Consider the following 72,089-nt stretch of genomic DNA (forward strand, 5'->3'; position numbering starts at 1 on the left):
AAGCACGAATCTGGTCGTGTGTTCACTAAATACATAAATTAACCCACAAGTTGTTGATACACAGTAGCTTCTACTACTTCTCCTAAAGTGAAATCCTCCTTCCTCCAGTTACCTGCTAGAGGAGTCTGCATGGGCTTGCATTTCTCCATGTGGAATCTCTTGAGTATCTCATTGGCATACTTTCCTTGAGACACAAGCACTTCCCCATCCTTCTGCCACACTTCCATGCCTAGAAAGATGTGCATGAGACCCATATCTTTCATCTCGAACTCTCTTGCAAGGTCCTCCTTGCAAGACATGATCAACTGATCGTCACCTGTCAATATCAGATCATCAACATAAAGAACAATGATCAACTGCTTACCTTCCACAATGATGTGGTACAAGTTCACATCTGCTTCACTCTTTGTGAAGCCCAACCCAATGAAGTAGTTGCCGATCCTGGTGTACCAAGCACGAGGTGCTTGCTTCAGCCCGTATAAAGCTCTCTTGAGTTGGTACACTTGTGACTCACGATCAAAGGTCTCAAATCCTTTTGGCTGCTCTATGTACACCTCTTCCTGCATTTGTGTTGTTACTAGTCCTTTCTCCCAGTACTACATCCGCACTGCACCTCCTCTCATCATGTTGCGTTATGCTGCCCACTATTGCACTGCAACTTAGTTACTGAGAAGTAAGTAACTGATCTCCCAACTAACCTTCTTTTTGGTCTAGAAACACCCTTTGATGTTGAAGCTCCTTCTGTTGCTCCATCCGCATTTGTCTCTACCCACTCAGCTAGTCCTGCTACTCCTCGTCGGAGCTCCCGTAGCAAGGTCTAATCAAAGAGGTTGGGTACCTCAAGGATCTTGCCCCTATTTCAGCCTTCATGAGACTATCACTTCACATTGCCCCACCTCACACCTAGAGGTATGGTTGCATGTGATTCTTCTGCCCACTTGGCTTGAAATTTCCCCCTACTGGAGGTCTCTGCATGAGTGGATGCCTCCACTCGGTCTCCTCTCAGCATCTCCAATTATGGCTCCTCCACAATTGTCGGAGACTTCTTCTGGCACTACATGTTGAGAGGTAATGTACTCTCCCTCTCAACTACCAAGTCTCCAACATTTGTCTTGCTCCTCAAGGCTTTGCCTGCATCTTGAACCTCAAGACCATACAGGTTCTTGACTCGTGAAACGATCTACTTCACTTGTCTCGTGGTGATGTGTCTACGGAAAACTTTTCCTTTATTGAAGACAACATCGTAGCCTTTGTCCTCCAACATCGCGATCGATACCAAATTCTTCTTCAATCCAGACATATAATTCACATTTGCCAAATTAATAAGAGCTCCATGCTCCCTCTGAAAAGTAACCGTGCCTACTACTAAAACACTATACTTTTCATCATTACCCATCTCTATGCGCATCTCGAGGTCTTTCTCCTCCAAGGTACTGAACAAACTCTTATCGCCAGTCATGTGGAATGAGGCTCCATTGTCAAGAAACCAACCACAACCCCTCATCGATGAAACCATGCATGCGATGAGGGTAAAATCCAATTCGAACTGAGAGGCCAATGCCTCACCTTCAGATCCTTCCGAGGATCCCTTCTTGGATTTCTTCAATGGATAATTAGTTGCATAATGGCCCACCTCATGACAATTAAAGCATCTCACTTTAGATTTGTCAATCTTCTTCCCACCATGAGAAGAACTCGATTTGGAATGAGAATCCTTCTCCTTCCCTTTCCTTGCCTTACTCGCTAAGGCTAGATTTTCTTCATCATCATGCTTAGATGAAGAACCATCTCTGGTGCTTCTCCTGATCTCCTCCTGCATCAGATCCAACCACAGTTATTACCAATCTGGCAGTTTCTCTCTTCCATTCACTGAGTCCTGGTAGCTATGCCAGCTCTTAGGAAGACCAACGGGAGCAAGACTCACCATATCATCATCGGCTGTCATGATTCCTACACTTCCAAGCTCATCTTTACAGGTGGTGAGCTTGTTCAGATATGTAGAGATCATGTTGCCCTTTTAACACTTGATTTTCCGAATCTTGTCCTTGAGCGTCAGCTTCCTTTGGTCATTGTTGTTCTGATATAGGTCCTTCAATGTCTTCCACATTGAAAACAGAGTCTCCTTCCCATGGAGACTCAAGACAATATGGTCTCGAAGTCCCTCCAGAAGAATCCTCCTCGCTCTCGCCACATATTTCTTCCATTCCGCCAATTCTTGGGCATTAGCTGTTCCTTGCTTGGGGACTTCTTGATCAATGAAGTCCTTCAAACCATTGTCTTCTAATACCGCTTCCATGTGATCCTTCCATGCTATGTAATTTGAGCTTCCATCCAGGGCATACTCGAGTCTCAAGCCATTGAACACCATTGGTGAACTTTGAGATGTGATAAGAAATTGATTTTGTACCTACAATCAAGAACTTCAAACTTCAAATTTCTCCCTTCTTTGTATACTATTCTCCGCTTTGATCACATTTTCTCTGATACCATGTAGAAATTCTCACTGCAGATTAATCTGATTATGCAATGTACTAAAGCAAAATACTTAATCTACTTCTACAATCAAACTTGTGGAAGCTTAATCGATTGAGCAAGATCAAACAGAACACATATAACATAGAAGAAGATTCAATAAAACATGAAACACAGAAGAATACTCTAGGGAAAGCCTCAGCTAAAAACCCCGCTATCTGTATTATCATACAAGTGGAAATATCTCAGGATTACCCAAAGCATTAGCTCTCAAGCTATCCAGCTCTCAGTACAATCCCTCACTGTTTCTCATAGACAGAATAGGCAACACATATGCCTTCTCCTCAATCCTCCAAGCTTCCTATTTCCTTGCGCAATTTTCCCTGGGTCCTCCAGCTGTAACCTGTGTGATTCTCACCTCACACACTGCTCTGACCTCTGTAGTAATTGCACAATCCTCAATGAATTAATTCCTTCTGCATGCAAGAGATATTCACATGGGAATATTCTAGCAACTAATAATACACCGTCCTTGCCTTTAATCTCAACTGGGTCTTTGTCTGAACTGACATGCATGAGTTATTTATGAGAGAATATTTAGTTATCTGGAGAACGCTAGTTGCATGCACGCATGCATTAACTGACTGAACTCACAATTAGTTCCACAAACTATTTGGAACTAATTTAACTGGACTTAACTCAGTTAACTGAGCTAACTAATTACAACTCAAATACAACTCATCATTATCTCCTTAATTAAGGGATAACTTCCTCAATCAAAGGCATAACTATTGCATGTGTTCACAAAGACTTCATGTTTGAATTTCACCAACTAATTAACTCAAGATGAATTAATTAATTATTTTTCAAACAACTGGCGAGACTAAATTCGAATTTTAATTCTCAATTTTAATTCAAGGACAAATTAAAATTGGAATATATCCTGAAATGCTATCTATAGCAATGATATTTATAGCATTTCTATTTTTAGCATTTCTATTTTTAGCATTTCTTGTTGCTATTTTCAACACTTCCATGTCTTTTATAATTTTATTATTCTTCACTTTCATGCCCATGAAGCGATTTTGCATATAGTTTATCTCTTTCTTGCGGTTTTCTTGCATGATAGCTAACTGCTTGTTGTGATCAAATTCCATGATGGCCATTTCTTCATCATGTCTTAAAATATTCTGTTGATAGTTGAGGATTTTAGAAGATCACTTTCACTCTTTTGCATAGCACTAGGGGCACAAGGTAAGTCACCTTGTTCCATATATCTATCCTTAAAATAATTGATGATGTATTGTAATGAAGATAAGGAATCCTCAGGACAATTACAAAACCAATTCATTGCATCACCTTTTAAGGAAAAGGAAAAGAGACTTATCTCGACATCTTCATGATTATATTGTGAAGGAAGACAATTCTGGTTATTACATGAGTAACTTTGCAAAGATGCTTTACAGCAATGGCTGAATCACCACTCGAGAACAAAGGAAATTTATGAATGGCCTCTTTCGATATATCATGGAGAGTATCATCCATGATGACCTACTTAAAGGGGGGAAAGGGAACAACCAAATGGATTCTAGAGAGTTAGATCTTTGCTCAAGAAAATAAAAATGATCCACAAGAAGTGAGCTTCTAGCAGAAATTCTTGAAAGAAATGGAGTTGCCACTTGAGCATGGACCTAGCTTTCATATTCCAAAGGTAGAAACCGAAATTTCAGTGAAGAGAAGCAAAGATATCAATGAAGGTTTCTTGTCTGGGAGTAAATGGATGTATAAGTGGAGTCACCAAGAAATCAACCGAAATTTCCAGGTATTAAAGGTGCATATGAAAGGATTAGTGAGATGACGAGAGATACATTGATGAAGAGATGAAAAGGCACTATAAAATGTGGCATTGATGGGACAAGAAATGATAAAATATTAAAAAAATGAATGGCTAATGAATGGCGGAAAAGAATAGAAGATTAGAAAAATGTCATGAAGATCAAGGACATAAAAAATATATCCCCAACGACGGCGCCGAAAAATGTTGTCACACATAATTTCTAGGCACCGCTAAGAAAGCTTAGATCAGGGGTTGTCATGTTGATCCCCAATCTCTTCGTTTAAGTTGTCTCCCAATAGCATAAGGGGTAGACCCTACTGAAATGGAATGAAGGAGAACTAGTTGGGAACCAACCAGTTCGGGAGACACAGTTAAGCGACCAAGTACTTGTTTTAGATTTAGCAAGACTTATAGGATTCGATTAGATTTAAGCAATTGATACCAGTGCCTTATGGAGTCAACTATCTTGCTAGAAAATTTAGAACCAAGTAATTGATGAGTAGCTGCTGCTTGGATGAAGGAATATCTTTTATGAAAGACAAATCCTAAAACTAATGTTAGAGCAGGAATCTTAGTTAATTTTAGTTAAATAGCTATCTAAGTTTTAACCCTTCAATCATTTCTACATTGAGCCTAATTTCATAGTAAGTGGCAGAGAGAACATAAGGTGAAGCACACTGAGGTGTGATTAACGATACCTCTACTCAAAATCTAACATACTCGGCGCCTCCAGCGCTGCAGAGGGTTGTGGCTCTGACAATTGCAAGATCACTATTTTAAGTACTATTAAAACTAGACTTCTCAAGCAAAGATGGATGGGTACCTATCTTTCTATCGACCAAGCTTATGCTTGGAAGTTAATTTTAAGTAGGCAAGGCTAACTTAATATGCAAATGCACAAGATGATTAGAGGATGAAGCTAGATTCAAGGATTGAAAGAACTTATGTCACGATCTATTTCTGATTTAAATGTCAAAGCCTTAAATGCCAAAATCAATATTCAATTCACAAAATAATGGGTGAAAGATAAACTTCTAAGAAATGCACTTAAAATTTTACAATATAATGCCCAATATGAAAATAAATCACAAGCTTCAATTCTTTTTAATGCAATTATAGATCAAAGAGAACAAAAATTTCTTCACAATTCTTCAATACCACTCTCAATATAAATGCCAATTATATAGATGCTCAAATATACTCAATTTAGGAAACGAAAGATATGCAATTTACCACAATTCCATAGTAATTACTTGAAAATTTCTCAAAAATTTAATATACAATAAATATTAATTCAAGTAATTAAAACCACGCTTAGAGTTAATTAAACAGTGAGTAATCTCAATAGATGTCAAGCACAAAAATATTTAAAACCCAATATCAATGATTATGAAACTTAGCATGCAAAAGTCTTAAGCACTTAAATTTCGAAAATTAATTACTATTGAAAAACCATGAAATCCAAATGTTAAACACTTCAAGCAATTCCAGAATTAAAATGATTTTCTTAAGTAACCCAAGCCCATAAAATTTCCTCTTATAGTCAAACCTTAGAGATATTAAAACTTCATTATATAAGAATCTAAATTTTTTAAACCTGTTGGAGCTCCAGGAAACTCTCCTAGGTTGTAGCTCGGAGATGCCTGGTAACATATAATTTTCAATATGGTTCTAGGAACTTATTGGGATGGGTGATGGTTTGGTTCGAGCCAAATAACCACTTCTACTTGGATTTCACTCTAGACATACATGAAAACCCTTATACTACAAGGCTTTAGACCACCAATGCTCAACAGTTTTGGAATTAGGTGAATAGATGAAGAATACTAACCACGCCAGTAGATGCATACAGAATGTATGATGGCCAGTTGCAACTAGTAAATAAACCTTTGAATCTAATCTATAAATGGAGAGATAAGATGACAGTTATCTTGCATTTGATACATTGTCTAATCCAAAGATAAGATGGTAGTTATCTAGTATTAGACATAGAAGAAGTCATGAATACAACGCTTTAGGCACAAGCTTAGAACAGAGGAAAAATGGGCATTGAGCAATTAACAGCAAAAGAAGCTTGCATTACTGAAAATGAATATGAGACGCTACAAGTTACAGAATATCTATAGTCTCCAGAAGTTGAACCGAAACACAATTTCCAACCCTGATTACATCTTTCTTCTGGCTATTTATAATCTATCATTACAATGGCTCTTAGCCGTTTAGGGATGGAGGGATCTTAATTGACCACCAACTACCATTAACTGTCTGATAGCGTCTTTGAACGTAGTTGCTTTCTCTACTACGAAAACCTGATCGGTTCTGGTACCGTGCTATCCTTCGGGTAGTCGGATTGATCATGGCAGAGGAGTTCCATGACTGTTTAATTCAGTTGTTGAGTCGTGCTATGTCCTTTTCTCCTCCAGCCATGCTTTTCTTTTAATTCAGTTTCATGTTCGGACTGTCGCCAGACTGATAGAGTCGGCCATCTTTCTCTTCGAGTAACAGACAGGACGTGGGGTATGGAGTGCATGGGCAGATGGATGGTCGTGAATGATCGTGAATGATGGCCATCGGATCAAGGGAGATATGTGGCAAAGATTTCTTTTTGGAGGATAGCGGTCGTGGTGCGAGCGGAGCATGTCCGGTCCGTTAGATCTTTAGGCGAGCAGAGCAAACCGTTATCGGGCGGCGGAGATGTGTGGGCGATAATATGTGTGGTCGTTTGATTTGAGTGGTAATGGTTTATATCACGCCGGCATTGGGCGATAAACGGTAAGTGTCAGAACTCGCCCGATGCCATTCATGGGATGATAGTAGCGGCAGGGAAAAAGAAAAACCGCCCACATCGGGCGAGTACTTCTTGCGCTTTCTGTCTGTATGATATGGGTGCTCACCGTTAGACCTCGTGGGGGTGATCTAACGGTGGAGGAGTGTCGGAAAAGTTGGTGTATTGGCTGGGACGTGGACCGTTGTATTGGTAGGGAAAAATCAATGGCGAAGATGCGGTGAAGGTATGAGATGTCTTCGAGAAATATGCTATAGGCGCATAAGGCATTTGGGTGAGGTTTTATGAGGATTTTGGCTATTGCGCTTGGGGCTAAGGCCAAAGAGGAATTTTTCAGCGTGGGAGGGTTAACTTAGGAAATAAAAAGGGTAAAGTGTGAGCAGGGGTAAGGGAAGAAGAGGAAAAATGGCCCATGTGGGGCCTTCTTTTCAGTAGCAAAGTAGACCGTGTCCTTCCTTTAGCCTTCAAAACATCAGAATTGCACCTCAGGGCTAACACTGGCTCCTTTTGGGGATGAAAGCCTCCTTGTGAGGTTTCAACAGTGGTAGACCACTACCTTTCCAGTAAACAACAAGATTATATCTACTACATAGTGTTCCATTGGGCATGGAGTCTAACTAGTCTGGAATAAAACTGAAAAACATATTTACAATACCAAGGATTTAAAGCCTTAAACAAAATAAAGTTCAAAGAACAACCCATTTATTGGGCCATCAAAAACGTATCCTCCTTCCTTTAAAGAATTCCTTTTGAGAAAACAACCATTAAACTGAAAATTGAAATTTTTTACCTTTCTATGAAAGGTTTCTTTGTCTTGGCCAATGTGCATATCAGTGAATTCATCAAAGACTTGCAAAAGCCTATTTATTTGATCCTTTACTTCATAAACTTTCCAGCATTCGGTATTATTAGGTAGAGATGGTCTATATTTCACCTTATCTCTATATGCTTTCAGCCTTATATGTTTTTCTCGGAAGGTTTGGCACACATGCTAAATGATAAGGTCTGCTTCATACTCTGCTATGTCATTTGTGACCTGAAAAGTTAATATGAAGGATGAATTAATGCATTCTTGTGTGGGGAACACAAGGAATTCACCTGTTCCTGCAGCTTCCTTAGAGCAAGCCCCATCAAAGAACATGTCCCAAATATGTGAGCCTTCTTCCTCTGTGATTTGGCAAACTAGTTTTTTAAGTTGTGTAGAGGCCAACTGATAAGGCTTGGTAATGTCAAGACAGAGCTTATCCATGACAGCCTTGGGTGTTGGATTATGGCTGGCTCTAGTGTCCAGAAGACAATTATGAAGGATTTCATCATGAATAGAGAGAGAAACATAGGATGATGGGGAGCTATCTTCACAATTTTCAATGATTGGGCTGAGAATAACAGCTGGTTGGTCATCTTGCAAATTTACATAGTTAGTGGAGGCTTGGATTGCTTTAGGCTCAAGATCCTCAAGGATGGATGCTTTGAAGGACTCATTCTTCACTAGTTCGATCAGAGGCATAGCTATTCTTGGCTTCTGGATCTATGATTCAAAATTGAAAGGGGAAGGGGACTTTTCAGGACCTCTTACCTCTTGAGTTGGGGCTTTTAGGCTGATAGAATCAACTGTTGGCTGCTTCTGCTTATTGGCTTGATGTTCTGCAGGAACAACAGCTTTATGAACAAGAGTTTCTTTGACATTATTCATCATAGACCTCAGATTATATTGGTGTTGATCTACCATTTGTAGAACAGCTGCACCATCCCATTCTTGGCTGATCTGGTCACTGAATAATGACTTATCATAGGCAGCTTTGGTTAAAAAAGTGGTGCTACCTTTGTCTTCCATGTAGTGGATCTCATCATATTCCTCAAACTGCTCTTCTTCCATGACTGCATTTTGAAACAGGGTCTTCACCCTTTGGTCTTCATTGGCATCTTTGTTTCTTTGCAAAATCTACAACTGCTCATTTTCTCTTCTATATGGATTTGGATTTGGAAGAGCAAAGGTATTAGGCACCCTTGCTTTCCCAGAATGCTGCTCAACCTTTAATTTAGAAACTTCACAGGCTAATGACTCTATCATCTTGGCCATTTTATCGATTTTGGGATCTGAAGATGATGAGGGCTCACCCCTCTGTCTTCTTCTATCAGCATTACCTTTGAGCTTTTCTACAACCATGATGTTTGATTCTACTTCCAGGGCTGCATCTTGAATATCAGCCAAAGAAGCACATCTTCTCTCCCTCAATAGTAAACAGAAATAAGAATCGAAGGCATTGGAATAGGTGAGCTTAGCAGAGGTAGGGGTGGGTTTCACTTCGGCTGGTATCTTGCTGTACATGCAGTTGAATATTTTATTGAAATCAGACAACAGCTCACCATTTTCCCTCTGTAAGTTCCCAAACTCAGTATGATAGCAGAGCAGATCTTTCTTATCCCCCCAATGCTTTAGGAAAACATCATCTAAGACCTCAATATCTGTTATAGACCTAGGGGTCAATCCTCTGAACCATTTTCTTGCCTCTCCATCTAGGCTTTGGACAAAGACTCTCATCCACAAATCATCTTCACTAATGTCTATATTATCTGCATAGCTATAAAAGGACTCAAGATGTTCTTCAATTGTAACGCCTTCAGTCCCAGTGAACTTAGGCATGTATTTCTGATATTCTCCAGTAGGCATGGCATTCAAAGGAGTAGGCAATACCAAGAGCCCATACCTAGCAATTATGATTCTTTCCATTTTGGTGAGTTCTTGTGGACCTGCCATGGTTGTGGTGGATTGAAGAGTACTGGTAGTCTGGATGATATAAATCTGAGGTGCGACTGAAAGGACTAAAGGAATATGATGCGCTGGAGGGGAGGTTTCCTTTGGGCTGAAATACAAAGGAGGACCTAAAGAATAAGGAGCTTTATGAATCTCTAAAAAAAATTCTCCACTGCTAGTGCTAGAGGCTATATTCTCAACATGTATTTGTTATATTACAAGCCTTTCTTGCAAAGATGCATAAGATTGTTTAGGTTTACCTGATCCTGATGCTCCTTTCTGTGATAATTTTCTACCTTTGATGATTTTTTCAGCGTCGGGTACTGGGCCAACTGGTGACTTTTGAGGATTTCCCCGAGTATGCCTCACAAACTGAGCCAGAAATATGATGTGGAGTCGCCAAAAATTTCGGCCTCCAGTAGAGTCACCAGATAGATGATTACAACCAAAAATGTGTCTAGACTTTGTCTATCATAAAAGTTGGATCTGTGTCGTTCTCCCAGGGAAGCTGAGCTTCAATCTCCTCTCCCCAGCAACGACGCCAATTATGTTGGAGCTCCATGAAACTCTCCTAGGTTGTAGCTCGGAGATTCCTGGTAACATATAATTTTCAATATGGTTCTAGGAACTTATTGGGATGGGTGATGGTTTGGTTCAAGCCAGATAACCACTTCTACTTTGTTTTCACTCCAGACATGCATGACCACCAATGCTTAACAGTTTGGGAATTAGATGAATAGATGAAGAATACTAACCACACCAGCAGATGCATATAGAATGTATGATCGTCAGTTGCAACTAGTAAAGAAACCTGCTAATCTAATATATCAATGCAAAGATAAGATGGAAACTATCTTGCATTTGATACAGAAGAGACCTATGTGACCTACTCACTGATACATTCAATTGTCTAATCCAAAAATAAGATGACAGTTATCTAGTATTATAAATAGAAGAAGTCATGAATACAACACTTCAGGCACAAGCTTAGAACAGAGGAAAAATGGGCATTGAGCAAAAAACAGCAAAAGAAACTTGCATTGCTGAAAATGAGGATGAGATGCTACAAGCTACAAAATATCTACAGTCTCTAGAAGTTGAACCAAAACATAATTGCCAACCCTGATTACATCTTTCTTCTGGCTATTTATAATCTATCATTACAATGGCTCTTAGCCATTTAGGGATGGAGGGGTCTTAATTGACCACCAACTACTATTAACTGTCTGATAGCATCTTTGAATGTAGTTGCTTTATCTACTACGAAAACCTGATCGGTTCCAATACCATGCTGTCCTTCAGGTAGTCGGATTGATCATGGCAGAGGAGTTACATGACTGTTTAATTCGGTTGTTGAGTCGTGTTGTGTCCTTTTCTCCTCCGGCCATGCTCTTCTTTTAATTCAGTTTCATGTTCGGATTGTCACCAGACTGACAGAGTCAACCATCTTCCTCTTCGAGTAACAGAAAGGACGTGGGATATGGAGTGCATGGGTAGATGGACGGTCATGAATGATTGTGAATTATGGTCGTCGGATCAAGGGAGATGTGTGGCAAAGAATGTTTTTTGGAGGCTAGCGGTCGTGGTGGGAGCAGAGCATGTCCGGGTCGTTAGATCTTCAGGCGAGCAAATCTGACGGTTATCGGGCGGCGGAGATGTGCGGGCGATAATGTGCGGGGTGGTTTGATTTGAGTGGTATTGGTTTATATCGTGCGGGCATCGGGCAGTAAGTGGTAAGTGTCAGAACTTGGCCGATGCCATTCACGAGATGACACGTAGCAGCGGGGAAAACGAAAAATTGCCCACATCGAACGGGTACTTCTCGCGCTTGTTATTTGCGCGATATGGGCGCTAATCGTTAGATCTGGTGTGGGTGATCTAACAGCGGAGGAGTGTCCGACATGTGGGTGTATCGGATGGGACATGGACCATTGGATTGGCGGGGAAAAATCAACGGCGAAGATGTGGTGAAGGTACGAGATGTCTTCGGGAAATGTGTTATAGGCGCGTAAGGCATCTGGGTGAGGTTTTATGAGGATTTTGGCTATTGCCCTTGGGGCTAAGGCCAAAGAGGAATTTGTCGGGGTGGGAGGGTTAACTTAGGAAATAGAAAGGGTAAAGTGTGAGCGGGGGTAAGGGAAGAAGAGGAAAAATGGCCTATGTGGGGCCTTCTTTTGGGCAACAAGGAAGACTGTGTCCTTCCTTCAGCCTTCAAAACGTTAGCGCTGCACCTCAGGGCTAACAAAACCCACAAAAATATTTCAAGGACCTAAGACCCCAAAACCCTTTCTCACAAAAATTTTAAAAATAACTTAAGATGTACTTTTATTCATGTCACACTTAAAAAATCTTTTGAAACTAAAATGTAAACAATAAATAAACAAAATAAAAATTAAATGTGGAAACATAAAAATTAGATTTTAATTTTTTTTCTTTAAAAGGATCAATGTAAAACCCCTTTTTTAATCTTTTGCTTTTTTAGAACTATCAAAGTTTAATTTTTGTTTTATATGGGCCAAAAGCCACACATAAAATTGCAAATTGAATTTTTAATTTTTTTCTTTTTTAAACCTGTTATCACTTAAGAATTCTAATGCCAAAATTTCTCATACTAGCTTGATGACAAAGGTCGGTGCTAGTCTAAGTTTGTTTTTTGTTTTTCCTTAGAGTCTAAGTCTTAGGGGGTCTTGAGTCAAGTATGCATTCTCCTTCATCACTGGTCATTCTCATTCATCACCGGTCTCATAGCCATGTGTCAGTTTGGTTTAAAAATTACTATGTACCACAAAGCCTTTTAGGTGATTTCGTAGCGCATGTAACCATTCTGAAGTGATTTCGCAGCACATTAATCCTTTTTAGCAGTTTCGCAGTGCAAAAGTCCTTTAGGTGATTTCGCAGCGCGATACGTTTTAGGTGATTTCACAGCGCATAATTCAAAATTTACACTGACCGCGCTACGAAATCGGAGATTCGTGCATTCCGCAGCGAATCTTTCCCAACTGTCAAATCTGTCAAGTTAATCTATGGCTACGTCATTCATTGTCAGTTTATGCACTCCACATATCATGTCCAACCGCTTATCTCCATTATTACAACCACTAGGTATGTTGGTACACACGGAATACAAGTTCCAAGAAAGGCCAGGTATGCACAGTCTTAATGATGATTGTATGCCTTGCATGAGAAACAAGTATGCAAGATTTCAATTTGAAAATATTGTCATCAAGCGAGGTAGCTATCAAGCGAGGCAGCCATTCAAGCAAGGCAGAGATTGGAGTTTGAGCAACACTAGCATTTCCAACCTCCATTACACTGGATCTTCATGGAGGGATCGGCAGAAAGGAAAGATCCCAAGTCAGGAAAATGTTTAAGAAACGAGCCTGAAGGTTTAGACATAACCTTGAAGAACAGAGAAGTCGAGCATGCATTTAAACAAGCTGGATGTTGGAATTTTTGCAAGATGCTCCAGGGAGGTCATGCACAAGTTACTAAGGAATTTGCCTTGAATTTCACAGGCCTAAACTCAAAGGTTGGTATGCTGGAATTGCAGGTCTCACCAGACATGATATCCGCAGTTACTGAGATTCTAAGAGGGCAAGAAAATTGGTTCAAGAATTTCAAATTTGACATGAACCCATGCAAAGAATTTCTAAAGCAGGAGTTCATTAACTCAGATTTGAGCAAGTCTGTTCCTAGAAGTTATGTCAAAGAATCATATGCCCATTTACTTACCTGTATACAGAAGTACCTGACCTGTGAAGGGAGATATAACAAAGTGTATTCATACCATTTTAAATTTCTGTTGCATTTCACAGGGAAAACATCTATTAATCTACCTTTTTACTTATTCTGCAGCTTAAATAAAATGTGTGACAAGGTGCAACTAAGAAAAGAAGCCTGTGAGACTTCATTGTTCCACCATGGCTTGGTTAAGTTGATTGTTCTGCATGAACTCTAGAGGGTAGGCAGAGACTGGGACACATTCATATTCATGTCTGGTTTCAAGAGCAAGACTGGTCTCAGCCCTCAAGCTGCAAAAGATCTTTCAACAACAACCGGTCCTCAAGCAAAAACAAGAGCCAAGAGGTTTTAAAAGTTAAAGGCAAGGAAACAAGTAAGAGAATCTACCCGACCACTGACTATTCAGGATACACCCCAGCAGTCCATTAAAGAGAAAACTCAGGTCAAAGAAACTGCACATGTATCAAGCATAGGTGAAGGAATTCAAAGAAGAAGGACTAGGAGCCAGGTGGCTAAAGAAAAAGGTAAGTCAGTGAGTATTGAAGAAAGTCCTGTTTCAAAGGGAGACTTAAATGATTTATTGCAAGCAATTGACATTGAAGAGTCCCCACTAGTTCAATCTGATTTGATACAGTCAGGAAAAGAGAAGGCTAAGAGGGTCAAAGCATCAAAGAAACTCAAGTTTGATGATCAAGTTGATCAATTTGTTTTTAAGCCAAGGAGACCCATAACGAGGAAGTTCAAACAAGTACAGGAGGTGTCGCCAAGAGCATATGAAACAAGAGAGGTGACACGACCTCATGAAAGAAAGGATAAAGGAAAAACAGTTGCCACTCAAGAAGAAGGTAATGTAGAAGACTTGAAAAAGAGATTGGGATTGGCCAACTTCGAAATTGCTATACTGAAAAAGGCTACTAGAAAATTTGCACTTAAGGAAGCTTATTTTAACCAAATGCAAGCTCGGTGGGAGGACCAAACATTTCAAATTCCTGAAGTGGTTTATTTTAGTGTTCAATTCCATAGCTGGACTACTCCTGCAATAAAGGAAGCAAAATTTATCAGAAAAGTCAATACAAACCTCAGGTCTAGGATAAAAGTAATGAAGAAACAAATTGAAGACTTAAAGATACAGTTGAGCCAGCGAAAAGAATCTCCATAAAGAAATCTCACTTCAAGTAAGGTTATGTTTCAAAGTTTTGATGGTTTTGCTTGGTATAATCTTTATTGAAGAATCAAACATTCCCATTCAGTTTTGAAAGGTCTTGGAGCTGTTGAAAGAATGCTTAAATAGTAAAAGGCTCAAAATGGAAAAATTTTGGGTTGAGACTGTGATTTTTGAAACAACACAGCAGTTTTGTAGTGTGCTACGAAACTACTGAAGGTGATGACTAAAGCTCAACAGTTTCGTAGCGCGCTACAAAACTGCTGAAGCTACATAATCTAATCTCAGTCAACCAGTTTTGAAATATAAGTGGGAATTTTGAAAAGGGAATATCTACAAGGCATACAAGACATCATCTGAAGCTATCAACATTCAACCAGGTCAAGACAGGTGGAGAAAATATGTATTTGTGATCAAGAGCTCAAGACCAAGTGTCGTAAAATGGTCAAAAATGAAAGTGCTCAGAAATGGTTTGAACCTAAATGATTGGATAGAGCTCGTCTTCCTGATTCCGGCACCGCAAATGGTTCGAAAAACGGTCTCCGTATGAGAAAGTTATGCCAAAAACAAAATCGCCCAATAACCCTTAATTTTTGAATATTTTTCAAAAAAAAATTTAAAAAAGAATATTCTGCAAAATATTCTTCGGAATATTCCATTTGGGAAACCAATCACAGGTTGCCACGTGGCAGGCCCGGAGGCCGCCACATGGCCCAAGGTGACATCAGCAACTATGGGCGCATATGGTTAAAAGTTTGGGTCAAGTGCATGGTTTGAACACACGACCTCCTAACAAACACTACAACGCCTTACCAATGCACCCAGCAGATAGGACTTGTTATGTGGGCGGCATAAACTTATTTTAAAGTTTGATTTTGTGTTGGGCGGGGCCCGAAGGGGGACAGCCCCAATACCACGTGACCTCACGCCAAGAACCAGGCGCCAGGACTTAACCACCGGCACGAACTCCAACGCAAACCATAGCCGAGATTCCCGGTCACATGCGCGCTAAAACTTGAGTTAACTGACAGTCAAGTTGGCGGAAATTTTGGCAGAGCGCCAAATTTGGGCGGACCCGCCATATTTGGCAGGCCTAACTGGCTCCAACTACAGTTAGCTGGCATGATTCTAAGCCAAATTGGAGGAAATCTTCAATGAGCCATAACTTTGGCTAGGAAAGTCCTTTTTGGAAGAATGTTTTTTTGATTTTGGGTCTCTTCGACCTTTTGAATCCATTGGCACAGGTTTCACAGCCATCTGAGGTCATTTGCAGGTGTTTTTGCTTCGTGGAAGTTCCAGGAGCCACTAGGGCCAAATCAGTTTGGGAGCTGCATTGGGAATTGTGCAGCAAGTGAATGTGGAACGAAGGTCATTCCTAAAGGTTTTCAGCATTCTAAATCCATTTCTATAGCTCATTTTTCCTATTGAGGCATTCTTCTCACTGTTTAGCTTCAGGGAAGCTTTCAGGGCCACTAGGGCCATTTCAATGCTTGAGCTGTTTGGGGGCTATGTTCATCCATTTTTGGTGATTCAAAAGCCTATGTCTACTATTTTCGACCTTCTGAGTCTAATGACAAAGGTTTTAGAACCAATTGAGGTCATATTCACCTCGAAATTCTCCATGCAAGTTTAAAGGGCCACTAGGGCCAATTGGGGAAAGTACTGTATAAGGTACAATTTCACTGTTTAGTGTTTGGGAAAGAGCATGTTTAGCTAATTCCTATCTTCTGATTCTGTATTTACAGTCAGATCTGTCTTTTGAGACACTCCTATTCTTGTATTAGCCTTTGTAGCATTTTTAATACAAGAGGACAAGCCTAGTTTGAGAGGTTTGGTCCAGCAGATGTAGCCCATAGGGGGGTGAACTGCTTTATCATTTTGATGTCTTTATTTGCTAAAGATGATATGCTAAAAAAAATTGATATAAAGTGTTAAACAACAAATATACATAACTTTCATACACACATAATCACCTATTCAGCTGCAGAAAGTTATTTGTCTTATTCCGCAAGACATCAAACTTCAAGTATGTGTATGTCAAAGACTTCTAAGTGTTTACTTCGTTATTTCTTTAGGCAGAGCCTATAGAGGGCCAGGTAGCCTCTGGAACTCATCCTCTCTTTAGAGGTGACATGTCCGGTGAATGCCCCTACAGTCTATCTCTGTATAAGAAATAAGAAGTTTTCACATTTTCAGAGGTCACTTGGAGTGTATAGCTCACATTTGCAATTATGGGAAATGGATACCTTGCACCCTTAAACAAGTACATTCCATGTACAGATCAGATGGTATCAGAGCACTAGGTTTGCTTGACTGACATCACTAGCTTGATTGTGTAGCTTGAAAGGTGTCTTAAGCAGTTTTGAAGATTGACTGCTTTCTTATTCTGCAAACTACTTGTTGTTTGAGTTTGTTGAAGCTCTTTTGTTCATTTTTATAATGGCAACTTCCATAAGTGAGTTCTCAAAATCATCCTCCTTCACAAGATTCTTTGATGAAGGCTTGAAGCAAGAATTTTTCATCATGATGAATATGTGAGAGAAATGTATGAGGATGAAAGAAAGAGCTCTAGACTTCAAGAGCAGTTGAATTCCATGAGGGAAGAGAAGCAGTTGCTTTCTGACCAATTGCAGGAAATGGAAGGCCAACTTCATATTGCAAACATGAATCTGGAAAGGATGCATGAGTTGGAGACACAACTCCTTGTTGCCAAAGAAGCCTTAGCCAAGTATCAGCTTGAAGAAGAGGTAAACAATTCTAGTTTGTCATCAAATTCTTATAAGAATGTTAATGTTGGTTCTTTTGAAAAACATACCAGAGGCATAGGGTCCAAGTTGATGTCCAAAATGGGATATGAAGGAAAAGGATTGGGTAAACATGCACAGGGTATAGTTGAGCCAATAATGGTTGAGGTAAGGCCTAAGAATTTGGGTCTTGGCTATGGACAATCTTATGGAGAAAGTTCCAAAGCAGCCATGAAGGCAATTGAAACAGTTCCTAGAAGGAGTTTCATTTCAAGTTATCTATCTCAAGGTTGTAAAGGTTGTATCCTTGAGGAATGCAATAGTTTGAAACATGTCTTGCAGGAAGAAGGTGTGCATAAAAATGCATTTGAACAAGAGAATTGTGAAAGCTCTAAAACCATTGAAGGGATTGATGGTGTTCCAAAAGGAGCTTCTTCTTCATTTGATTCACCTCCTCATTAAGGTAATAAAGGTGAAAGAGAAAGGTATAAATCTGATTTCAATCATATTTCCTTTGATCATGTAAAGCATGGAAAATTTCCACACAAGCGTTGGAAAAGAATTGCATGTTCTTTTTGTGGTTTGATTAACCATAGTGTTTCTAGATGTTGGAAAAGAATGGCAACATACAGGAAAATTTTGAAGGAAAGGAGGCAAGAAGCCAAAGTTCCATTGAACAATGCAAATCATGTTGTCAAGAAGATGAACATGTTTTGCACTTATTGCCATAAACATGGACATACTGCTGAAAGGTGTTGGACTCTGAATCCAACAATGCTTCCATGAAAGTTGAAGAAATTGGAGAAAGAGTATGGCAAGAATGGGAAGGAAGTTTCCATCATTGATATGTGTCAGGATGATCCACATGTTGATATTGATGTGCAATTAAAGGAAGCGCCTTTGAAATGGATTGGTAAGAAATGGTTAGAATTCTTATCCAATTAAAGTTGCATGTCTTTTGATTGAATGCATTTCTTTGTTAAGGGAATGCAAGTTGCAGGATGGAAAAGCTGAGTATGAGACTCACTCTATCGCAACAAAAGTTATATTCTTTTTAGCTTTGAAAGTACATGTACATGTGATCGAAGATCTTGTACTTATGATTGTACTTAAGCGAAAGTTGAAGGATAAACTGCATGCATGAGAATGATATGCATGAGCACAGGGATCATGATGATTTCCTTGTATTTTAAACATGTATGTGTGATTAACTTGAAGGGTTGATTACTTTGTTTTTAACCATGCATGTAATGTAATATTGACTTGGAAAAAGTTAATTTAATCTCCAAGATTGTAAAGTGGAGAAATGATGAAGTGTTTCATCTTTGTAAAAGCCTTCTCATTTGGGAGGCAGCTCTTCTTCTGGAGCAGAGGTGCCATGGATGGGCATCGTGATAGTTGGAAAGCCCACATGTTCAGGGGAATATTTCAGCTCATATATCAGAAAGTTTCATTACTGGTTTCTGCAAATTTTCAGTTTGTCTGGTGAACAAGCTTGGTCGGGATTCAACAAGTACTTGGCTTATGCAGCGAAAAGTTGCCATGACGACAGTTGGCAAGGCAGGACAATTTGGTATCAGTATGCTCTTATGGTTGAACGGAAGAGGATATTTCTGTTCCTCAAGTGTTGTACAGTTCATTTCATAGATTCAGTAAGCTTTTGGGGACCAAAAGCCTTCTCATTTGGGAGGTGTGATCAGGAGCTCAGGGCCAAGTGTCGCAAAATGGTCAAAAATGAAAGTGCTTAGAACTGGTTTGAACCTAAACGATCGAATAGAGCTCGTCTTCCTGATTCCGGCGCCGCAAACGGTTCGAAAAACGGTCTCCGTATGAGAAAGTTATGCCAAAAACAAAATCGCCCAATAACCCTTAATTTTTGAATATTTAAAAAAAAAAATATTAAAAAAAGAATATTTCGCAGAATATTCTTTGGAATATTCCATTTGGGCAGCAATCACAGGTTTCCACATGGCAGGCCCAGAGGCTGCCACGTGGCCCAAGGTGACATCAGCAACTATGGGCGCATATGGTTAAAAGTTTGGTCATGTGCGTGGTTTGAACACACGACCTCCTAACAAACACTACAACGCCTTACCAATGCACCAAGCAGATAGGACTTGTTATGTGGGTGGCATAAACTTATTTTAAAGTGTGATTTTGTGTTGGGCGGGGCCCGAAGGGGGCCAGCCCCCATACCACGTGACCTCACGCCAAGAACCAGGCGTCAGGACTTAACCGCCGGCACGAACTCCAACGCAAACCAGCAGCCAAGATTCCCAGTCACATGCGCGCTAAAACTGGAGTTAACTGACAGTAAAGTTGGCGGAAATTTTGGTGGACCCGCTATATTTGGCGGGCCTAACTGGCTCCAACTACAGTTAGCTGGCGTGTTTCTAGGCCAAATTGGAGGAAATCTTCAATGAGCCATAACTTTGGCTAGGAAAGTCCTTTTTGGACGAATTGTTTTTTGATTTTGGGTCTCTTTGACCTTCTAAAGCCATTGGCACAGGTTTCACAGCCATCTGAGGTCATTTGCAGGTGTTTTTGCTTCGTGGAAGTTCTAGGAGCCACTAGGGCCAAATCAGTTTGGGAGCTGCATTGGGAATTGTGCAGCCAGTGAATGTGGAACGAAGGTCATTCCTGAAGGTTTTCAGCATTCTGAATCCATTTCTACAACTCATTTTGCCTGTTGAGGCATTATTCTCACTGTTTAGCCTCAGGGAAGCTTTTAGGGCCACGAGGGCCATTTCAGTGCTTGAGCTGTTTGGGGGCTATGTTCATCCATTTTTGGTGATTCAAAAGCCTATGTATGCTATTTTCGACCTTCTGAGTCTAATGGCAGAGGTTTCAGAACCAATTGAGGTCATATTCACCTCGAAATTCTCCATGCAAGTTTAAAGGGCCACTAGGGCCAATTGGGGAAAGTACTATATAAGGTACAATTTCACTGTTTAGTGTTTGGGAAAGAGCATGTTTAGCTAATTCCTATCTTCTGATTCTGTATTTACAGTCAGATCTATCTTTCGAGACACTCATATTCTTGTATTAGCCTTTGTAGCATTTTTAATACAAGAGGACAAGCCTAGTTTGAGAGGTTTGGCACAATAGATGTAGCCCATAGGGGGGTGAACTGCTTTATCATTTTGATGTCTTTATTTGCTGAAGATGATATGCTAACCAAAACTAATATAAAGTGTTAAACAACAAATATACATAACTTGCATACACACATAATCACCTATTCAGCGGCAGAAAGTTATTTGTCTTATTCCACAAGACATCAAACTTCAAGTATGTGTATGTCAAAGACTTCTAAGTGTATACTTCGTTATTTCTTTAGGCAGAGCCTATAGAGGGCCAGGTAGCCTCTGGAACTCATCCTCTCTTTAGAGGTGACATGTCTGGTGAATGCCCCTACAGTCTATCTCTGTATAAGAAATAAGAAGTTCTCACATTTTCAGAGGTCACTTGGAGTGTATAGCTCACATTTGCAATTATGGGAAATGGATACCTTGGCACCCTTAAACAAGTACATTCCATTTTCAGATAAAATAATTTTTTTTTCATAAAGTGAACACATTTACCACAGTTCAAGATATATCAAAACAGTTTGGAAGAACGTTTGCTTCACACATGAAAAGGGTGGACAACACATCAAGGATGTGGCAATTTGTTCTATTTTGAATAATCAAAGATAAAGGGCATGCTTCTTTGGATTCGAACATTTTGAGGCAAACCAAAGACCGATAAACAGGGGTAGTTTCCTATGGTTCAAGGAAATGGAAAAGATGTGACATTGAAGACCAACATGGAGCCTTGAACATCCATCACAGCCAAACTAAAAGGGGAACAAATGTCAAAGAACAAGAATGATTCTAATCAAGGCTATTATTAGCATAATATGGAGTTAGAATCCTACTTGATTTAGATCTCTAAAAAGTCTAGTTGAAGTTTGTTACATTAAATAGGCAGTTAAAAGTTAAACAGGTGTCATTAGAAGTAGATTTCGAGTTCCCCTAATGTTTAAGGAGGAATCTCAGTCAGGTCTATATGTAGGAGAAATGGAAATGTAATAATGGTTGGAAGTTTATGTAAAAAGCTTTGTTATTAAGCTTATGTAAAAAATATGTTTCTTTGGTAATACAGTACTGGCTTCTGCTGCTCAAGAATCATAGAGATTTCAATGTATGTGTTCCTGTTGTTGTCTTTTCATGTTGCCTACAGTCTTATGAGTATTTGATTACTTAGAAATCACTTGCAGTGTTCTAATTTCCTTCACATACTTGTAAACTGTCCTCTTTGTGTTTGGTGTACTATAACTATATTGAAATTTGAATGCCTTGATTTTATTGCAAAGTCAATTCTACTATTAATGCTAAAGGACATATGACCCCATAAGCCCAATGGATGCTTGTTAATTTTGATTCCACCACCTTCATTCCTATTTGTTTCACAAAGAGTTAGCCATCTTAATCATAATTGAAAACCTTCAATCCTTTGAGAGAGCCCTCTCAGGCTAAGGAGGCTAAGCCTTAGCTAAAAGATTGGTTTGAAACAGTTACTTGAAGTCTTCCTGGTCTGCAGCCTTCCAGGGCTTGATTTTGAGATAACAAAACCCAAACCAAATCAAAATGAAAAACGAATAAAACAAAAAATTGGATTTTTGTTATATTACTTGCTTTAAAACTAAACCTAAACAAAAATAAAATAAAATAAAAAATGAAAGCAATTTGAGAGGGTGAGCTTTGCAGGTTGGAGAAGCATAAAGGTGAAGTCGAAGGAGGGACGACAGGGAGATGGTAGCCAGGGAAGGATGCAGGAGGAGATGAGCATGCGGAGGAAGGGAGGCAAGGACTGCAGGAGAGAAAAGGGAGATAGCCGCACTGATAAGGAGAGGTTGCGAGGGAGAAAGGGATACGTTGGGCAACGAGGAATGAGAGGGAGTAGCGAGGATGAACGTTAAAGATGTTGCATAAGAGATGGTAGGGCACGCGGAGCAACAAGGAAGGGTTGAGACACGGGCTGGCGGAGGATAAAATGGGATTGCGTGCAGGGAGCTTGTAGGCAGAAAAAAAAAACCACACACAGGTAGAATAAATGAGGGAAAGGTAGCAGCAAAAGGAGGAAAACGCAGAGGGAAAGAAGAGGAATAAATGAGATAAGGGAAAACTCAGCAGATACAAAAAAAAGGAGAAGGAAAACGCAGAGGGAGAGAATTTGTGACTTTTGAAGGTTTTTGAAACGCAAAGGAGCTAGAAAAGAGGGAGAAGAAAGCTGGAGCTTCCAAACAGCAAATAGGATTAAAAAAAATGGTAGCCCAAGGGCTTTAAAAAATTCCCCAGAAATTCAAATTTCAAATTGATATATTTCTTCTTTAAAATTTGTTCTCATAAAAACCTCATATCTGAATTTGAAACCCTCAGACTGAAGATAAGCTTGAATAATTTGTCCCTGCAAAATGGTATTGATGCCAGATATTGCCCTCCACTTCAAATTAAATTTTTCCTTTAGACCTGCACAAAACAAAAAATACTTAGATCACAAATATACAAAAATAAATGAAAACTCCAAAACCCAAGTTAGAAAAAACTTAGATCTATACAAAATATTTACAGATCTATGCACAAAGGTTGCGGATCTACCATATCTTAGGAGTATGAGTCCAACTATGCTCCTATATCTAATGATATAAGGCTCTTCCTAGCTAGATCTATCAATTTTCCACAAAATATTAAAAAAAAATGATTTTTTTAGAGAGGTACTAGCCCAAAAACATCATGCATAAAAAATTGATCGTTAGATAAATCTCGAAGCTTATATGAGGTAGGCTCTTCAAAAATATCTATTTGGTTGGTCCAATCGAGGACTATTCCCAAATTCTCAATGAAACCCTTTGAGATCTTCTGCAAACATTAGATCAACTATCAAACCAAGTAGAGAAATAGAATAACAATAAAATTCCAAAGAAATAGAGATCCCTGATAATTCAATAAAAAATAAAAAATGTTATCCTAGATCCAACAAACTAAATAAGATACATGCATTCATATTATTCTAATAGAGTTATTGATTGACAATTTTCACATAATATTAAGCAGAAACTAAAACAATGTTACGATAGATTTATGAAGAGGAACACCACCGCAAATAGATACCTCAAATACTTTTGCATTAATTCCAGAAAATATACAAGAGAGCTTGAGAGCTTAGTACATGATTCAAAGATCGGATGAAAAATAGACTGACGTCGACCTCTAATTTATAGATAAATTCTCCAACGACTAGTTCATGTGATCCCCATCAAAGTAATTTCAACTATTTAAAAAGATTTGATTATCTTTTAATCTCGTTTGTCGAAATTATTTATTTTTTGAGGAATTTCAAATTTTTTATTTAATTAATTCAAAAATAATAATTTTTATTTAATTACCTCAAAAACTTGACTTTGATTTAACTAACAAGGTCCAAGGGTCCAATATTTCTTAAAATTTTCAATATTTCGTTGGCCCGAGACCTTTAAAAAATTATTTTTTAAGACCTACGAATTTTGCCTTTGGAGAATTTAAATTTGGGCCTAGGACATAAAATTAATTATATTTATGGCTTAGGATTTTTAATTTAATTTGGCCAAAAAATTAATTAATTGACTTATGAGGGGATTAATTATTTTTCTAACCCTCTAATACTTAGTCATGGTGTCTAATTATGAGGGACCATGCACTAAATATCTTTTATATCGTGATTTTTACATTTTAATACATGAAGGGGGGAAACCCATTTGTTATAAACCCTCAAAAAATACCCCTTTCTGCGACACAAAATATAATCTAGTAGACCAAGTGACTTGTAATAAAATAAACTAGGCAATTAACTAGGATCATTCTCAAATAACTTTTACATAGTCTTGATCTAAAACACTAAGACTCACCTAAGATCTTAGCAAAAAAATCCACTCTAGCTTTAGGGTAAGAGTGGAGGGAAAAACTTTGCGGATCATGTGTGTCTAGAGACACAGATGAATCAGTGAGACAAAAAAAAATCCTAGAATGGAGATCGTCACCAAAACCATAGGTTTACCTAGGTTGTTACATACAGACGTGATCATAATGAGATTATTTGCATTTTACATATGCATAATGGGCTAACATATTCATAAAATTGTTGGTTGATGAGGACACCTGAATGACACAGACGCTTGAACACGATGGATCCCTTTTGCGAAAAAAAGGGTGTACTGCTATGGGTCATTGACACAAAATGGTCAACAACGTGTATACAAATGCTTGTACACTTCAACGACTGCCATCAAGTGACTCTCTATAGTGTCCAATGGCAAAGTTAGTTATGAGTTATTATCTTCTATCTTCTATTTATTTAATGTCCATAATTTATTTATTTATTTACTTGGAAGGTGACAACATCTATCATAACCTAATGGTCCACCCATAGTGGCTCTCTATAGTGTCCAATGGCAAAGTTGGTTATGAGTTATTGTTTGCTATCTTCTATTTATTTAATGTCTATAATTTATTTATTTATTTATTTACTTGGAAGGTGACAACATCTATCATAACCTAACGGTCCACCCATAGTGACTCTCTATAGTGTCCAATGGCAAAGTTGGTTATGAGTTATTGTCTTCTATCTTCTACTTATTTAATGTCCATAATTTATTTATTTGGAAGGTGACAACATCTATCATAACTTAATGGTACACCCACAATGAAGGCAATAATCATTCACTGCTATATGCCAATATGCATTTACTTATCAATTTTATTCAAGGAAACTAACACAACCTAAAATCATCTATTAATGGTTCATTTGTATCAAAAATAACTCTTCGTCTTGTCTAGTGTAAAGAAGAAAATTAACATTGTTAAAATAAAAACAAATTCGCATAAGCTCCATAGTGATACAATGCATTTGTCAATTCTCAAAAACACGTGGGTTGAAAGAGTTTGTCACTTTATGATATTAAGAGGGTTGGAAATGAAAAATACTTTCTCTTAGATTATTTGGTTTATACTCATAATAGATTTAATCTTCAAAATATTTGTGGCTCCATTAACCTTGACCTCTTTTTTTTTTTTTTGTGATGAGAATGTTGTATTAAAAACCATTTTAACTTTTTAACTCAAGTAATCTCTTACTTTCTAGATTTCACAATATTTTGATCTTAGCTGAATCATCATCATCCTAATAAAAAGACATCATGTTTATTTTTGAAAAAACTAAGCCATTAACATCTTTACTTATATCCAAGAAAAACAAACTTTTAACTAATTAAAACTAAATATTATTGTTAGATATTTCCAGAAAAGAAATGTGTAATGGATTTTCGATTCATCTAAAATTCCAAATAATTACTCCATCCATCATTAAGAATAAAAAAATCACATAAAAAAACTATGAAAACGTCCCACAATAAATATGATTGTGGTACCGACAAAATAATTCAAACCCTCAATAAAATCCGCCAAAGGAATCAATACCCATTAACATCCATACTGATTACAAATCTAGCTATTCTATTGAATTTTTATTTTTAGTCCGATAGGCCTTCCTTTGAAAGGGACTTTCGTCGTCCTTTTGTTCCTCGTGCTGACACGTGGAGAGTTATGCAATCGCGTTATGTGCTGACACGTGGAGAGTTCTGCGGCAAACAATTTTCGTATTACGCTTATTTTTAATATTTTTCAGCGGGCATTCTGCTTGTCGTGGTCTCAACCGAGAATTTTTGCAGCGGCGCGAGTTTTATTGCCGGGATCTCGTGTGTAGAAATTTGGCGTTTATTTACTAAATCGTTGCATGAGAGTTAAATCCGTCAGTTTTGAACTCGAAATCTACCAATGCTCACCATAGAATGACAGTTAAATCCGTCAGTTTTGAACTCCAAATCTACCAATGCTCTCCATAAAAGAAAACAGTAAGCAAGGAAAAGCTTAAAAGGCTACCAGATGTATTTCTTAAGAAGTCTAGCCAAAGCGTTTTCTGCAAACTCATCGTGTCTAGCAGAATGGAGCTTACAGGTGGCTAAAAACTGAACTTTAACGGGATTGTTCGCTAAACGTAGCTCAAGCTTTGCCGAATGAGAGAAGGCATAGCCAAAGCATTTTCTACAAATTCATCAAAGTCTAGCAGAATGATTACAGGTCGCTAAACACTGAACTTTAATAGGATTCTAGCTCAAACCTTGCTGAATCAGAGAATGCCTCACTCGTCCGTGGCATACACCATAATCTGACGAAAATCTTGCAGTTCTTGACAGACGAAAACTTTAATCTAATTAGCGGAGCTCTAGCTGAATCAGAGAACGCCTCACTCGTGCGTGGCATACACCATAATCTGACAAAAATCTTGCAGTTCTTGACAGACGAAAACTTTAATCTAATTAGCGGAGCTCTAGAGATGCCATATAGGTAAAACAACGAAAAATCCTAAAGACAAAGCATAAGAGCTTGCCAATGTTTTAATTAATATCTCAAATCCCGGGCGTGCAAAGATTGGACTCTAAGTCTCGAAAATTTGTCCAGCACAAATATCGAACCCCTCTGACTCCTTCCAATGGCCGACAACGCGTAAGCTATCGCCATCCCTGAACCGATCTTTGCCGGTATTTTTCCTGTCCAGATCAAAGCGTTTCGTGGATGCACAATACCAGCATTAAATGTAGCATTAAGGTCTCCGACATTAATAATAACCGCGTCACTGAATTAGTGCTCCAAATACAACACAAGCTTTCCAAATTTAATAGTAACCGCACCATGGAATTGGTGCTCCCAACACAGCACAAACAGTAGTGCTCCGTTGTAAATGTAATTGGACCGATTCTGACAGTACCGAAGAACCAGTAGACGATCTCCACGTATTTTGTCGGTTTCGAACCAGCGACCGAGGCTGCCGAACCTGGGAGATGTTTGAGGTCTATTTCCCACCGGATTGCCTGAAACTTGAAAGTACAAGGGCATCTTCACAACCGACGCGATTCGATCAGGATACCTCCATAATTTACTGGCAATTACTTTTAGCAAACAAATTTCGGCATCGAGTACATTTTCCTTCCGCCAAACGTGTCCTTTCAAGTGGATTCAGCAGAACATCGTTATCAGGCATATTTAACATTTTTTTTTCTCAAAAGGAAAGTTACTGGTCAGATATAATCAAATTTAATAAGTTTTCCCTCAAAAGTAAGATTATTTGTTAGTTAATGGTAATTAAATATATATAATAATAACATCATTTTAATGATCAAATTATACAATATTCATGGAATTCTGATGATGCCAAAACAAAAAAATGTTGTTATCAACGTTAATATTAAATTTAAAACTTCGTTCAAATTTCGAATTGATAGTCTATAACTTTTATAAAGAAAATACAAAAATCTAAGTTCAATTTAAAACTTTGATCAAATTTTAATGGATGGTTGATAATTTTTATAAAGAAAATACAATAATATATTTTAATAAAATAAGGTTAATCAGTTTACTTTATTTATATTGATGATGGGTTTATTTTGGAATAAAATTTTCAAAATTTAATTTAATTATTAAATATTTATTGAATGAATAATAAAGATTTTATTTTTACATAACAAAATTAAAAAATTGAGATGTATTTCTAAAATAGTTATGTTTTTTTTTTAATTAAATTTATTAATTAAAAAAAACATATCATATGAAGATGTGTTATATTTTTTGGGATATGTAATATGAGTAAGCAATGTTATTGGCCCATAATATTATCACATAGTTTATTATGGGTTAAGAATCTCCATAATAAAGTGAAAGTAAGTGTCAATGGTAAGAACCAAGTTACATAATTTTTTAAAGGATATATGTTTAAACTATGTATTGATTCTGTTAATATTAATAATAAAATAATCATTTAAAATAAAGTTATAATTTAGTTGGTTTTTATGATTTCTTTGAATCTTTGTAATGTGATATCTATCATGACATAAGTGTTTTGATGCATGTGAATATTTACCAACTAATTAATCCATCTATAAAAATCTACTCATATCAACATTAATACACTTCAATTTCTAAATATTGTAAATTATATAAAAATAAACATTTGTTTTTTAATTAAAGCACTTTGTATTACCAAAATAACTCAAAATTGCATAGTTGTTCTCACCAGACCACCAAGAAGATTTTTGTTAACTCCTGAGGATATAGGAGGATTCATACTTCTCTACTAATCCCATAATACACAAGATATCAACTAGCTAATCCGAAAATACAAAAACCCCTCATACAAGCGACCCATTACAAAGCATAACAAAATACCAGATATACTATTAGAGATAAACACCATTAAGAATCAAAAGAAGAGATGGGAGTAGGGACCTTGGCACTCAATCCAGGATGAGCATCAATGTCTGTATCGTAATGTAGTTGTCCTTCCACATCAACTAGTCTTGAGTCAAGCTTGTCCTGATATTCCCATAGTTATTAATGATCAAGGTCTGCTTTCTGAAACAATGAAGACCTTTTTAATGACCAAAAATCTCAGGGATCAAGTTCTTGCCCAAAGCATGAATAGGGCTCGGATATGGACAATAATTGTGAAAATGAGTTCTTTTGACGTTTCTATGCTGAAGGAGTTGAGCAGAGAAGGGGAAGAACTATTCCGCTCAAACTCTAGGGAGCTTTTGGACAATAAAGCTAAATCTACCAGGAACAAGACAAGTGAGTTGGGATCTCAGCTTGATACTTTTCCAACTACACCTATTACAACAACTCCTCCAACTCCGATCACGACCACACCCACAACACCAATAGGAATAACTCCTCCTCCAACAACAATCACACCAACAACCCCTACCACCCCAACAGTTACCCCTTACACCCCTCCCTCAACATCTACCACAACAACACCGACAACCAGCTCAGCCAAAGTTGGTGTGTAGCAAAGCCTGGTACCCCTGATTCAAGCTTGCAGGTTGCTCTGGACTATGCTTGCGGGCTTGGAGGTGCAGACTGTACAGAAATTCAACAAAGTGGCACGTGCTATAACCCAGATACTGTTTTTTTTCATGCTTGCTATGCTTTTGATAGCTACTACAAGAAGAATGGCATGGCCCCTGGTACTTGTGACTTTGCTGGCAATGCAATTGTGACTACTCAAGATCCAAGTAAGCTATATGCCCTTATGCGAAGTTTGTTTTTTTCCCCCTGTTTTTCTTTTCATTGTATTTCTCAGTTTATATGGATTCCTATGGTCCTGTGGTGACGATAAACGTTTTATCCACTTTTACATAGTTTGTTGTCTGCTTGTTTTGTTTCACTGCGTCAACTTCTTGGATACCTTCCGCTGAGTCTCATCTTTACATTGTGTTAGATGATAGTTGAGTTGCATGCTTATGATTCATCTACCCACTTCCATGCTTGGTTGAGCTCATCTGAATGCAAAGACATCCTCCGCTGATATACATTTTCCCATTGTAGGTTCCACCATGATAAGTAAGTGACATGATTATAGACCCATTTCCTGCCTGTTTTCTGCCTTGAAACTGCATGCAACCTTCAAATGTAAACACTCGTTATGGATAACTTGTATTGTTCAGGATATTTCCTTTTGGTTTAATGATGGAACTGTGTGATGTATTAAGAGAGACTTATATTTGTAGGCAATCTGCTCTTCTGCATGCAACATAACTTTCATTTATGCCTGGATATATTGCATATTATTTTTTTCTTTATTGATTTTGTTATGAGAAGCTAAGGGTATGCATACTAAGTGTCCTTTATACCCACTCTGTCTTCTGCAAATTTTATTGTTCCAGTTTATATGAATATAAAAGACGTTTTTGTTTTTTGTGCACCGTTTTGGTTCTGCTAGATTCAAGATATTTGACTGTGATTAATATGCTTGAAATTATACATTTTTGAAAATCTTCCCTTCATGGGTTAACATGATATACAAATTGAGGCTTGAAATTGTATGAGACTGGAGAATGCATTGCACTCATGCAAATCTTCCTTTACGGATTTTGTGATGACAGGTACTGGGACATGCACATTTCCACAAAGGTATATACTAAGGAACCGCATTCCTCCTCCTATCTTTTGTTCATTTTTCTGTTCTAGAATAAGTACTTTTTCAAGTTTTCATACAGAATTGAGAATCAAGATTTACTGGATTTTTGATATATTTTATGTTATATCTCAGCTTATAGTTTTGTAGCATTCTGATTTTTCCAAATTACTTGCAGCAGTAGCAGTTCATCACTTCTTAATACAAGCATACCTGCATCTGGTGGCTTGGGTGGTACTAGTATTCCACCAACATCGGGCAATAATGGTGATGCAACATCCATATTCTTCTGTGTTCCTGTTTTCTTTGCTTTGTTTTCTTTGATTGTATCTATGATGGTCGCAAAACAGCTTTAGATGATATCGATCTCTATTGGGTGAATCGAGGAGAAACATCAAGATGTTTTAGTTGGAATAGCTAGTGTAGACAGAGAGCTAGAGGATGTACAGGAAAAACTCTCCAGAGTTCGATCCCATTTGTCCCAACATTTTTTTTGATGTAATGGGGGGAACGCTGGGAGAGACTTTGAAAATGGGTACACCAGTGCAGTTCAGGTAATTCTTTCACTTTGTAAGAAAGATAGGTTAAATATAGTTGGTATGCAGGTTTCACTGGGACAAATTGGTGCCACATTTTTTAGTTCACTATCAAGTAAAAGCTTTACAAGAGCAAACAATTGTCCATTTTCTGCAGCGTCCTGATTTCATGCTATACTCCATAGTTTTCGGAATTAAGAATTTAATTAACAAACTTTGGCAGCAGAATAGCTCTGCAGTTGTCCTGCCTCATGAGTGTCTGAGGTGTGAGCACTATGTGGCAACAGCTATTTATTTCAGTTGCATCTTCCTGTGTGTTGGAACATTGTTGGTAGAAGCAAAAATGCTAGCAGCAGCCAGTTCTGAAGACCTAAATGCCTGTATCAATTAAGATCCAATAAATGATATAGTGTAGTAGATTTCTTCTAGGAGCTTCTTGGTATTCAAGCAAACAAAGTATATCATTATCACTGTTATTAAAATCCATCTTGTATTCAAAGCCATGCTCATCTTCTGGGGTCTGGATGTTGTTGTTTGGATGGATCAATCATCAAACAGTGTAATTGACAACTATGGAGATGTGGGCCTTGATAATAAAACTGTTTTAAAAGAATGGTATCTCATTCTCATCTTCTTGCTAACCTTCATTCAAATATTTATTTTAGCTGTCTTTTGCATTTTCCTGTGCGTTATCGGTGGGGTTGTATTTTTCACTGGAACCAACAGCTATATCTAAATACCCAATTGCCTGGTCATATGTTGTTAACACAACATATTGGTAATAGTGCAGTAGTTTTTTCTTAATAGATATTGGCATTTAAGCAAAGAGTGTGGACTGGACACCATTTAGAAGCAGGCATGCATGCAATGGAGTGTTAATATGTAAATTGTGTGTGCAGGGGAGTGCCATTAAATTTCTGTTATGAACTCGTTGCGTTGGGAGATATTTTTATAAGAAAAATTGCAGCCTTGTTGGACAGTTCTTGCTTTATTTTTTCATTGCTTATACATGGATATTCAGCTCATCCAAAAGGTTGTATTGATCTGGTTGGTATTGAGAGTACTTGGTTTCAGGTTGTATCGATCTAGTTGGTTTTCAGAGTATTGGGTCTCAGGCCTTTTGCAGTTTGGTTTGCCTTTCATAATTTTTATGATGTAGAACTTTTATTCTGTATTACGTAGAACTATCACTCTGCAAGTACAGTTTTACTATTAGCTTTGTAAATATTTTTCCTTAGCAATAGCTTATGGCTTGGACAAGAAGGGTGGAGAGGAAAATATTGTTGTTTTTGATCTTGGCGGTGGCACGTTTGATGTCAGTGTTCTGACTATTGACAACAGAGCTTTTGAGGTTTTGGCTACAAACGGTGATACCTATCTTGGAGGTACTCTGTCTAAACTCTGTCTGGCAGTTTTACATTATGAATTTGAATACGTGCACAGTTTTACATTATGAATTTGAATACGTGCATGGTGGTTATGAATGACTTTTTTGGTTGGCTTTCGAGCTTTGAACTTACCAGGATGTACACTAATATGTAGGTGAGGACTTTGACCAAAGGATAATGGAATATTTCATCAAATTGATCAAGAAAAAGCACGGACATGATATTAGTAAGGATAGCAGAAATGAAATAAGACATTCAATGTGTTCCTTGTAATATAGATATAAACAAAACATCTAAAGAAAAGTAATTGCACAATGATCCAGTCCAAGAAAACAAGGTTTTCCACAAACCAATTAACTCTTCTAGAAAAATTCAAAAATTCCAATTAAATAATCCTATCGGCCTCTCCATCCATACTGATTACAAATCTAGCTATTCTATTGAATTTTTATTTTATATATACTTGTCCTATTCATAACCAATGCGTGAAATTTAAGGCGCACTCAATTTAGGGGTCAAGGTTAAGGCGCTGCTAAATTTAGCGGTCTTCACATTACATAACCCGCCAGTTATTCGGTGAAACGTAATGTCTGCATTCAGTTAAGAAGAAAAATATTTCAATATTTGGGTCTCATAGTTGGAGATTATGTAGGTTTAACTTTTCTTTTTTAACACGAAAAATTATATGTAACTAGGTTTGATAGATAGCCAACCAGTCAAGGAATTTGTGATATGACGAGAGTTCACTCTCATATAAATGTCTACCCTTCATGGGTTAGTATTAATTATTCAAATTTATTACATCTTACATTATGGAGAGAAAATAAATGTTGCGGGGAAAATTATTTTGAAGGGGTTGTGTTAAAAGGTTGGGTGGAAAATATATAGGTAATAATGATAAATATTAAAAATTTTGAATTGTGAGATAGTATTATAAATGAAATGGTTAGTATTAATTCATAATAGACATTAAGATATTTATGTTATGATACATCTCATATTGTTAAGATTAAAAAAAACATAAAAATTAACTAAATTATAATTTTATTTTAAATTTTTTGCATTGAGTGATCAAATGTGTTAAAGAGGAGGGAAATGAGTTAGTCACCTCAAGCTATTGGTGAGGGAGGCATGGCCACCACCCTCCCCCATTAATACTTTCATGGGACATGTCATTTACTCGCCTAAGATCATCATTTGATGTCAAGATCTCTGTTGCGCATCCATTTCACCAAGAAGGTTCTGGATACTAGTGAGATAGGGGTATGTCACCTTGTGATGGTCTATCCATCATGAATTTCATAACTATTATGGGTTATTTCTACTTAGAGTCAAGTTTCACTGCAAGGTGCTGGGATTTTTTTCTCAGGTGAGTGGGTTTGTCATCCAAATTTGGAGTGCCAACTCTTCTTTTCTTTGGGGGAAGGACCAAACCACTCAGGGCTACCTCTCCTACCACCCTTCAGTTTCAAGCATTCCATTCTAGTTCAGCTGGTGCAGAGGATTATTACTACAATTTCACTCTATTCAAGGTATCTTGTCAACTCATTTCAAGTTGCATGGCTAGGTACCCTCTCCATTGTTTCCATTTTCAATTTTTAATAATGGTTTACAATGCATCTCCGAAGGTGTCGAGCTTATATTATCCAATTATGTGTTACAGAAGTTAAATACTTAGCCTTTTTTCTTGGTCTCTCTCATAGGTATTAATCTTCCCCCTCTTCATTCTCACCCTCTCCCCTTTGCTCACCTTCATGTGCAGGCCTTGTTTCCTTTGTTGTTGGTTCTCTGTAGCCTCACCCAAGCCTGGCCTCTTGAGCTCTAGCCTTCGCATTCTTGGCCTAAGCCCTTCAATAAAACTTCTCGTGTCTTAGTGAAGCTATGTCCCCCACCTTTCTCCCCTTGTCTTAGACAACACTGTCATGTCCCCCACCTTTCTCCCTTTGTCTTAGACAACACTGTCATTTCCCCCCCATGTTGAGGCATAGATCTTGTTGGGGCTGCAGAGCTAGCTCCATAGGTACCCACGGTGGCTCTTATGCTCATTCTTGGGTCTATCCTTCCAATTAGCTCTATCATCAACAAAATGCTCCCACGGTTCAAGAGGAAATTCAATTTGTTGAAGAGAAGGTGATGACTGAGCAAGAAGAAACATTTGAAGTTGAGGTTTTAGCTTCATTGGTAGATTGGGCCATATCTTAGGCACAAAAGGGTTGGAAAAACAATATTTGCTTACAACAAACCTTTATTGGCACTTAAATTTGTTTCTTAGCAAAATGCTCTAGAGAGAAATGAAGCAAAGAAAGAGATCATGTTTCACCTTAATGAGATACAATTTGAACATAGGGACATGGAAGGTAGGCTTGTGCCATCGGGACTTTACTCAATGAACCTATGACATATCATGTATGTTCGTGGCATACTAAACAATTCCTTTAATTTGAATACATATTGGAAAATACCTCTAATAATCACATTATTTAACCCCCTACCAATACGAATCCTATACACTTTCCCAGTTTAAAAAACCTCTACTTTCGCTAGATATTGTAGGTATCCACTTTTTTATTAATTTTGAGTTCCATTTTTTATACCTGTCAATATAAAAACCCTTTACCCCCTATTGTATGCTAAATATATTATGTCATTTTATCCTCAATATGTATCCCCCAATATGAACTCACATGGTATGGTATTGCTTCCCCAGTGAAGCCCCCGTGGCTTGCGCACACAGAAATTGTGCTCATTTGTCTCAACGTCGTTGCTCCTCTGGTTGGTCTAGCTGCTCATGATTTTATCGAGGTCTCCACCTCATCTTAATTTTGTTTACATTATTTTATGTTGCAATGATGTGGTGCTACTATGTTGTCTATTGTTTTAGCATTACAAACTATTGTGTTTAAAGTATGTAATAGGCTATATATATATATATATATATATATATATATATATATATATATATATATATATATATATATATATATATATATATATATATAAGCCCATTTTTGAGGTGTCCCACACATATTTCTACTAGCAGAGCCAGTCTTAGTGACCATGATGGCTTTCATTTGGTTTTGAACAACATATTTTGGATTAAATCTCTCCTCTAATATTGCTTTCCTAGTTTCCAATGTAGCATACCACTATGCCAAGGAGTTAATGGCTTTCTTTATAATATTGTTCTTTTGATAATAGGAAAAAAAAAAATATTATCAATCCCTACCTTGCTAGGAACTATAGTATTCCCCTAGTGGTCAAAGTGTGTTGACTGTGCATTATTTTGCTATGTTTTTGCAATTTTACCTAAAGTTTCAGGAAAATGTTAAATATTTTCATTTTCCTGTAAATTCAAAAATGGTGGAGAGATTTTTTTTTTTTTGGTATTTGTCATTGCCTAACAATAAAACTAATTTTGTGAGTGGTCATTCCCTCAGTGAGTACTCTAACACTAATACTAACACTAACACTTTTATGTTACTACTTTTCGGAGTGATGCTAGCACTGACCCGATTGTTGGTCCTTTACGTAGATGAGGGGTGGGGAGGGGCTTTTCATTAGGCAGAGATTTCACTATGAAATATATGTAAAATGACTCATGGAGTCTAGTTGTAGAAGCCATGCAATGACTCTCTATGAATTATATGTTCGAAAGTACAAAACAAATTTAGTTTATCATGTAAGCATTATCATGCACACGCTCATAATGGCCTTGAATTAAATCTTAGTGAATTCTAACAATGCTCTATGACAGGCAGGTGCAAAGATTGTTCGCTTCATATAAATCTTGCTAAGTATTTCAAAATTTCAAAGCTCCAATGTTCAATTTCACAGCTCCATGCAACAAAACATGATTGTGATCCTCATATTATACTCACTCTAGAAATTGAAACGAAAGGTTGAGTCCTCCTGCAAGAATTAGAAATCAGGCCTGTGGATGTGTGTTATGATGTCAACCTTGCATCTTTGACTCAACTATATTATACAACAAAAGAGACATTTAATTTAGAAATTATATCGGTTCCAATTGTGCATCAAAGTAGCAGCTCCAGATTAGATGTATTTGAACAATTTTCAAGGGACATTCCATGGTTGGTCATCCAAAATCCATGGGCGATACCAAGTGCAGTCAATTATTTTATGATTAAGTTAGGTGCACTGCATGAACTAGAAGCAAAGGCTCCAAACACAATCAAGATAATAGAATCTATAATAGAATCTAATGGTAGAATATTTACAACTTCTAAGCATGTCGTGGGTTTGTTGGAATGACATGGAGGTTGAGTCAGTGTATGCAGTTCAAGTCTTTGGATGTGTTTATTTATTTGTTTGGCATGGTTGGATAAGGGTAGGTACTCGTATAGTGCCACCATGTCGTTCACTTTCGCCACTTAGGTCCCTTGAAGATCCTACAATGGTTTCCTTTCTTTCTATTAGGCCCGCAAACACAGTGAGCTCCTTAGGTTGCGAATTAAGTGTAGAAATATTTGACAGCGCCACCATATTTGAATATGAGGATGCGGAAACCAAGGTTGTGAATTTTATATTTCGATGCTTGGAATGGGAACTCACCTTTTTGTGAAAATCTATTGATTTCAACACCTTGCAGCTCTTAGAATCCACATATGCGAAGTTGTGGCTAGACTTGGAATATAGATGGTTGATCGATCTTGGGATCGAGACTGGTATTTCATTCTCCTATTGAACCTATTGTGATTTCTGCTACTCAATCACTGACTCTTTGGTATCCTGAACTGAAATTCAAAGCTCATATTGTTGCTTACCGTTGGGAACCGAGATGCCGTGGAGTTCTGAACCCACGACCAATGATCCAAATTTCTCGTTATGAGATCCTTTCTTTGTTCAAAAATATGCTTTAGACATGATTATTCCGTACAAAATTCTAATTCGAGTGACTTCATTGAAATATCATCTATGTCTTCTGATTTCACCTTAATCAATGTTGCATCAAATTCTAGTGGATTTTCTTCTTCTTGGTGGGTTGTCGCTCACTAGATATTGCTTTCTTAAGAGGTGAAATAATTATAGGATTCAATTCTCCATCTCGAGAAACTGAAACAATCTTAACCAAATCCTCTGAATTGGCACTGGACCAAATCACATCTTGTTTGAAAACACAACTTTAACCACCAAAATACAACTTGTTTGAAAACACAACTTTAACCACCAATACCATTGTAACAAAAATGTTAAAATCAACCATCAATTTTTAAAGTGGTAAGACTAATAAAATCTCTTCATTTTTACGTTAAAATTTTAACTTGTTTATCATTATAATCTCCATAATTAATACTACTATAATCAAAATCTTAAATCAACCTTTGTATCTAAAAGTGTTACCAATAATAGATTTGTGAGGGAGAATATAAATTGCAATCACTTTAACATAATAAACTTAAAACGTTAATGTTGTTATAAGCCTAAGCATAAAAAGTAGAAAAATAATTAAAAGGGAAAAAAATAAATGATTTAAAATACATAATTAAAAAGAAAAAATAAAGGTAGAAACAAAAAGTCACACATCCCCTCATTCCATTTTCGAAAAAATTACACCTTTAAAATAAAATGAAAGAGAAAATTAAAAAGTTAAAAATTATATATCTATATATATAATGAGAGTTTTTAAAATAATATGGAAAAAAACTATTTTTTTTTAGGGAATTTTATTTAGTAACTATGTAAAAATGTAAAGTAAATGTGAGTATAAGGTTTATATTTAAAGCCTTCAAAATGTCTAACGCGTGACCGTATGTTGAGGGCAAAGTAAAACGATCTAAAAGTTATAGTATTAGTAGTCAAAATTGATTATGTTATCAATTCTTTTAGCAAATAAATAAATATTTTTTTTTGTAAGTTTTGCAGGACAACATTTTTATCATGTCCAATATATCATCTCGATCACTGCAAAGAATTGAACCGGTGACTTCATATCAAGGAGTGCCTTAACATAGCACCCACTATAAATAAAGTTGATATATATATATATATATATATATATATATATATATATATATATATATATATATTATATTTATTTAAATATTTAAGTTTCAAATTATGTTGTTTCAAATTTTCATATATATTGGTTTTTTTATTGATTTATTATTAGTATTTTACCATTTTATTTGTCAATACCATAGTTTTAAACAAATTATAATAATCTTAACCCTAAAAAATGTTAGGGAGGTAAGGGGAGGTAAGGGGTGGGGTGGGATGGTGTGATACTAGTAAATCTACTTTTTCTATTCAAGGGTTTATTTTATTTTGGTTACAACAAGCTGTTAGAGGTAGTTTGAGTGGTAGGGACTGTTGAAAATGCAATAAGAAAATCTCTGTTTGACTTTGCCTTGGTCAAACTAGAGAAATTCGAATTTCTATTTCAGCAGAAATCTTGGAGGTAGTTAACTGAGGTGACATGGCACTTGTCACTCAGTTACCTCAGTTAATTCGAGTTGGGGAAGCTTGATACCCTTTTAGTATGTTTGATTGCTAATTTGTAGCAATCTATTTCAATTAATTTGAGTTATTGTCATTTTAACTAGTTCTAACTATCATAAGAACTAGTGGAGGTCAAGTTATGGAAGTGGAACTTCAACCACACTCGGTGATCAACCATTTAACTGGCCAGTCAACCCAAAATAATTTTGCACGTAGAGAATTCGAGTTACCCAGTTGAGATGGAGATTCCAAAGTAGTGTACTATCAGTTGTAGCATATTCCAATGTGTATAGGTGGTGCATGGAGTCAGAGGAAGGACCCTAGGGAATTGCGCAATTTAATAGTGGAAAATTCCTAAATAATAGGGGCCAATTTCCCAAGGAAACAACGCAAGGAAATAAGAGCTTGGAGGGTTTGAAAATTGGCTAAGTGTTGACCAAAGTTAGTCAGGTAGGCAGAGGGATAGACTATACACTTGCAAGGTTTGGTCAGGCTTTAGCAAGCATATGTATTTCATTTCTATTCTCTGATTAATGCAATATAGATAGTAATGGGTTTTGAGTAGTTTCTTTCCCCTAGATAAATTTTTGTGCATGTGTGATGTTTCCTTTTTCATGTCTATGATTCTTATTCTAGATGGTGAATTAACTTCTGCAGATTAGTAGGGTGGCTTCAAGTCTTGTGATTTAGAAAATTTAATGAGTAATTTTGAATCTACACATTAATTTCTACACAATATCGAAGTTGGAATCACTATAGAACAATGATTTCGAAGTTGTCATTGCAGGAGGTTCGAATTTGAAGATCAATGCTGCAGGTTTTATTAAGGACTAAGAATATGGATTTCAATGGACTTAGGCTTGAGTATGCCTTGGAAGGAACCTCAAAGTTTGTTGCATGGAATGATCGCATGGATGCAATATTGGATGACAATGGGCTGTTGGAATACATCAAAACAAACGTAGCAAAACCCCAAGCACCCGATGCCAAGAATTTTTCTTAGTGGAAGAAAGATGTGGCCAAAGCAAGGAGAATCATATTTTAGGGAGTATGGGATCATATTGTATCGAATCTCCACAGAAAATAGACTCCATTCACAATGTGGAAAATACTGACAAAATTGTTCAAGAATAATAATGACCATCGGAAGTTGGCACTCAAGGACAAGCTTTGAAGTATTAAGATGCAGAAGAATGACACAATTCCGCAATATCTGAGCAAGTTTTGAATGTTGTATGAATTTGGCGGGGTCGGTGTTAATGTACCTGAATAATATTTGGTAGCTCTAGCCCTTTTGGTCCTTCACAAGAGTTGGCATAACTATCAAGATTCCGTAAATGATAGAGATAAACTAGCAAGTTGGGAGCACTTATGGTCCGACTTAGTATAGGACGAAATTAGGTGGAATATCAAAGACGTGACATCATTTAAGGGTGAGGATGAGGAGAAATGTGTCTTGGATAGAAAGGCAAAGCAAGGGAAAAAGAATAAATCCCAATCCAAAGTAGAATCTAGTCAAGGGGGAAAGAAGAAATATTTTTCTAGAATCAAGTGCTTTCTCTGTCATGAATTCTGGCACTATTCTACGAAGTGTCCGCACAAGAAGACAAGAAAGAATACCGCAGGAGGAGTTGCAGTTGAAGATTTTCCTTCACAATTCGAGATTGATTTTACTCTCATTGCATGCATGGCCAACGCAGTGATGGGAAGTGTGTGGTACCTCAACAACGATGCCTTGTTCCATATGACGGGAAATAGATATTTTTTCAGTGATTTGGAGGAGACAGATCTCTCGATGCACATCGATATGGGAGATGATGGAAGGTACAACACGACCGGTATTGGTACAGTCACCTTTCATAGTGAGTCAGGCTCCCCTCTCAGGCTCAAGGATGTGATGTTTTTTCTGGGTCTAAAGGATAAGCTTGTCTTCGTTGTATTTTTGGACCAAAGCCTACCTATACACTTATGGGATGAAGCATGAAACACAGCGGTCTATTTTCATAACATGAGTCCTCATCGGATTCTTGGCATGATCAAACCAGAGGTAGCTTTCTTAGGGAGGAAGCCGGATGTGTCACACTTTAGAATTTTTGGAGCCTCTCTCTATTTCCATGTCTTTAAAGAATCAAGGAAGAAGCTAGAGCTGATAGCAGAGTTGGGGGTATTTGTGGGTTACATAGAAACTCCCCACAACTACCTTGTCTATTTACCATCCCTCAAAATGATATTTGTGCGATGGGATGCCAAATTTGATGAATACAAATCCATGTGATTCTCTCTTGAGAGGGAGCTTCAAATCCCACTAGAGACGAAGCTTTTAGCTCCAAAGGAGGAGCCTCAACATGTTGTGGAGTAACCACAGGTTGAGGAGAAAAGAGTTGAGACATCCACTCAAGCAGAACCATCTAGAGAAGACAGGAAGAGAGCTAGAGAAGTTAAGAGACTCGTGGAGGATGTGAGGGAGAATGTGGGTTCTCCTTCAAACCAGCACAAGCATAGAAGGTCACCAAATCGGTACAATGGCTACATGGCTCTAATGACTGAGCTAGTAGAGACTGAGCCATCCTCTTTCGAGGAAGAAATAGAGAAACCTATATAGGTTAATGAAATGGAAGAGGAGTATGAATCCATTGCGAATAACAATGTTTCAGAAGTGGTCCCAAGACCAGCAGACAAATTAGTTGTGGGTTTGAGATGGATCTTCAAGGTGAAGCAGGCAACATACGGAAGCATAGAAAAGTACAAGGTTAGATTTTTTTCGAAGGGGTACTCTCAATTTGATGGGATTGACTATGAGGGGACCTTTTCTCCTGTAGCAAGGTACTCATCCATCCGGTCAATCCTTGCTCTGGCTGCACAGATGGGTTGGAAGATCTTCCATATGAATGTGAAACCTGCATTCCTCAATGGATTTTGAGGAGGAGGTGTATATCGAGCAACCATAAGGCTTCGAGACTTTTGATCAAGTCTCATGGGTGCAGAATCAAGTGAGCATTGTATGGTCTCAAGCAAGAACCCCGTGCTTGGTACACCAACATCGATAGCTATCTCACCGATTTGGGCTTCACCAAAATTGAAGTGGATGCAAAATTCTATCATATTTTGGTAGAAGGTAAATTGTTGATTATTTTTTTATATTTTGATGACTTGATGTTGAATGTTGATGAGAATTTGATTAGATCTTGCAAGGAGGACCTTACAAGAAATTTTGAGATGAGGGACATGGGTCTCATGCACTACTTCCTTGGATTGGAAGTATGGCAAGGTGATGGGGAACTCTTTGTCTCTCAAGGCAAGTATTCCAATGAGATACTTCAGATGTTCCACATGGATAGGTGCAAACCCATGGACACTCCTCTAGCGACCAACTGGAGGAAAGACGATGTCACTTCAAGTGAGGAAGTGGATGAAAATGTTTACCGACAGTTGGTGGGTTCACTCATGTATCTTGTGAACACATAACCAAATATGTGCTTTGTGGTCAACTAGTTGAGTCAAGCTATGGTTAGGCCAACCAAACTATTTTGGAGGGTAGGTTAGCATGTTCTACGATACCTCAAAGGCACTACCCAATTTGGACTTTGGTATAGATGGACAGAGGAAGTGAAGTTGTGTGGCTTCACAAATGTAGATTGGGCAGGGAGTCCATCAGACCAGTAGAGTACATCTGGTGGAATTTTCAATGTTGAATCCACAACAGTTTCTTGGGACAACAGGAAGCAAATATCTGTGGCACTCAGCTTGGCAGAAGCAGAATACATGGCTGCAAGTCAAGCGACATGTGAGGCGATCTCGATGAGAAAGATATGTGTTGGCTTGTTTAGTCATATTATGGATCCTATTGTGATTTAATATGATAATCAGAGTTTCGTTAAACTCTTTGAGAATATTCTTTTTCACGATTGATCCAAGCATATTGATATATGGTATCACCATTTACGGGATTGTGTGTAGAGACATATTATGTTGTTGCAGTACATTGCAACAGAGGAACAAGATGTTGATATTTTGATAAAGGCCTTGTCAAGAGGGAAGTTCAAGTTCCACATGTGCAGGATAGGGATGGTTGAGAGGGAGTGTTTAAAATGTAGCAAGAAAATCTCAGTTTGACCTTACCTTGGTCAAATTAGAGAAAATTTGAATTTATATTTCAACAGAAATCTTGGAGGTAGTAATTGAGGCGATGTGGCACTTGTCACTCAGTTAACTCACTTAATTCAAGTTGGGGAAGGTTGAGTTCAATTCAGTATGTTTGATTGCTAATTTGTAGCAATCTATTTCAGTTAATTTTAGTTATTGTTATTTTAACTAGTTCTAATTGTCAAAAGAACTAATGGAGGTCAAGTTGTGGAAGTGGAATTCCAACCACACTTAGTGATCAACCAGTTAACTGATTAATCAACCCAAAATAATTGTTTCATGCAAAGAATTCGAGTTACCCAGTTGAGATGGAGATTCCAAGGCAGTGTACTATCAGTTGTGTCATGTTCCAACGTGTACAGGTTGTGCATGCAGTCGGAGGAAGGACCCTAGGGAATTGTGAAATTCAATAGTGGGAAATTCCTAAATAATAGGGGCCAATTTCCTAAGTGAAAAATGTAAGGAAATAGGAGCTTGGAGGGCTTGAAAATTGGCTAAGTGTTGGTCAAAGTCAGTCAATCAGGCATAGGGATAGAATATACACTTGCAGGGTGTGCTTAGGCTTTAGCAAGCAAAAATTATTTCATCCCTATTCTTTGATTAATGAAATATAGATAGTTAGGGGTTTTGAGCAGTTCCTTTCCCCTAGATAAATCTTTGTGCATTTGTGATGTTTCCTTTTGCATGCCCATGATTCTTGTTCTATATGGTGAATCAACTTCCGCAAATAAGTAGAGTAGCTTCAAGTCTTTTGATTTAGCAAATTTCATGAGAAGTTTTGAATCTACACATTAATATCTACAGGGACTAACGTTGTTAACTCCAACTTGTAACACCCTTATCCCACATCTACCTAAGTAATTGGTCAACGGGAGTAAACATGCAATGAGATATTAGGTCCCTATACTACTAGTGTAACCCCTTCTTGTTATCAGTACCACCCCCTTGTTATATTGTTGTGCCCATGTATTCCCCATATTGTTATTATTGTGCCCTTACATGATTATTGTTATGTCGGCTCTGGTTATATTATGACCCCTTAGATTTCTATATATAGAAAGGAGGTCTTGTCATTTGTATCATCCAAGAATTGTTCATTTGTGTAATGTAAAGGAGGTTGCCCCCTCGAAGAATCCCGCTATCTGTATTATCATACAAATGGAAATATCTCAGGATTACACAAAGCTTTAGCTCTCAAGCTATCCAGCTCTCAGTACAATCCCTCACTGTTGCTCATAGTAAGAATACATATGCCTTCTCCTTAGTGCTCCAAGCCTCCTATTTCCTTGTGCAGTTTTCCATGGGTCCTCCAGCTGTAACTTGTGTGATTCTCACCTCACAGACTGCTCTGACCTCTATAGTAACTGCACAATCTTCAAGGAATGAATTCCTTCTGCATGAAAGAGATATTCACATGGGAATATTCTAGCAACTGCTAGTACACTGTCCCTGCCTTTAATTTCAACTAGGTCTTTGTCTAAACTAACATGCATGAGTTATTTATGAGAGAATATTCAATATCTGGAAAACACTAGTTGCATGCATGCATGCATTAACTGACTGAACTCACAGTTAGTTCCACAAACTGTTTGGAACTAATTTAACTAGACTTAACTTAGTTAACTGAGCTAACTAATTACAACTCAAATACAACTCATCCTTATCTCCTTAATTAAGGGATAACTTCCTCAATCAAAGGGATAATTGTTACATGTCTTCACAAAGACTTCATGTTTGAATTTCACCAACTAATTAACTCAATATGAATTAATTAATTATTTTTCAAATAGCTGGTGAGACTAAATTCGAATTTTAATTCTCAATTTTAATTCAAGGACAAATTAAAATTGGAATATATCCTGAAATGCTATTTATAGCATTTCTATTTTTAGCATTTATTGTTTCTATTTTCAACACTCCCTCTCAACAAGAAAGGGATTATCTGCCACCCCGATCCTGTCTCTATCGAACTCGAATTTACACTTTGACAATGCCTTAGTCAAAATGTCAGCATCTTGCTCCTTAGTCAAAATATGTTGCACCTGTCATGAAATACTAGATTCTCAGAGAGTTTGATACAACTTTGATTATCACAATAGATCATAGTTGGATCCATCCTCTGATCAAACAAACCAATTAGAATTTTCCACATCCAATTGGCCTCACATGCTACCTGACTTGCAGCCATGTATTCAGCCTCTGCTGAGCTAAATGCAACTGACCTTTATTTCCTGCTGCACCAAGAAACTGCAGCTGAACCAAAGTTGAAAATTCCTCCTGATGTGCTATTCCGATCTGATGCACTCCCTGCCCAATCTACATCTGTGAAGCCCTGTAGCTTCACTCCCTCTGACCATTTGTACCATAATCCATATTGAGATGTGCCTCTGAGGTATCTCAAAACATGCTTCACTGCCTTCCAAAACAACTTGGTAGGTTGAACCATAGCTTGACTCAGTTGGTTCACCGCAAAGCATGAATCTGGTCGTGTGTTCACTAAATACATCAATGAACCCACAAGTTGCTAATACACAGTAGCTTCTACTACTTCTCCTAAAGTGGCATCCTCCTTCCTCTAGTTACCTGCTAGAGGAGTCTGCATCGGCTTGCACTTCTCCATGTGGAATATCTTGAGTATCTCATTGGCATACTTTCCTTGAGACACAAGCACTTCCCCATCCTTCTGCCACACTTCCATGCCTAGAAAGTAGTGCATGAGACCCATGTCTTTCATCTCGAACTCTCTTGCAAGGTCCTCCTTGCAAGACATGATCAACTAATCATCACCTGTCAGTATCATATCATCAACATAAAGAACAATGATCAACTGCTTACCTTCCACAATGATGTGGTACAAGTTCACATCTGCTTCACTCTTTGTGAAGCCTAACCCGGTGAAGTAGTTGTCGATCCAGGTGTACAAAGCATGAGGTCCTTGCTTCAGCCCGTACAAAGCTCTCTTGAGTCGGCACACTTGTGACTCACGATCAAAGGTCTCAAATCCTTTTGGTTGCTCTATGTACACCTCTTCCTGCATCCGTGTTGTTACTAGTCCTTTCTCCCAGTACTACATGTGCACTGCACCTCCTCTCATCATGTTGCATCATGCTGCCCACTGCTGCACTGCAACTTAGTTACTGAGAATTAAGTAACTGATCTCCCAACTGACCTTCTTGTTTGTCTAGAAACACCCTCTGATGTTGAAGGTCCTTCTGCTGCTCCATCCGCATCTGTCTCTACCCACTCAGCCAGTCCTGCTACTCCACGTCGGGGCTCCCGTAGCAAGGTCTAATCAAATAGGTTGGGTACCTCAAGGATCCTGCCCCTATTTCAGCCTCCATGAGACTATCACTTCACATTGCCCCACCTCACACCTAGAGGTATGGCTGCATGTGATTCTTCTGCCCACTTGGCTTGAAATTCCCCCCTACTGGAGGTCTCTGCATGAGTGAATGCCTCCACTCGGTCTCCTCTCAGCATCTCCAATTATGGCTCCTCCACAATTGTCTGAGACTTCTTCTGGCACTGCATGTTGAGAGGTAATGTACTCTTCCTCTCAACCACGAAGTCTCCAACATTTGCCTTGCTCCTCAAGGCTTTGCCTGCATCTTGAACATCAAGAGCATACAGGTTCTTGACTCGTGAACCGATCTGATTCACCTGTCTCGTGGTGATGTGTCTACGGAAAACTTTTCCCTTACTGAAGACAACATCATAGCCTTTGTCCTCCAACATCGTGATCGATACCAAATTATTCTTCAATCCAGACAGATACTTCACATTTGTCAAATTAATAAGAGCTCCATGCTCCCTCTGAAAAGCAACTGTGCCTACTCCTAAAACACTATACTTTTCATCATTACCCATCTCTATGTGCATCTGGAGGTCTTTCTCCTCCAAGGTACTGAACAAAATCTTATCGCCGGTCATGTGGAATGAGGCTCCATTGTCAAGAAACCAACCAAAACCCCTCATCGATGAAACCATCCATGCGGTGAAGGTAAAATCAAATTCGAACTGAGAGGCCAATGCCTCACCTTCAAATCCTTCCGAGGATCCCTTCTTGGATTTATTCAATGGATAATTAGTTGCATAATGGTCCAACTCATGACAATTAAAGCATCTCACTTTAGATTTGTCAATCTTCTTCCCACCATGAGAAGAACTCGATTTGGGATGAGAATCCTTCTCCTTCCCTTTCCTTTCCTTACTCGCTAAGGCTAGATTTTCTTCATCATCGTGCTTAGATGAAGAACCATCTCTGGTGCTTCTCCTGATCTCCTCCTGCATCAGATTCGACCACAGTTATTCCCAATCTGGCAGTTTCTCTCTTCCATTCACTGAGTCCTAGTAGCTATGTCGGCTCTTAGGAATACCAAGGGGAGCAAGACTCAACATATCATCATCGACTGTCATGATTCCTACACTTCCAAGCTCATCTCTGCAGGTGGTGAGCTTGTTCAGATATGTAGAGATCGTGTTGCCCTTTTCACACTTGATTTTCCGAATGTTGTCCTTGAGCGTCAAATTCCTCTGGTCGTTGTTGTTCTGATATAGGTCCTTCAATGTCTTCCACATTGAAAACGGAGTCTCCTTCCCATGGAGACTCAAGACAATATGGTCTCGAACTCCCTCCAGAAGAATCCTCCTCGCTCTCGCCACATATTTCTTCCATTCCGCCAATTCTTGGGCATTAGCTGTTGCTGGCTTGGGGACTTCTTGATCAATGAAGTCCTTCAAAGCATTGTCTTCTAATACCAATTCCATGCGATCCTTCCATGCTATGTAATTTGAGCTTCCATCCAGGGCATACTCGAGTCTCAAGCCATTGAATGCCATTAGTGAACTTTGAGATGTGATAAGAAATTGATTTTGTACCTACAATCAAGAACTTCAAACTTCGAATTTCTCCCTTCTTTGTATACTATTCTCTGCTTTGATCACATTTGCTCTGATACCATGTAGAAATTCTCACTGTAGATTAATCTGATTATGCAATGTACTAAAGCAAAATACTTAATCTACTTCTACAATCAAACTTGTGGAAGCTTAATCGATTTTGAGCAAGATCAAACGGAACACATATAATAGAGAAGAAGATTCAATCAAACATGAAACATAGAAGAATACTCTGGCGAAAGCCTCAGCTAAAAACCCCGTTATCTGTATTATCATACAAGTGGAAATATCTCAGGATTACCCAAAGCATTAGCTCTCAAGCTATCCGGTTCTCAGTACAATCCCTCACTGTTGCTCATAGACAGAATAGGCAACACATATGCCTTCTCCTCAATCCTCCAAGCTTCCTATTTCCTTGCATAGTTTTCCCTGGGTCCTCCAGCTGTAACCTATGTGATTCTCACCTCACACACTGCTCTGACCTCTGTAGTAATTGCGTAATCCTCAAGGAATGAATTCCTTTTGCATGCAAGAGATATTCACATGGGAATATTCTAGCAACTGATAGTACACTGTCCTTGCCTTTAATCTCAACTGGGACTTTCTCTGAACTGAAATGCATGAGTTATTTATGAGAGAATATTTAGTTATCCGGAGAACACTAGTTGCATGCATGCATGCATTAACTGACTGAACTCACAATTAGTTCCACAAATTGTTCGGAACTAATTTAACTAGACTTAACTCAGTTAACTGAGCTAACTAATTACAACTCAAATACAACTCATCATTATCTCCTTAATTAAGGGATAACTTCCTCAATCAAAGGGATAACTGTTGCATGTCTTCACAAAGACTTCATGTTTGAATTTCACCAACTAATTAACTCAAGATGAATTAATTAATTATTTTTCAAACAGCTAGTGAGACTAAATTCAAATTTTAATTCTCAATTTTAATGCAAGGACAAATTAAAATTAGAATATATCCTGAAATGCTATCTATAGCAATGCTATTTATAACATTTCTATTTTTAGCATTTCTTATTGCTATTTTCAACACTTCCATGTCTTTTATAATTTTATTATTCTTCACTTTCATGCCCATGAAGCGATTTTGCATATAGTTTATCTCTTTCTTATGGTTTTCTTGCATGATAGCTAACTTCTTGTTGTGATCAAATTCCATGATGGCCATTTCTTCATCATGTCTTAAAATATTCTATTGATAGTTGAGGATTTCAGAAGATCACTTTCACTCTTTTGCATAGCACTAGGGGCACAAGGTAAGTCACCTTGTTACATATATCTATCCTTAAAAGCATTGATGATGTAGTGTAACGAAGATAAAGAATCCTCAGGACAATTACAAAACCAATTCATTGCATCACCTTTTAAGGAAAAGGAAAAGAGACTTATCTTGACATCTTCATGATTATATTGTGAAGGAAGACAATTCTGGTTATTACATGAGTAACTTTGCAAAGATGCTTTACAGCAATGGCTGAATCACCACCCGAGAACAAAGGAAATTTATGAATGGCCTCTTTCGATATATCATGGAGAGTATCATCCATGATGACCTGCTTAAAGGGGGGAAAGGGAACAACCAAATGGATTCTAGAGAGATAGATCTTTGCTCAAGAAAATAAAAAAGATCCACAAGAAGCGAGCTGCTAACAGAAATTCTTGAAAGAAATGGAGTTGCCACTTGAGCATGGACCTAGCTTTCATATTCCAAAGGCAGAAACTAAAAGTTTAGTCGAGAGAAGCAAAGATATCAATGAAGGTTTTTTGTCTCGGAGTAAATTGATGTATAAGTAGAGTCACCAAGAAATCAACCGAAATGTCCAGGTATTAAAGGTGCATATGAAAGGATTAGTGAGATGACGAGAGATACGTTGATGAAGAGATGAAAAGACACTATAAAATGTGGCATTGATGGGACAAGAAATGATAAAATATTAAAAAAATGAATGGCTAATGAATGGCAGAAAAGAAGAGAAGATTAGAAAAATGTCATGAAGATGAAGGACATAAAAAATCTATCCCCAACAACGGCGCCAAAAACTGTTGTCGCACATAATTTCTAGGCACCGCTAAGATGGCTTAGATCAGTGGTTGTCATGTCGATCCCCAATCTCTTCGTTTAAGTTGTCTCCCAATAGCAGAAGGGGTAGACCCTACTGAAATGGAATGAAGGAGAAATAGTTGGGAACCAACCAGTTTGGGAGACACAGTTAAGAGACCAAGTACTTGTTTTATATTTAGCAAGACTTATAGGATTCGATTAGATTTAAGCGATTGATACCAGTGCCTTATGGAGTCAACTATCTTGCTAGGAAATGTAGGACCAAGTAATTGATGAGTAGCTGTTGCTTGGATGAGGAATATCTTATATGAAATACAAATCCTAAACTAATGTTAGATGCAGGAATCTTAGTTAATTTTAGTTAAATGGCTATCTAAGTTTTAACCCTTCAATCATTTCTATATTGATCCTAATTTCATAGTAAGTGGCAGCGAGAAGATGAGGTGGAGCACACTAAGGTGTGATTAACGATACCTCTACTCAAAATCTAACATACTCGGCTCCTCCAATGCTACAGAGGGTTGTGGCTCTGACGATTGCAAGATCACTGTTTTAAGTACTATTAAAACTAGACTTCTTAAGCAAAGATGGATGGGTACCTATCTTTCTATCAACCAAGCTTATGCTTGGAAGTAAATTTTAATTAGGCAAGGCTAACTTAATATGCAAATGCACAAGATGATTAGAGGATGAAGCTAGATTCAAGGATTGAAAGAACTTATGTCACGATCTATTTCTGATTTAAATGTCAAAGCCTTAAATGCCAAAATCAATATTCACTTCACAAAATAATGGGTGAAAGATAAACTTCTCAGAAATGCACTTAAAATTTTACAGTATAATGCCCAATATGAAATTAAATCACAAGCTTCAATTCTTTTTAATGCAATTATAGATCAAAGAGAACAAAAATTTCTTCACAATTCTTCAATACCACTGTCAATATAAATGCCAATTATATAGTTGCTCAAATATACTCAATTTAGGAAACGAAAGATATGCAATTTACCACAATTCCATAACAATTACTTGAAAATTGATCAAAAATTTAATATACAATAAATATTAATTCAAGTAATTAAAACCACGCTTAGACTTAATGAAACGATGAGTAATCTCAATAGATGTCAAGCACAAAAATATTTAAAACCCAATATCAATGATTATGAAACTTAGCATGCAAAAGTCCTAAGCACTTAAATTTCTAAAATTAATTACAATTGAAAAACCATGAAATCCAAATGTTAAGCACTTCAAGCAATTCCAGAATTAAAATGATTTTCTTAAGCAACCCAAACCCATAAAATTTCCTCTTATAGTCAAACCTTAGAGATATTAAAACTTCATTATATAAGAATCTAAATTTTTTAAACCTGTTGGAGCTCCAGGAAACTCTCCTAGGTTGTAGCTCAGAGATGCCTGGTAACATATAATTTTCAATATGGTTCTGGGAACTTATTAGGATGGGTGATGGTTTGGTTCAAGCCAGATAACCACTTCTACTATGATTTCACTCTAGACATGCATGAAAACCCTCAGACTACAAGGCTTTAGACCACCAATGCTCAATAGTTTGGGAATTAGGTGAATAGATGAAGAATACTAACCACACCAGCAGATGCATACAGAATGTATGATGGCCAGTTGCAACTAGTAAATAAACCTGTGAATCTAATCTATCAATGCAGAGATGAGATGACAATTATCTTGCATTTGATACAGAAGAGACCTGTGTGACCTACTCACTGATACATTCAATTATCTAATCCAAAGATACGATGACAATTATCTAGTATTAGACAGAGATGAAGTCACGAATACAACGCTTCAGGCACAAGCTTAGAACAGAGGAAAAATGGGCATTGAGCAATTAACAACAAAAGAAGCTTGCATTTCTGAAAATAAAGATGAGACGCTGCAAGTTACAAAATATCTACAATCTCCAGAAGTTGAACCGAAACACAATTTCCAACCCTGATTACATCTTTCTTCTGGCTATTTATAATCTATCATTACAATGGCTCTTAGCCATTTAGGGATGGAGGGATCTTAATTGACCACCAACTACCATTAACTGTTTGATAGCATCTTTGAACGTAGTTTCTTTCTCTACTACGAAAACCTGATTGGTTCTAGTACCGTGTTATCCTTCGAGTAGTCGGATTGATCATGGCAAAGGAGTTCCATGACTGTTTAATTCGGTTGTTGAGTCGTGTTGTGTCCTTTTCTCCTCCTGCCATGCTTTTCTTTTAATTCAGTTTCATGTTCGGATTGTCACCAGACTGATAGAGTCGGCCATCTTCCTCTTCGAGTAATAGACAGGACGTGGGGTATGGAGTGCATGGGCAGATGGATGGTCGTGAATGATCACGAATGATGGCCATGGGATCAAGGGAGATGTGTGGCAGAGATTGTTTTTTGGAGGCTAGCGGTCGTGGTGGGAGCGGAGCATGTCCGGTCCGTTAGATCTTTAGGTGAGAAAATCAGACGGTTATCAGGCAGCGGAGATGTGTGGGCAATAATACGTGGAGTGGTTTGATTTGAGTGGTAATGGTTTATATCACGCCGGCATCAGGCGATAAACGGTAAGTGTGAGAACTCGCCCGATGCCATTCACGGGATGACAGTAGCGGCGGGGAAAAAGAAAAACCGCCCACATCGGGCGGGTACTTCTCGCACTTGTTATCTGTACGATATGGGTGCTAACTGTTAGATCTGGTGGGGGTGATCTAACGGCCGAGGAGTGTCAGACAAGTTGGTGTATCGGCTGGGACGTGGACCGTTGTATTGGCAGGGAAAAATCAATGGCGAAGATGCTGTGAAGGTACGAGATGTCTTCGGGAAATATGCTATAGGCACGTAAGGCATCTGGGTGAGTTTTTATGAGGATTTTGGTTATTGCGCTTGGGGCTAAGGCCAAAGAGGAATTTTTCGGGGTGGGAGGGTTAACTTAGGAAATAGAAAGGGTAAAGTGTGAGCGTGGGTAAGGGAAGAAGAGGAAAAATGGCCCATGTGGGGCCTTCTTTTGGGCAGCAAAGTAGACTGTGTCCTTCCTTTAGCCTCCAAAACATCAGCATTGCACCTCAGGGCTTAACACTGGCTCCTTCTAGGGATGAAAGCCTCCTGTGAGGTTTCAACAGCAGTAGACCACTGCCTTTCCAGTAAACAACAAGATTATATCTACTACATAGTGTTCCATTGGGCATGGAGTCTAACTAGTCTGGAATAAAACTTAAAAGCATATTTACAATACCGAGGCTTTAAAGCCTTAATCGAAATAAAGTTCAAAGAACAGCCCATTGACTGGGCCATCAAAAACATATCCTCCTTCCTTTAAAGCATTCCTTTTAAGGAAACAACCATTAAACTGAAAATTGACCCTTTTTACCTTTCTATGAAAGGTTTTCTTGTCTTAGCCAATGTGCATATCAGTAAATTCATCAAAGACTTGCAAAATCCTATTGATTTGATCCTTTACTTCATAAACTTTCCAGCATTCTGTATTATTAGGTAGAGATGGTCTATATTTCACCTTATCTTTGTATGCTTTCAGCCTTAGATGTTTTGCTTCGAAGGTTTGGCACACCTGCTGAATGATAAGGTCTGCTTCATACTCTGCTATATCATTTGTGACCTAAAAAGTTAATATGAAGGATGAATCAATGCATTCTTGTGTGGGGAACACAAGGAATTCACCTATTCCTGTAGCTTCCTTAGAGCAAGCCCCATCAAAGAACATGTCCCAAATCTGTGAGCCTTCTTCCCCTGTGATTTGGCAAACTAGTTTTTTAAGCTGTGTAGAGGCCAACTGATAAGGCTTGGTAATGTCAAGATAGAGCTTATCCATGACATCCTTAGGCATTGGATTATGGCTAGCTCCAGTGTCCAAAAGACAATTATGAAGGATTTCATCATGAATAGACAGAGAAACATAGGATGATGGGGAGCTATCTTCACAATTTTCAATGATTGGGCTGAAAATAACAGTTGGTTGGTAATCTTGCAAATTTACATAGTCAGTGGAGGCTTGGATTGCTTTAGGCTCAAGATCCTCAAGGATGGATGCTTTGAAGGACTCATTCTTCACTAGTTCGATCAGAGGCATAGCTATTCTTGGCTTCTGGATCTATGATTCAAAATTGAAAGGGGAATGGGACTTTTCAGGACCTCTTACCTCTTGAGCTGGGGCTTTTAGGCTGACAGGATCAACTACTGGCTGCTTCTGCTTATTGGCTTGATGTTCTGCAGGAACATCAGCTTTATGAACAGGAGTTTCTTTGACATTATTCATCATAGACCTTAGATTATATTGGTGGTGATCTACCATTTGTAGAACAGTTGCACCATCCCATTCTTGGCTGATCTGGTCATTGAATAATGACTTATCATAGGCAACTTTGGTTAAAAAAGTGGCGATACCTTTGTCTTCCATGCAGTGGATCTCATCATCTTCCTCAAGCTGCTCTTCTTCCATGACTGCATTTTGAAACGGGGTCTTCACCCTTTGGTCTTCATTGGCATCTTTGTTTCTTTGCAAAATCTGCAACTGCTCATTTGCTCTTCTATATGGATTTGGATTTGGAAGAGAAAAGGTATTAGGCACCCTTGCTTTCCTAGAATGCTGCTCAACCTTTAATTTGGAAACTTCAAAGGCTAATGACTCTATCATCTTGGCCATTTTATCGATTTTGGGATCTGAAGATGATGAGGGCTCACCCCTCTGTCTTCTTCTATCAGCATTACCTTTGAGCTTTTCTACAACCATGATGTTTGATTCTACTTCGAGGGCTGCATCTTGCATATCAGTGAAAGAAGCACATCTTCTCTCCCTCAATAGTAAACAGAAATAAGAATCGAAGGCATTGGCATAGGTGAGCTTAGGAGAGGTAGGGGTGGGTTTCACTTAGGCTGGTATCTTGTTGTACATGCAGTTAAATATTTTATTGAAATCAAACATCAGCTCACCATTTTCCCTCTGTAAGTTCCCAAACTCAGTATGATAGTACAAAAGATCTTTCTTATCCCCCCAATGCTTTAGGAAAACATCATCTAAGGCCTCAATATTTGTTATAGACCTAGGGGTCAATTCTCTGAACCATTTTCTTGCCTCTCCATCTAGGCTTTGGACAAAGACTCTCATCCACAAATCATCTTCACTAATGTCTAGATTATCTGCATAGCTATAAAAGGACTCAAGATGTTCTTCAATTGTAACCCCTTCAGTCCCAGTGAACTTAGGCATGTATTTCTGATATTCTCCAGTAGGCATGGCATTCAAAGGAGTAGGCAATACCAAGAACCCATACCTAGCAGCTATGATTCTTTCCATTTTGGTGAGTTCTTGTGGACCTGCCATGGTTGTGGTGGATTGAAGAGTACTGGCAATCTAGATGATAGAGATCTGAGGTGTGACTGATAGGACTAAAGGAATATGATGGACTGGAGGGGAGGTTTCCTTTGGGCTGAAATCCAAAGGAGGACCTAAAGAATAAGGAGCTTTATGAATCTCTAAAAAAATTTCTCCACTGCTAGTGCTAGAGGCTATATTCTCAACATGTATTTGTTCTATTACAAGCCTTTCTTGCAGAGAGGCATAATATTGTTTAGGTTTACTGGATCCTGATGCTCCTTTCTGTGATAACTTTCTCCCTTTGATGATTTTTTCAGGGTCGGGTACTGGGTCAGCTGGTGACTTTTGAGGATTTCCCTGAGTATGCCTCACAAACTGAGCCAGAACTATGATGTGGAGTCGCCAAAAATTTCGGCCTCCAGTAGAGTCACCAGATAGATGATTACAACCAAAAATGTGTCTAGACTTTGTCTATCATAAAAGTTGGATCTATGTCGTTCTCCCAGGGAAGTTGAGCTTCAATCTCCTCTCCCCGGCAACGACGCCAATTATGTTGGAGCTCCAAGAGACTCTCCTAGGTTGTAGCTCGGAGATGCCTGGTAACATATAATTTTCAATATTGTTCTAGGAACTTATTGGGATGGGTGATGGTTTGGTTCAAGCCAGATAACCACTTCTACTTTGTTTTCACTCCAAACATGCATGAACGCCCTCAGACTACAAGGCTTTAGACCACCAATGCTCAACAGTTTGGAAATTAGATAAATAGATGAAGAATACTAACCACACCAGCAAATACATACAGAATGTATGATGGCTAGCTGCAACTAGTAAAGAAACCTACAAATCTAATCTATCAATGTAGAGATAAGATGACAGCTATCTTGCAATTGATACAAAAGAGACCTATGTGACCTACTCACTGATACATTCAATTGTCTAATCCAAAGATAATATGACAGTTATCTAGTATTAGAAATAGAAGAAGTCATGAATACAACACTTCAGGCACAAGCTTAGAATAGAGGAAAAATGAGCATTGAGCAAAAAATAGCAAAAGAAACTTGCATTGCTAAAAATGAGGATGAGATGCTACAAGCTACAAAATATCTACAGTCTCTAGAAGTTGAACCGAAACATAATTTCCAACCCTGATTACATCTTTCTTATGGCTATTTATAATCTATAATTACAATGGCTCTTAGCCATTTAGGGATGGAGGGGTCTTAATTGACCACCAACTACTATTAACTGTCTGATAGCATCTTTGAATGTAGTTGCTTTATCTACTACGAAAACCTGATCGGTTCCGATACCGTGCTGTCCTTCAGGTAGTCGGATTGATCATGGCAGAGAAGTTCCATGACTGTTTAATTCAGTTGTTGAGTCATGCTGTGTCCTTTTCTCCTTCGGCCATGCTCTTCTTTTAATTCAGTTTCATGTTCGGATTGTCGCCAGACTGACAGAGTCAACCATCTTCCTCTTCGAGTAACAAAAAGGATGTGGGGTATGGAGTGCATGGGCAGATGGATGGTCGTGAATAATTGCGAATGATGGCCATTGGATCAAGGGAGATGTGTGGTAGAGATCGTTTTTTGGAGGCTAGCGGTCGTGGTGGGAGCGGAGCATGTTCGGGTCGTTAGATCTTCAAGCGAGCTAATCTGACCATTATCGGGTGGCGGAGATGTGCAGGCGATAATGCACAGGGTGGTTTGATTTGAGTGGTAATGGTTTATATCGTGCAGGCATCGAGCGGTAAGCGCTAAGTGTCAGAACTCGCCCGATGCCATTCACAAGATGACGCGTAGTGGCGGGGAAAACGAAAAACTCCCCACATCGAGCGGGTACTTCTCACGCTTGTTATCCGCGTGATTTGGGCATTGACCGTTAGATCTTGTGGGGGTGATCTAATGGTGGAGGAGTGTCGAACATGTTGGTGTATCGGATGGGACATGGACCGTTGGATTGGCGGGGAAAAATCAATGGCGAAGATTTGGTGAAGGTACGAGATGTCTTCAGGAAATGTGTTATAGGTGCGTAAGGCATCTGGGTGAGGTTTTATGAGGGTTTTGGCTATTGCGCTTGGGGCTAAGGCCAAAGAGGAATTTGCCGGGGTGGGAGGGTTAACTTAGGAAATAGAAAGGGTAAAGTGTGAGTGGGGGTAAGGGAAGAAGAGGAAAAATGGCCCATGTGGGGCCTTCTTTTGGGCAACAAAGCAGACTGTGTCCTTCCTTCAGCCTTCAAAACGTCAGCGCTGCAACTCAGGGCTAACAAAACCCACAAAAATATTTCAAGGACCTAAGACCCCAAAACCCTTTCTCACAAAAATTTAAAAAATAACTTAAGGTGTACTTTTATTCATGTCACACTTAAAAAATCTTTTGAAACTAAAATGTAAACAATAAATAAACAAAAAAAAATTAAATGTGGAAACATAAAAATTAGATTTTAATTTTTTTCTTTAAAAGGTTCAATGTAGAACCCCTTTTTTTAATCTTTTGCTTTTTTAGAATTATCAAAGTTTAATTTTTGTTTTATATGGGCCAAAAGCCACACATAAAATTGCAGATCGAATTTTTAATTTTTTTCTTTTTAAACCCAAACCAAATCAAAATGAAAAACGAATAAAACAAAAAAATTGGATTTTGTTATATTACCTTGCTTTAAAACTAAACCTAAACAGAAATAAAATAAAATAAAAAATGAAAGCAATTTGAGAGGGTGAGCTTTGCAAGTTGGAGAAGCATAAAGGTGAAGTTGAAGGAGGGATGACAGGGAGATGGTAGCGAGGGAAGGATGCAGGAGGAGACGAGCACACGGAGGAAGGGAGTCAAGGACTGCAGGAGAGAAAAGGGAGATAGCTGCATTGATAAGGAGAGGTTGCGAGGGAGAAAGGGATACGTTGGGCAACGAGGAATGAGAGGGAGCAGCGAGGATGATGGTTAAAGATGTTTCATAAGAGATGGTAGGGCACGTGGAGCAACAAGGAAGGGCTGAGACACGGGCTGGCGGAGGATAAAATGGGATTGCGTGCAGGGAGCTTGTAGGCAGAAAAAAAAAACCCACGCACAGGTAGAATAAATGAGGGAAAGGTAGCAGCGAAAGGAGGAAAACGCAGAGGGAAAGAAGAGGAATAAAGGAGATAAGGGAAAACTCAGCAGATACAAAAAAAGGAGAAGGAAAACGCAGAGGGAGAGAAGTTGTGACTTTTGAAGGTTTTCGAAACGCAAAGGAGCTAGAAAAGAGGGAGCAGAAAGCTGGAGCTTCCAAACAGAAAATAGGATTAAAAAAAATGGTAGCCCAAGGGCCTTAAAAAATTCCCCAAAAATTTAAATTTCAAATTGATATATTTCTTCTTTAAAATTTGTTCTCATAAAAACCTCATATCTGAATTTGAAACCCTCAGACTGAAGATAATTTTGAATAATTTGTCCCTGCAAAATGGTATTGATGCCAGATATTTCCCTCCACTTCAAATTAAATTTTTCCTTTAGACCTGCACCTGCAAAACAAAAAAAAAATACTTAGATCACAAATATACAAAAATAAATAAAAACCCCAAAACCCAAGTTAGAAAAAACTTAGATCTATACAAAATATTTACAGATCTATGCACAAAGGTTGCAGATCTACCATATCTTAGGAGTATGAGTCCAACTATGCTCCTAGATCTAACGATCTAAGGCTCTTCCTAGCTATATCTATCAATTTTCCACAAAATATTAAAAAAAAAATGACTTTTTTAGATAGGTACTAGCCCAAAAACATCATGCATAAAAAATTAATCATTATATAAATCCCGAAGCTTATATGAGGTAGGCTCTTCAAAAATATCTATTTGGTTGGTCCAATCGAGGACTATTCCCAATTTCTCAATGAAACCCTTTGAGATCTTCTGCAAACATTAGATCAACTATCAAACCATGCAGAGAAATAGAATAACAATAAAATTCCGAAGAAATAGAGATCCCTACTAATTTAATAAAAAATAAAAATTGTTATCCTAGATCCAAAAAACTAAATAAGATACATATATTCATATTATTCTAAGAGAGTTATTGATTGACAATTTTCACATAATATTAAGCAGAAACTAAAACAATTTTACCATGGATTCATGAAGAGGAACACCAAGCAAATAGATACCTCAAATACTTTTGCATTAATTCCATAAAATATACAAGAGAGCTTGAGAGCTTAGTACACGATTCAAAGATCGGATGAAAAAAAGACTGACGTCGACCTCTAATTTATAGATAAATTCTCCAACGACTAGTTCATGTGATCCCCATCAAAGTAATTTCGACTATTGAAAAAGATTTGATATCTTTTAATCTTGTTTGTCGAAATTATTTATTTTTGAGTAATTTCAAATTTTTATTTAATTAAATCTTAATTAATTCATAAATAATAATTTTTAGTTAATTACCTCAAAAACTTGACTTTGACTTAACTACCAAGGTCCAAGGGTCCAAGATTTCTTAAAATTTTCAATATTTCGTTGGCCCGGGACCTTTAAAAAATTATTTTTTAAGACCTACGAATTTTGCCTTTGGAGAATTTAACTTTGGGCCTAGGACATAAAATTAATTATATTTATGGCTTAGGATTTTTAATTTAATTTGGCCAAAAATTTAATTAATTGACTTATGAGGGGATTAATTATTTTTCTAACCCTCTAATACTTAGTCATGGTGTCTAATTATGAGGGACCATGCACTAAATATCTTTTATATCATGATTTTACATTTTAATACATGAAGGGGGGAAACCCATTTGTTATAGACCCTAAAAAATACCCCTTTCTGCGACACAAAATATAATCCAGTAGACCAAGTGACTTATAATAAAATAATCTTGGCAATTAACTGGGATCATTCCCAAATAACTTTTACGTAGTCTTGATCTAAAACACTAAGACTCGCCTAAGATCTTAGCAAAAAAATCCACTCTAGCTTTAGGGTAAGAGTGGAGGGAAAAACTTTGCCGATCATTTGTGTCTAGAGACACAGATGAATTAGTGAGACAAAAAAAATCCTAGAATGGAGATCGTCACCAAAACCATAGGTTTACCTAGGTTGTTACATACAGACGCGATCATAATGATATTATTTGCATTTTACATATGCAGAATGGGCTGACATATTCATAAAATTGTTGGTTGATGAGGACGCCTAAATGACAAAGATGCTCGAACACAATGTGTAAGGTCATCGGGTGCACACACGGTTGGGCGCCGAGCGAACGCAGGCGCGCGGGCAAGTCGGGCCGCACGAAGGGCGAGCGCGGGTACACGGGCGAGTCGGGCTGCACACGGGCGGGCGCGCGAGCGCGTGGCGAGTTGGGCTGCACGAGGGCGGGTGCGCGAGCGCAGGGCGAGTTGGGCTGCACGCAGGTGGGCGCGCGAGCGCGGGGCGAGTCAAGGCACACTGAAATGCGACGTTACGCCGGTTCATTTGCGACAAAAGACATAAACATTGCGACACTTGCAAACGATGGAAGGATTGTGATGGAAGCTTATACCCAACAAAGTGTGGAGGAGTTAGATGGAGGCCGACTTGTGTTGGAGGGCTGGCCGACATATGTAAAGGCGTTTTGAAGGGGTGTGTAAGTTCACATTTGGTGGTCGGCCGGGGAGCCACCACCCCACCTTTGAACGCATATATATTGGTGCGTTTGGAGGGTCATTTGACAACAACGAATTTGGACAGACCTCTTCACATAGAGCTCAAGGACTAGTGCGCAGAAATAGAAGGTAATGCACATAGCTCATGCGCACTTCTTGTGAAGGTCGCACACTTGGTGGATGTACTTGGAGTTAAGTCGAAGGTTGGGCAAGGTGTGCCCAAGGGTTGTTCGAGGAGCAGTTTGTACCAGGACTTGACGGGGGTGTCTTGATGACTCGGGTGAGCACCCTCCCACCGTGCAAGGTGTGTACAAATGTTGTAAAGGCATTTTTGCCTCCATTGTAAAGATTGGCTAAGTATAGACTTGGATTTTTCCAAGAATACTTGTAAGCTTGTATTATTGAAGAAAGATTGTTATATACATATTATTATTAGGCAAACTCATTGTTCAGGGAGTTGCCCCTCCCTTTATACTGTGCAATTGTGTTCTTGTTATAATTACTGTTGATAATGAATGAGTATGGGTGTTCATTGGTATAAAGGTTATGCATAATAATACTTGGTTGCGAAACACAAACTAAGTAAGAGAAAGTGAATTAGGCGTAGTCCATGAACATTAGTATTGGTAAAAAGAAAGTGTTCGGTGGTGTCGCACCTCGCCAAGAGCGGTTTAAAGACTATCGCAGGCCTGGGGGCGTGACAGTTGGTATCAGAGTAGTTGATTCAGGCATTGAAGGTTGAAGCTGTTACACAACTTCACCGAAGTGAAGTTGGTATCAGTGCAAGGTTGCTCGGGACGAAGTGACAGTGGAAAGGGTACTTGCAGGTGAAGGAAACCGTTTCACACAAGTGGAACAAGGGCTGGTTCAAGTTGCAGGCATCTCAGTGGAGCTGTTGGATGGTCGAAACTAGATTGCAAAGGAAGAAGAAGATGTTAGAAATGGCGGCTGAATCTCAGGCTGGGTCTAGTCATGGACAAGATGCTACTCTAGCACTTATGGAAAAGATGTTGTTGAGGATGGAGGTTATGGAAACTTCCTGGGATAAGAAGATGGACTTGTTCACTCAAGAACAAGAGGCCAACTCGAAGATGAAGGAAGAGTTTGATGAACTCCGGACACAACATGAGTACACTGATCTTATGTGTACACAACTTGAAGTAAGGGTCAAGGAGGTTTAAAAAGCAAGGGATCAGGGTCTTGCAGAGATCGTGAACTTGAAGAAATCCCTTGACGAAGCCAGGGACGAGATCACGGTGTTGAAGAAGGCCGTGAGGCATAACTCACGTGGAGGAGTGCCTCATGTGAAAGTCAAGGAACCAGAATCTTATGATGGCACAAGGAATGCAAAAACTCTTGGCAACTTTCTATGGGACATGGAGCAATACTTGGAACAGTTGGGTCTATCTGATGATGAGACAAAGGCCAAGGTAGCTGCTCAGTTATTAACAAAGGATGCTAAGATGTGGTGGCGAAGGAGGATGGACCAGATTTCCAATGGCAGTGCTGATGACATTACTTCGTGGGATGACATGAAGAAGGCTTTGCAGACCCATTTTAGTCCTCAGGATGAAACATGGGAAGCAAGGATGAAGATTAAGTACATAAAGCAGATCGGGAGCCTACAATCATATCAGTAAGAGTTTGCAAGTGCAGCTCTGGAACTTCCTGACATGGCGGAGAGGGACAAGGTGTTCAACTTCATTATTGGGTTGAAGCCTTGGGCACGCAATGAAGCGAAGAGGTAGAAGATTAGGACGCTTGAGGAGGCTTTTGCTACTGTTGACAGGTTGGTGGATCATTATGATGAGACTTCTGATGATAAGAAAAAGAAGTCCGATAAGCTGAAAGAAAAGAAGAAGGATGATGCTTCGAAATCGGATGATAGTTCGAAGACGAAGAAAGCCTTGAAGTGTTGGATATGTGTTGGACCACACACGGTGAAGAACTGTCCTTCTAGACCAAAGGTGGCTGCTATTGCACAATCTGATGTGAAGAATGAAGGTGCTTCTGCGGGGATGATACAGATACTTGGTGCTTCTGCTACTACGGAGGTGGTCTCTAGGAGGGATCCTGAAAGGAATAGATTGGAGTATGTTTGAATGAAGGTTGGAGGTGCTGATGTACTCACTATGGTGGATAGTGGGGCTTCTCACAACTTCATGGGTGAAGATACTGCGAGAAGGATTGGGCTGAAATTTGTACCAGAAAAGGCACAAATGAAGACAGTGAATTCTCCTCCTATTGAAGTTCTTGGTATAGCTGAAAGGGTGGACACTACACTTGGTGAATGGACAGGGAAGGTCGACTTCATTATAGTGTGGATTGATGACTATGAAGCTGTATTAGGGATGGAATTCATGGAACAATTTGATGCCATGATTGTTCCACATTTGAAGAAGCTCTACATTTATGATGGAAGGGAAGATGTACCCATTGGTGTGCCAACCATTGGAGTGACAAGACCTGATTGTAAATTGGGAGTGATACAAATGGAGGATGAGAAGAGAATGGGAGACATGAGTAAGCGGTTGTCTACTGTTGAGGCAAAGCTTACCGAGCAGTCATTGGTCATCAGGTCACTTTCAAATAGCATCTTGGATTTTTCAAGAAGGCTAGAGTTGGTTGAAGATGATGATGATGATGAGGAGGTATATGTAAGGCCGGATGTCCAAGGGGAAGATCGGGTTGCTTATCTACAAAGGATGGAGATTGAAGATCCTAATATATGGATCGAGTTGATTAGTGAGGGAGAGCCTTCAGGCTCTACTCCCTCTACATCTTCTTAGATGGATGAGAAGATGGGGCTCATTGTTAGCTGCTCATGGCAGTGAGTCCATAAGCATATTGAGCAGGTATGGTTGATGATGCAGGGATGGCTTGGCATCAAGCATCATGGCATGTTGCAGATGAGATGGATGGAGTTTCCATGGACCTGAGCATGGTTTGCACTTATGGGGACAGATTCTTGATGAGTCAAGAATGTGACAGGTTGTTTGAGGAACGACTGGTGGTGATGGAAGAATGTGCATTCTTGTGGTTTGGGCGTATGGTTGGATTAGCTACCCAACTAGCTTGAGTCATGAGGGGATCCAGTGTACAGGATGATGTTGCTATTGGGATGAGATGTTGGCACATGATAGACATGTGTTAGCTCTTGTTGGAGTATCTTGACAAAGGTTCACATGATGACACATGATGAGGTTGACACGGGATGTTGCAGTGGAGATTGTGGCAAAGAGGTCGATGATCATGGATCGAGATGATATCTGATACATGACATACCGTTGAGGTGTATACCTTGGTATGGAGAGCTTGGTGGCAGTTGGTCACTAAGGTGAGGCATGATGGAGATGGAGTTCTACATATGTTGCAGGGATGTTTGCCGTATGTGGAGGAGTTGACATCATGGATAGTGATGATCTTGGTGGATGGCTACCAGGATGGCATGTTGTCGAGGACGACAACGATTTTAGGTGGAGGAGGATGTAAGGTCCTCGGGCGCACACACGGTTGGGTGCCGGGCGAATGCGAGCGCGCGGGCGAGTCGGGCGCACAACGGGCGAGCGTGGGCGCGTGGGCTAGTGCAGGTACACAGGCGAGTCGGGCTGCACGCGGGCAGGCGCGTGGCGAGTTGGGCTGCACGCGGGCGGGCGCGTGGGCACAGGGCGAGTTGGGCTGCACGCGGGCGCGGGGCGAGTCAACGCACACAGAAATGCGACGTTACGCCGGTTCATTTGCGACGAAAGACATAAACATTGCGACACTTGCAAACGATGGAATGATTGCGATGGAAGCTTATACCCAACAAAGCGTGGAGGAGTTAGATGGAGGCCAACTTGTGTTGGAGGGCTGGCCGACATATGTAAAGGCGTTTTGAAGGGTGTGTAAGTTCACATTTGGTGGTCAGTCGGGGAGCCACCACCCCACCTTTAAACGCATATATATTGGTGCGTTTGGAGGGTCATTTGACAACAACGAATTTGGACAAGCCTCTTCGCATAGAGCCAAGGACTAGTGCGCAGAAATAGAAGGTAATGCGCATAGCTCATGCGCACTTCTTGTGAAGGTCGCACACTTGGTGGATGTACTTGGAGTTAAGTCGAAGGTTGGGCAAGGTGTGCCCAAGGGTTGTTCGAGGAGTAGTTTGTACCAGGACTTGAAGGGGGTGTCTTGGTGACTCAGGTGAGCACCCTCCCACCGTGCAAGGTGTGTACAAAGGTTGTAAAGGCAGTTTTGCCTCCATTGTAAAGATTGGCTAAGTATAGACTTGGATTTTGCCAAGAATACTTGTAAGCTTGTATTATTGAAGAAAGATTGTTATATACATATTATTATCGGGCAGACTCATTGTTCAGGGAGTTGCCCCTCCCTTTATACTATGCAATTGTGTTCTTGTTACAATTGCTGTTGATAATGAATGAGTACGGGTGTTCATTGGTATAAAGGTTATGCATAATAATACTTGGTTGCGAAACACAAACTAAGTAAGATAAAGTGAATTAGGTGTAGTCCATGAACATTAGTATTGGTAAAAAGAAAGTGTTCGATGGTGCCGCACCTCGCCAAGAGCGGTTGAAAGACTACCGCAGGCCTGGGGGCGTGACACGATGGATCCCTTTTGCAGAAAAAAGGGTGTACTGCTATGGGTCATTGACACAAAATGGTCAACAACGTGTATACAAGTGCTTGTACACTTCAATGGTTGCCATCAAGTGACTCTCTATAGTGTCCAATGGCAAAGTTAGTTATGAGTTATTGTCTTCTATCTTCTGTTTATTTAATGTCCATAATTTATTTATTTATTTACTTGGAAGGTGACAACATCTATCATTAGTTGAATTGAGGCTTCTGTGATCCATAATATTTGAAAGAATAACTTCGGCGTAAATCACATGTAGACATACATTTGTCGACGCATTTCGAACCAACTAGTGTGGTTCATCGTCAGGACAAGTTGAAGAAACAGATCCAGCTTAGCATGATAAATAGTCTGAGCAAAGTCTCCAACGGCTAAATTGACTAACGGCTAATTTTGACCTTAGGACCCAGGTCAAATTCTTATTTATTAATTTAATGTTATTATTATAATAATTATTATTATTATTATTCTTATGGAAATAAGTTAAATTAGGTAAAATGGTTGGTTTTAAAAAGGGAATTTATTTATTTATTGAAATTAATATATATATATATATATATATATATATATATATATATATATATATATATATATAAGGTTATTAAGGTAAAAGTTAAGATTAATAATTTTAATGGTTGGTTTGATCATTTATTTATTTATTCAAATTATTAAATAATTATTATTGGTATTCTACACATATATATTTTAATACCCAACTAGCTTGAGTCATGAGGGGATCCAGTGTACAGGATGATGTTGCTATTGGGATGAGATGTTGGCACATGATAGACATGTGTTAGCTCTTGTTGGAGTATCTTGACAAAGGTTCACATGATGACACATGATGAGGTCGACACGGGATGTTGCAGTGGAGATTGTGGCAAAGAGGTCGATGATCATGGATCGAGATGATATCTGAAACATGACATACCGTTGAGGTGTATACCTTGGTATGGAGAGCTTGGTGGCAGTTGGTCACTAAGGTGAGGCATGATGGAGATGGAGTTCTACATATGTTGCAGGGATGTTTGCCGTATGTGGAGGAGTTGACATCATGGATAGTGATGATCTTGGTGGATGGCTACCAGGATGGCATGTTGTCGAGGACGACAACGATTTTAGGTGGAGGAGGACATAAGGTCCTCAGGCGCACACACGGTTGGGTGCCGGGCGAATGCGAGCGCGCGGGCGAGTCGGGCGCACAACGGGCGAGCGTGGGCGCGTGGGCGAGTGCAGGTACACAGGCGAGTCGGGCTGCACGCGGGCAGGCGCGTGGCGAGTTGGGCTGCACGCGGGCGGGCGCGTGGGCGCAGGGTGAGTTGGGCTGCACGCGGGCGCGGGGCGAGTCAACGCACACAGAAATGCGACGTTACGCCGGTTCATTTGCGACGAAAGACATAAACATTGCGACACTTGCAAACGATGGAATGATTGCGATGGAAGCTTATACCCAACAAAGCGTGGAGGAGTTAGATGGAGGCCAACTTGTGTTGGAGGGCTGGCCGACATATGTAAAGGCGTTTTGAAGGGTGTGTAAGTTCACATTTGGTGGTCAGTCGGGGAGCCACCACCCCACCTTTAAACGCATATATATTGGTGCGTTTGGAGGGTCATTTGACAACAACGAATTTGGACAAGCCTCTTCGCATAGAGCTCAAGGACTAGTGCGCAGAAATAGAAGGTAATGCGCATAGCTCATGCGCACTTCTTGTGAAGGTCGCACACTTGGTGGATGTACTTGGAGTTAAGTCGAAGGTTGGGCAAGGTGTGCCCAAGGGTTGTTCGAGGAGTAGTTTGTACCAGGACTTGAAGGGGGTGTCTTGGTGACTCAGGTGAGCACCCTCCCACCGTGCAAGGTGTGTACAAAGGTTGTAAAGGCAGTTTTGCCTCCATTGTAAAGATTGGCTAAGTATAGACTTGGATTTTGCCAAGAATACTTGTAAGCTTGTATTATTGAAGAAAGATTGTTATATACATATTATTATCGGGCAGACTCATTGTTCAGGGAGTTGCCCCTCCCTTTATACTATGCAATTGTGTTCTTGTTACAATTGCTGTTGATAATGAATGAGTACGGGTGTTCATTGGTATAAAGGTTATGCATAATAATACTTGGTTGCGAAACACAAACTAAGTAAGATAAAGTGAATTAGGTGTAGTCCATGAACATTAGTATTGGTAAAAAGAAAGTGTTCGATGGTGCCGCACCTCGCCAAGAGCGGTTGAAAGACTACCGCAGGCCTGGGGGCGTGACACGATGGATCCCTTTTGCAGAAAAAAGGGTGTACTGCTATGGGTCATTGACACAAAATGGTCAACAACGTGTATACAAGTGCTTGTACACTTCAACGGTTGCCATCAAGTGACTCTCTATAGTGTCCAATGGCAAAGTTAGTTATGAGTTATTGTCTTCTATCTTCTATTTATTTAATGTCCATAATTTATTTATTTATTTACTTGGAAGGTGACAACATCTATCATTAGTTGAATTGAGGCTTCTGTGATCCATAATATTTGAAAGAATAACTTCGGCGTAAATCACATGTAGACATACATTTGTCGACGCATTTCGAACCAACTAGTGTGGTTCATCGTCAGGACAAGTTGAAGAAACAGATCCAGCTTAGCATGATAAATAGTCTGAGCAAAGTCTCCAACGGCTAAATTGACTAACGGCTAATTTTGACCTTAGGACCCAGGTCAAATTCTTATTTATTAATTTAATGTTATTATTATAATAATAATTATTATTATTATTCTTATGGAAATAAGTTAAATTAGGTAAAATGGTTGGTTTTAAAAAGGGAATTTATTTATTTATTGAAATTAATATATATATATATATATATATATATATATATATAAGGTTATTAAGGTAAAAGTTAAGATTAATAATTTTAATGGTTGGTTTGATCATTTATTTATTTATTCAAATTATTAAATAATTATTATTGGTATTCTACACATATATATTTTAATTAAAATCATAAGTTGATTAGTATTTCTATTCAATAATAATTCAATGATTAGTTTATTTTTATGTAAGTTAGTGAAAATATAAAAATAAAATAATTTTAAGGTTAAAGATATAATTATTTATTTATTTAACTTATAATTATTTATTTATTTAACTTATTTATTAACAATTATATATATATATATATATATATATATATATATATATATATATATATATAATTAAAGTTATAATATTCGGTTATTAAGATAAAAGTTAGGATTAATGGTTAGATTAAAAAGATAATTTATTTAAATTATTTAATAATTATTATTAAAATTATATATATATATATATATATATATATATATATATATATATATATATATATATATATAGAGGGGTTGAGAAAGTAATTAAATAATTTATTTATTAATAATCAAATATGTATATAATTTAAAAAATAATTTAATAATATATTTATTAAAAAAATAAAAAATTAATTAATTAATTAAGTTAGAATAAATAATGTAAGGTTAGTTTATAAAGGTAATTCATTTAATTATTTATTGCTAATATTATGTATATTATAATATTAGGATGCTTAAAAAAAAAAAAAATTAAATTAAATAAATAATAATAGTAAAAAAAAAAACGGAGGGGCAGAAAAAACGACTAAGAAGAGAGTGCCGGAATCCAGCACCTGCTGATTTTCCAACCATCGTCTCTATTGAGATTGCTCGGCCTCTTCTCAATCTCAATAGCTTCCCTCAATTTACGATGGTGAAACTGAGCGACTTTGGCAATAACCTTGGCCTCCTCAATACACACCTGATGCTTGGTCTTTTCCACATGCTCTGCTAATGCTGAAGACTTGGATCTCCCATGTCTTAGGTCCGCTGCATGCTCGCAGATCCTTTGATGGATGGAGTCCACCCATAGTGACTCTCTATAGTGTCCAATGGCAAAGTTGGTTATGAGTTATTGTTTGCTATCTTCTATTTATTTAATGTCTATAATTTATTTATTTATTTACTTGGAAGGTGACAACATCTATCATAACCTAATGGTCCACCCATAGTGACTCTCTATAGTGTCCAATGGCAAAGTTGGTTATGAGTTATTGTCTTCTATCTTCTACTTATTTAATGTCCATAACTTATTTATTTGGAAGGTGACAATATCTATCATAACTTAATGGTACACCCACAATGAAGGCAATAATCATTCACTGCTATATGCCAATATGCATTTACTTATCAATTTTATTCAAGGAAACTGACACAACCTAAAATCATCTATTAATTGTTCATTTGTATCAAAAATACCTCTTCGTCTTGTCTAGTGTAAAAAGAAAAATAGCATTGTTAAAATAAAAACAAATTCACATAAGCTCCATAGTGATACAATGCATTTGTCAATTCTCAAAAACACTGTGGGTTGAAGAGTTTGTCACTTTATGATATTAAGAGGGTTGAAAATGAAAAATACTTTCTCTTAGATTATTTGGTTTATACTCACAATAGATTTAATCTTCAAAATATTTGTGGCTCCATTAACGTTGACCTCTTCTTTTTTTTGTGATGAGAATGTTGTATTAAGAACCATTTTAACTTTTTAACTCAAGTAATCTCTTACTTTCTAGATTTCACACTATTTTGATCTTAGCTGAATCATCATCATCCTAATAAAAAGACATCATGTTTATTTTTGAAAACGCTGAGCCATTAACATCTTTACTTATATCCAAGAAAAACAAACTTTTAACTAATTAAAATTAGATATTAGTTAGATATTTCCAGAAAAAAAATGTGTAATGGATTTTCAATTCATCTAAAATTCCAAATAATTACTCCATCCATCATTTAGAATAAAAAAATCTATTGCACAATTTTCTTCCAAAAATATCTAACAACATAAAAAACTAGGAAAACGTCCCACAATAAATATGATTGTGGTACCGACAAAATAATTCAAACCCTCAATAAAATCCGCCAAAGGAATCAATGCCCATTAACATCCATACTGATTACAAATCTAGCTATTCTATTGAATTTTTATTTTTTATATACTTGTCCTATTCATAACCAATGCGTGAAATTTAAGGCGCACTCAATTTAGGGGTCAAGGTTAAGGCGCTGCTAAATTTAGCGGTCTTCACATTACATAACCTACCGGTTTTCCGTTGAAACGTAATGTCTGCATTCAGTTAAGAAGTAAAATATTTCAATATGTCGGTCTCACAGTTGGAGATTATGTAGGTTTAACTTTTCTTTTTTAACACGAAAAATTATATGTAACTAGGTTTGATAGATAGCCAACAAGTCAAGGAATTTGTGATATGACGAGAGTTCACTCTCATATAAATGTGTACCCTTCATGGGTTAGTATTAATTATTCAAATTTATTACATCTTACATCATGGAGGGAAAATAAATGTTGCGGGGAAAATTATTTTGAAGGAGTTGTGTTAAAAGGTTGGGTGGCAAATATATAGGTAAACACATAAACACAAGCGGAGGATATATAAACGCAGTTTTCGGAACTCGCATATAAACACAGGCGGAGGATATATAAACGCAGTCTTCGGATCAGATATAAACACTCTCGGTCATATATATAAACAGTCTCGCAGAAGATTTATAAACAGTTTCGGATCTCGCAGAAGATATATAAACAGTCTTCGGAACTCGCATATAAACACAGGCGGAGGATATATAAACGCAGTATTCGGATCAGATATAAACACTCTCGGATCAGATATAAACAGATCTCGGTCATAGATATAAACACTCTCGGTCATATATATAAACAGTCTCGCAGAAGATTTATAAACAGTTTCGGATCTCGCAGAAGATATATAAACAGTCTTCGGAACTCGCATACAAACACAGGCGGAGGATATATAAACGCAGTCTTCGGATCAGATATAAACACTCTCGGATCAGATATAGCCTCGCTGTCTCGCTGTCCGGGTTTTAAAACTCGCTGCTTCGGTGATATATGAACACTCATATATATAAACAGATCTCGGTCATATAGCCTCGCTGTCTCGCTGTCCGGGTGATATATGAACAGTGATATATATAAACAGATCTCGGTCATAAACAGTCTCGGTGATCGAAGGGCATGATATAAACACAGTCATATATATAAACAGTCTCGCAGAAGATTTATAAACAGTTTCGGATCTCGCAGAAGATATATAAACAGTCTCGATGATCGAAGGGCTCTCTCGCATGATATAAACAGATCTCAGTCATATAGCCTCGTTGTCTCGCTGTCCGGGTGATATATGAAGAGTCATATATATAAACAGATCTCGGTCATATAGCCTCGCTGTCTCACTGTCCGGGTTTTAAAGCTCGCTGCTTCGGTGATATATGAACAGTCATATATATAAACAGTTTCGGTGATATATGAACAGTCTCGGTGATATATAAGCCGTCTCGGAAG

Source organism: Pinus tabuliformis, chromosome 4_2, assembly GCF_031772625.1.
Source record: "Pinus tabuliformis cultivar Carrire ecotype Pingquan chromosome 4_2, CPIR1, whole genome shotgun sequence".
Lineage (NCBI taxonomy): Eukaryota > Viridiplantae > Streptophyta > Pinopsida > Pinales > Pinaceae > Pinus > Pinus tabuliformis.